Source organism: Crinia signifera, chromosome 5 (genome assembly GCF_055691185.1).
Source record: "Crinia signifera chromosome 5, ASM5569118v1, whole genome shotgun sequence".
Lineage (NCBI taxonomy): Eukaryota > Metazoa > Chordata > Amphibia > Anura > Myobatrachidae > Crinia > Crinia signifera.
In genome coordinates this window covers 62,563,836-62,635,924 of record NC_139221.1, presented here as the reverse complement: position 1 = coordinate 62,635,924, position 72,089 = coordinate 62,563,836, and the positions used below count along the sequence as shown (strand labels likewise).

Below are 72,089 nucleotides of genomic sequence, written 5' to 3'. Positions count from 1 at the left end.
TCGCCACACTTTCTATTCTCAACTCCACGCCGACGTGGATAGTGGGGGTATGAAAAGGTCATAGGACGCGTACCGCCGCCCCTCGCAGGCTCGCTGCGCTCGCCAACTTTCGGGTTGACGTTGATCGTGGGGTGGCGTTACCAATTGGGGGGCCATTTCACACTTCAGGGTGCCTATTTGGCCTCTGTGGGCCATTTAACATTGTTTCCTATCGAAAATCGGGTCAATTGGGACATTTAACATTGTTCCCTATGGGAAATCGCGGTAATCGCGTCGGTCGCATCGCATGCGATTTTTTGGTCGCATGCGATGCGACCGACGCGATTTACATTTTAACATGTATTTGTATGTAAAATCGCGGGCATCGGTCGCATCGCATGCCATTATAATGGCATGCGATGTACATGCGATGCCCGCGATGGGCGCCCTTCTAGGTAAAGAGTACCCAAAAAAACTTGGAAGGCTTTGCTGGTTAAAGCAGCAAAACTTCAACAGAAAAAAAGTTATTTACAGTACCTGTTAGGCAGCACGGACGGGGCAATGATTATTATTACTGCCTCACAGCAATGAGGTCATGGGTTCAATTCCCAGAATGGCCCTAACTGTGTGGAGTTTGTATATTCTCCCCGTGCTTGCGCGGGTTTCCTCCGGGTACTCCGGTTTCCTCCCACAATCCAAAAATATACTGGAGGTTAATTGGCTCCCAACAAAATTAACCCTAGAATGTCTGCATCAGTCCCTGCCCCAAGCTCCACTGGGGCAGGGACTGATGCAAATGTTCAAATACTCCCTGCAAAGTGCTGCAGAGTATGTGTGCGCTGTACAACTAACTGGTAACCAGTAAAATAATAATGTATTATTTTTCTTCGCGGTCCTCCTACGAATCAGTATCTCTTTTTCAAAATCTTTCTGGAGTTCAAGCAATATGGCTGGCATCATACTCCGAGGCGCTAAGAAGGCAATTCAATTAAAAAAACATAAAGTCATGGGTCAAAATTGTGTCTGTTTTTTCCTATTTAATTAGAATTCGCTATCACTTAAAACAGCAGAATTGCAGGGTTTTTGTGTGCTGACCTCTTTCAGTAGGTAAAAGTGTGAGGAAAGTCCTTATTTAAGGTACAAATGTCAGGAGATAGGGCCTAAATTTGGCATAAGTAAAAATGCTGTTGTGCCCACAAATATCTACATACTGTGTTTGCTCCATAGAAGTACACTCTGACCACTCATGTTATGTATTATGCATGCACTCTTGTACATAATTTGGAAAAGGGGATGGATTGACCCGTCCGTTTGCGGACTACGCTATTTGTGAAGGCTGCGGCCATAGATGCACAGCTATGTCTGATCAGGCCCATAGTGCAGAACCTCTGGTACTATTCTTCTCAGACAAATAATGTCCTGGTCAACACTTAATCCACCATAGTCTATGGGGGGGGGGGGGACAGTGCAGCAGCAAGTAGTGACCACAACATTTCATGGTTAGTTTATGCTTCGTTAGTAGCTGCACCCAACAAAATGTAAATGTACCTCTGCATAATCATGGGGAAGTACACGCTACAATGATGTTACCACTGCTTAATTATAATCTTAGTGTGGCATACTTGACTACTTTTGAAAACTAGAATCGGGGCATGCCACCAAGGGTACGTGTCACACTCCGCTTATAGGGCATGAATAGATCCACATATGGATCACCAACCACCAGCCACCGGAAGGGAGGTGCACGGAGGAGACACTTGCGCGTCCCCTTCCGACAGAGCTCACCGTCGGTCCCCACTGCCTCCATGTCGCTGTCTGTCGGTCGTGGGGTTCGGGCAATTTTTTTTAACTCCTGGATGCCATCATGTAATGAAGAAGACTGATCTACATCGGACTAGGGGCCTTATTCTAGTTCACTCTTTCTGACAAAATCCTTCTTAAATGGACAAAACCATGTGCACTGCAGGGGGGCAGATGTAACTTGTGCAGAGAGAATTAGATTTGGGTGGGGTTTTACTTCAAAGTGAGATCTATATTGCTGTGTAAAAATAAAGCAGCCAGTATTTACCCTGCACAGAAACAAAATAACTCACCCAAATCTAACTCTCTCTGCACATTCTACATCTGCCCCCCTGCAGTGCACATGGTTTTGTCCATCTAAGAAGGATTTTGTCAGAAAGAGTGAACTAGAATAAGGCCCTAGGTGTGAATTTTTTTTTTGTTTACAGGTACCTTATGGATTGCTACTGGAGAAGCGGCCTGAGGGCTACTTGGGATGTAGGCAAGTATGTGAGTATTTGTATGTAAGTGTACATGTATGTTTTATTAAAGTTTTCAGGTAAAACTACAGGTACCAGCAGGTCCTTTAATGCCCACCATGTTGGTACTTGTGGTTCTCCAGCATGTGGTAAAGGCTTGCTGAGACCTGTAGTTCCACAGGTAAAACAGCTATGGTATTACAGGTCGGGGAGAGTGGGCAACAGTGTCATGGAAAGGAAGCAGGTGAGCATCAGTCTCAGGGAGAGCAAGAGAAACTGTCGGAGAGAGCGGGCAAGTGTCAGTGTTGGGGAGAGCAGGCGAGCATCAGTGTCTGGGAGTGCGAGTCGCAGACACAGCTCGCACGGTCAGTATTCAACTGACCCCCTGCACACGCCGTTTCCACCTCACTTGGTTTTTGCAGCGACGTGGAAACGCCGTGTATGGCCACTAAAATAGCGAGGGCTCACGGCTAAATGCAGGGGGCTCCTTGCATTAGCCGCGAGCCTCGCTGTTTGGTGGAATCTTCGCTGTGAGATGATGGAACATTGAATACGGTGAGCGGCAGGCGCTGGATTTAAATGGCCAGGGTCACTTGTTTTCGGCGACCCCGCTGTTTAACCCCCTCGACCACCACATTGAATGCTGCCCAGTGTCGGGCAAGAGTGGGTGAGCATCAGTGTCTGGGAGATTTACAGTAGCTTCAGTGTCGGGGTGAGCAGGCTTGCAAAAATGTCTGGGAGAGCGGATGAGCATCAGTGTCGGGGAGGGTAAGTGTTCATGTCAGGGAGAGCAGGCGAGCATTAGTGTTGGGAAAAGCAAGTTACAGTACGCTATTGGCAGGGGTGTAGTGGAGGGGAGCTTTGGAGACAGGGTGCAGGGGGAACTGCCCAACAGAAGCTGCACCCACTGTCCATAGTGCCCGGCTCCTCCTGCTCCACCGCTCGGACTGTGGTGGCATTGTTACGCTACTGTCAATAGCTTTTCTGCAAAAACTGCAATCCCAGATCAACCAAAATAATTCCCTGATTATTCCCTGAGGTTATAATAAAATATGGATTCTATATCTGCTAACGTTATACAAAAACCATCAATAACTTGCATCAGTCAGTGTAACCGCATTACAGTATGTAGAACATATATTATTTTTCCAGATTTCTTTCTTGATGTATGGATTAGTCAGCAATACAGCACAAGCCTGCAGTTACCTTACTTGGCCTTTAAAATGAAAGTAACCTAGTTTAGCTAATTCAGATATATTGTGCAAATAAACACAATAAAAAATTTATAGAACAGTTCTACAAACAACACACTTACCAGCGACGATAAATAATGCAGTGTATTAAAATGTCGTATTAACAGTTCATCTGCATGAAAGAGTAAGAGAATGGCAGTTTTAAACCGCTAGAGGAAATAAAGCACATACATTCATGGCTGCAACACAGGAAAAGCCTCCTTACTGCAAATATCTCATAGACATTTGGCATTTGCACACAAGTCCTTCAGCAATGTGTCTAATTGCCATGGCTGGTCTATTTGCGCGATAGAGACAGATTAAGAGGAGGCCGAGGGGTGTACTTTAAACTGATATCTATATTGCAATGTAAAAATAAAGCAGCCAGTATTTACCCTACACAGAATTTGGGTGTCATTTTGATTCTATTTTACACTGCGATATAGATATCAGTTTGAAGTACACCCCCCACTCAAATCTAACTCTCTCTGCACATGTTACATCTGCCCCCCCCCCTGCAGTGCACATGGTTTTGTCCATTAGAGAGTAAATTTGCCGTTGCGAGTGAACCAGAATATCCCCCTTAAAGTAATGAATTATAATCATCGATGTGTAAAGATCGTAATGTGAATGCCCAAAGTCAAATAGTGACAAACATAGCAAAAGTTTCTAATCGCAATCACCTCGCAATTTGATGGACAGGAAGTTAGAGTTTGGGGTTGGTAACCTGCTGTTTTTTTTCTGAGAATGGCAGAAAAAAAATGCAGATGTGGCCGGGCGTTTTAAGTAAGGGTATGTGACATCAGCGCCAGTCACAGAGTTGTGGAAGGGTGAGACTTACTCACATTTGCACAGACTGGAAAAAAAATTTGATTGTTCTGAATTGTGTATGATGTGCGACAGGATACCGGATAGGGATGGTTTCACAATTTACTTGCATATTTACACAAGGCGGCTTTTCTTTCTGTCTGGGTGGTGGCTAACTCCTCGCAGTCATCTGCATCTTTTCAGATGAGCGATCAGGTCTGAATAAGGCACATATTCTCTATATTGCTTACATAGCGGCAACATAAGTACTTGTTGTTCTCCGCAAAATGGAAACTGGGGGTTTACAGCGAGACAGGAGAAAGAAAGTGAGAATTACAGTTTTTGTCAATTTACTCAAATAAATTACTATATAATTCTTATAGCTATAATAAAAAAAAACAATTATACATTATACATGGTTATCGTGATCTGTTAAAAGATTCCAGTGTTTTTTGGGGGGTTTGGCTCTTTAGTCATATGCAGCAGTTAAAAGAAGACATATTGCCATTATATATGGACCAGATGGTCATTTTACTGCAGAAACCATATGAAATGTTGCCTGCAGAACCGCCGTAATTCCCATGTAGATGTATACTGCTTTTATGGCTCCTGTACTAAAATAGCCATCTGCTTCCTGTGATAACAAGTAGGAATAAAATAAAAGGTGATACTTTTATTAAATGTCCTAATTGCCCAAAATAAAGGTACTCTAATATTCCTGTTTTAGCGATAGGGCTATAGGGATAATTGCAGTACAAATTAATTATGAACCATTCATTAAGTCATAATAATGTACAATAATAGGGCCTGGTTCAGATAGGCACACAGTGCTGAGAGCGAAGTGATGGACAGTCAGGAACCGTTTGTGGGACAGTAACATGGAGACCGATTCAGACCTGATCGCACAACTGCAAATTCGCTCAGCGGGCGATTATCGATACACTGCCTTACACATTCATCTGCACAGCATCCACAATGATTCGCATTTTATTCTAGCGGGCGGTGGCTTGGCTGAAAGCTGGTCTGTGCGATGTATGATCGGGTCTGAATCGGGCCCATGGAATAGCTGAGAAAACCCTGGCGTGCTACGACCGTTTTTTGGAGTATGTCTCAGTGTACAACTGCGATCCCATACCCCATAAACCTGGCGAAAGTGTCTCAGTTTCCACTCCCACTATGCGTGGCCATAGGGTTACTCAGATGGTTGATTATTGAAGGATCTGTGACCACCGCTGTTTGTACAGGATTGCTGGAATCTGCAAAGCCAATGGTGGGCAGTTTAATACACTTCCAGGAGGTGGCAGCATTAGTTTATTTTTGCACATCCCCTACGTAAAGGAACACAGTTGCGATTGCATTACTGTCCACATTTGAATCAGGCCCACATACCTCTAAGGCAGGCATGGCCAAACTGTGGCCTTCCAGCTGTTGTGAAACTACACATCCCAGCATGCCATGCCATAGTTTTAGCATTCCCTAATAGTAAAACTGTGAGAAAAAAAGAAAAAAAAATCACATAGAAATGCATTTTTTTTTAAATACAATTTGTAAGAATTTTCAATCTGTGTTTCAATACAACTGGGCACACACGAGCTGGTTCCAACACATCTGTAGAGGCAGCAGATAGAGTATGTGAGAACTGGTAATCCATGCACAGGGGTCATTCGGATATGGTTGGAGTTATGGGTTATTTGCACAAGTACAGGACCCATTCTGCACATGTGTGAACATGTCCTGCAAAGATGGACAACAGACAGCATTAGACTCACAGTCTGGTGTCATTTGAGGGAGCGGCAACAGCCTTCTCTTCTCCAATGTTGGTGTGTTGCCTCAATTGGGTGTGGTATGGGACTCCGACAGTCGGGATCCCGACAGTCATTATCCCGACGTCGGGATCCCGACTGGCCAGTCAGACAGCATGGCGAGTGCAAAAAGCCCCTTGCGGGCTGGCTGCGCTCGCCACGCTGCGGGCACGGTGGCTCGCTACGCGAGCCACCTATTCTATTCTCCCTCTATGGGGGTCGTGGACCCCCACGAGGGAAAATAGCGGATGGCCGTCGGGCCCCCGGCTGTCGGCGTTTTGACAGTCGGGATCCCGACGTCGGGTAAATGATTGTCGGGATCCGGATCCCGACTGTTGGGAACCCGTCCGGCACCCCCTCAATTGCAGGGGAGGGAAGAGGACAGGATCTCTATCAGTGGTGGCAGACAGTTTTAAGGACCCCATGGGTCATGCAGCCAGGTGATGGTGTCGGAGATGATTCAATACTGTGTCCTAGGACACAGTTCCCAGCAGTAACTAAGCAAGAGACGTGATGCATCCTGCTCCATTACTATATTAGTGCTGTCACTGCTGCTTCCATGTAAGCTGCAGTGACAGCAACTCCACCCAAATCTGGATGAGGGACAGTATTATAGATGAAACACACAACTACTGTGGATGAAAAACAATCTGTGTCCAACTTTTCTGCTCACTGAACCGTCGTTGCGGGTGACCCGGAAAGCATGCAGTTCTGTTAAATTGGGTAAAACCCAACGTAAGTGGGATGTCGGCTGAATCAGACCTATCCATAGTCGTGTACAGGAGGTATTACGGGGATAGACCCATTGGGACAACCACCTAAAACTCCCTACTGGGCAGTGCAGGACTGGGATGGAAAACCAGCTCAGGAAATTTCTGGAAACAGCCCGTCTGGAGGCGGTTTCTGTTAAGGGGGTGGAGTCTTTTAAATTGGCAGACTCACTCCTCATAGGGCCTGATCTGAGTTAAACACAGTTGCAGCCCTCATTGCATCTTTGAATTTATGCTAATTATACTACATGCCCTTGTCTGCTGTCATGGGCAGTTTGGGAATTTAAAGTGACCAAGGATAAATTTCCATAAATTTACCCTTAACACACCCACATCACCAGTATGTCACCCTCTTGTGGCCACAGACAGCTTTGCGATCATGCCTGCCCACTGAGAATCTTCCTTGTAGGTTCTATTGCCGATCCGCCCATGCTCCTGGGTTATGATCTACTCTGCTTACACCCCTTCCTCCAGGACATAGACTACACAATACATAAACCAGCTGGAGGGGAGTGTCCTGTTGCTGCACCCACTGTCTCGGCTCCTGCGCGCGCCTATGGCACTACCTATGCGTGGACTGCAAGCTTGGGATTTATAGCATCTTTTTTTCAAATGTTTCATGTATGCAAATCTTATATTCAAATATCCAATACACTTGTGGCAAATTATATTATAAAATGCATACTAACCTTGTACAAGTGATTCTTCTTTTATAAAGAGTATGTTACAATAGAACCCAATATATTGCTATCACAATGCATACGGAACAGCACAGTCTCCCCTGCTATGATTTCTTTTCCTTTTATCATTAAACCTATTTTATATTTAATTCAGTATTCTGTGACACTGACGTCTCTGCTGGAATTGTAGCATGAGAAATGTCTTAAATAAAGAGTATATTAAAAAGTCTACAATTCATAATGATAGCGTTACCTTTTAATATTAAATTTAGATGCAATTTCAATTCCCATCTCCTTTTCTCATATGAGTCTGGGTACTGGCTGCAGAAGGCAAGTGAGATTGGAATTTATGCCTAGTCACAGAGAACAGGAAGATGAATAATTGAATAGTCAGGTATGCTTCAATTTTATTTAGTAACCATCAGAATTATAGAGGAGCTGCTGATCTTACAAATGAATAAAGGAAGCAAGCTGTTTCCTCATAAAAATGTTTTCCATAAAAGTACACGTATATGGAAATTGATGTACTTCTTCAAAAGGAGATTGTCGCAGCTGACTATTCAGGGGGAAATACTGATGGGTTTGAGAAGTGAATGAGTGGAGTCATGATTAGATTGTGAACTACATACAGTATATAAGCAAAAAGTGCAGAGCGTTATCAGCAATACATTGTTTAGCAGGGAGAACCTTATTTGTCAAGCCAAAACAATTACAATTGAGTAGTTAAACTAATAGTGGCACCTCTTGCTCTCTTGGAATCAACGAACACTGTAGTTTGGGAGGCTGCCATTAGGTGGAGCTAAAGTGCGGCACAATGGTGCAAACCAGGAAAAAGGAGAAGGTTTACTGGTTGAACATGTGCAGTAGAGACATTGAAGAGGGGAGCAGGAGAGGAGAGCGGGTGAGATGGTCTAAGGAGAGATACTGGGTAAGCAACGGTGCTCAAATGATGCCAATGCCCCTTACTACCCACTGATGGTGTGATGGTGACTGCAGCCTGCCAACCAGCAGACTAAATTCAGGAGACATTGTGGAGGCTATGGAGCACATCTATTAAGGATCGTATTTACAATGCAATCCTGGTGGAATATTACCTCCTAGGATCGGCAGTGCATTCTGTAATCCATAGGCTACAATGGGCTACCGCTATATTAGACCCGAAGTGAGGCTGCCTGGTGTTGATACATCGGGCAGCTTCGCACCCCCAATAGTATTCAGGTGATACTTAATATTTGCGGCTAACTTTTGGGGATTTATCTGCAAATATTAACTGATAAATGGGCCCCTATGTCAGTTAAAGCTGATAAAGGATGATGTTCCTACCGAGAGCCTAAAAAACGCCAGTGAAAGGCCCCGCACGCACCCAGGTGTGCAGGCAAGGGCGCGGAGGGGCATGGGGTTGCGGGCCGGTCCATTTGCATATGGGAATGCCTAGAATTTCATGAGCATTTCCAAGAGCACACTGGGCTTTCTCATGCAAATGCCCCAATGACGTGGGTGCGGGGGGTGGCCAGTTGACATCACCGGATGTCAGCTTCCCGCCCACTTCCTCCCGAGCGTCCACGCATATGTTAGTGACTTGACAGTCACTTTTATATGCATGCACCTTCGCCATCATTCAATGGTCGCCGACCATCGAATGATAAGTTGGATCCCGTAGGCTGCAAATGTGTATGATCATCTCATTCTCTCTCCTTTAATTACCCTTCTTTAACTATCAGTACTTTCTACCCTTTTAGCTCCTTCTTCCCTTTCACCGCCTGCATTTCCCACTGGGGAAGCAGCAATGAAGAAACATGAGTTATCTCACCATATGTGCACACCGCGGTGGGCTATGCTTTTTTGATAAAGACTGCGGCACCACCAAAGTGAGCTTCCGATGTGGCGTCCCCAAAGGATAAAGGCACATCATCACTTTAAACTGGACGCACTTTACTGTGGATGCACCATCCACAGTAAAGTGCGTCCAGTTTAAAGTGATGATGTGCCAAGGTGCTCCAAAGTTCAATATTGCAGAGGCATCTGCACTATTGTTCAAGTATTGCATCCCTTGCATGCAAGTTATTGTCATCCATTGCCATTCATTGTCATAATTTTTATTGTTCTTCTGCTTAAAATAAAATTATTTTTAAAATAAAGAATTGTTTGTAAAAACATCCTCTAAGAGGGTTGCGCCACACCACTTCATTATTTGCTTTGTATCTGGTCCAATTGGGGACAGTGTACCCCTTTGTTTATGTTGTGGTGGGCAGCACCTTTTTAATTTATTGCGCTCATACATCCACAGAATCTGTTGTTTTCGAGAGAACTACAGTATAGCAAGGAAATACTATAGAGCAGGCCTGGCCAACCTGTGGCTCTCCAGATGTTGTCAAACTACAAATCCCAGCATGCCTTGCCAAAGTTTTGCTATAAGGGAGTGTTAAAACTGTGGCAAGGCATGCTGGGATTTGTAGTTTCACAACATCTGGAGAGCCACAGGTTGGCCTGGCCTGCTATAGAGGAATGAATGTATGCTGCCTGTCACCCGGCCGAATGCTGAGATTCTTATCTGTTGTACTAATTAAAATGATGTCTGATTTATTTCAGTAATTTTTTTTTATATTTTGGGTTATTATGGTATGGAAACCAGCATTCAGTTTGGGCCAAAATATTTCTATTATTCCATTAGTTACTGATGACTACAAGTACCTGCTACACTACTGGGTCACGACTGAAAATTATATTTTCAATTTATTGCTGTGGATTTTACCTCCTACATAATTAAAGGAGTGTATGAATTCTAAATATTAAAGCAGAGTGTTTGATGTAGAGAACACTTCTCTAAATTTATAAGGAACAAAGGGGCAGATGAATGAATGGGGCCATAAAGTTTTAGAAATAACGGGTCTTGTTTCTTCTGCATAACGAGAAGCAGGCACCCGTTATGGTTGAATGTATTAACACACACACACACCCTATTCCAGCGTTAACGGCTCTCATTATCGGCACCCCAGGCAGCCCATCTCTTCTCTCCCCCCCGGCCAGCTCTCTGGGCATGCATGAGATCTCCCTTATTTTTCGCGAGACCTCGTGCACAGCCTGGAGCCAGCAGCAGGGCTAGTGTTATTTAGTAGGGATAGGACAATGCTAGCCCTAAGCTAGCGAAGCAGGCGGAACAATTTAATGCCTATACAGCTGTTAATACATCGCCCCGGCCGCTAATTACTGGGGGGACTGCAGGGGACAGCCCCGCTGTGCATTACTCGTCGGGTTGTCCCTAGTGAACGTTAGGTGTGCTGATAATACATCTGCAAAAACATAATCCCCCCCAGTTAATGCACTTAACATTAGTTCATATGTAGAAATATACCCCGGTGCGGGGATGGCTCCCCAGCACCGGAGCAAGAAGAGGTGTGCCCCCATCTGGTCCTAACCCTGGCCAGCGCAGGGACTGGGTGTCAGACCCCTGCACTGGAGACAGCGCAGCGAGTGGTGTGGCTCCCTGTACTCGGCGCCATTCGGGCTGCCGAGGCATTTTTAAAATGGCGCCCTTTGGGAGGCAGCCGTCGTGGGCCAATCAGCGCCTGTCACACTACCCTCCGCCCCTCCCACAGAATCTGACGTCAGACGCCAGTGGAGGTTTCAAAAAGAGAAGCCGACACGAGGAGAGGAGGTCGGTGGTGGAAGAGAAAAGAGGGTTCGCCATTTGGATGCCGCCGGAGCCAGAAGCGGCTCCAGAAGACAGCGGGAGCGGCAGATGGGATGAGAGGATGCCGCAGTCAAGAGGAAAGATCCCCGGAGGCCACAGCAGAAGGCGCGCCACTGGTCAGGTCAGGATCAGTGGCTGAAGGAAGAAGCAGCAGCGGACTGGAGATGCCTCCCGGTAGTGGGAGACAAAAGAGCTGGTGAAGCTCCCTCCAAGGGGGCTCTCCCAATGGAAGGTAGGCAGCTGTGGGCTACTTACCCCGCAATCCTCCCTAGGCCACCAGGGTTCAGGCACTAGGCCCATGGAGCATGTTCAGGCCATTCCGGTCTGTGGGGACAGTAGTTGGGCCCCCTTGGCTTGTGGCCAAGTACAGCCGGACCATCCTCCCTGTGGGCAAGAGGCCCGTGGCCAGCACCAGACCACCAAGTTTCGGGGATTAGGCCCGTGCAGCATGTTCAGGCCCTTCCGGCATGCAGGGGCTATAGTCAGGCCATCTTGGCTCAGTGCCATTGTCAGTTGGGTCCTCCTGACCCGTGGACCCTAGGTCCAGGGCCTCCAGGCATGAGGCCTAGTCAAACGGGCCTCAGGCCCATAGCAGTAGATAGACAGGCAGCAGGCTCTTGGGCACAGGTACCGCCACAGTGGCTACCATGGTGTGGCTGGGAGCATCCAGAGGGAGGTAAGCCCTCCCTAGTGTTTTGTGCATTTATTGTCTTGCTTGCATTGTACTGTATTTTCACTGTGGATTTCTTTTTGGTAATTTCACCGTGTGCTAACCCAGGCATTCGTGTCCCTTTTCAATGTGTGTTTGTTACAAGTAAGGCGTTTGTGGCCCCAGGTTGTGTGGGCGCTAGGTCCCAGGTTGCGCAGGTGCAAGGCCGTGGTATCTCTCAATCCATCACTTGGCCGCAGGTTGCGTAAGTCGGGCTAGGCCGTGTTATCTCTGGATCCGGCGCTAGCCAAAGGTTGCGTAAGTTGACGCTAGGCCATGGTATCTATTGATCTGGCACTAGGCCACAGGTGTTCACTGGCGCTAGGCCCAGGCGTTCGGTTAGGCTGCAGGTGATTTTTGCATATTGCCCTGCCCTAGGAAGCAGGAGGTTACCTGTGCTTATATCCAAGTGCCAATACCAGGACCCTCGACGAGTCAGGGGACCGGTAGACATCCGGTGAGTATAATCCGTGTTGTGTCTGTTGGTTGTGTTGTGCATGCTCTTTCGGCCCGAAGGTAAGAGACGGAGAGCGGCGAGGTGAGTAAGCGCAGCGATTGTCGTGCTGAGGCCCCGCCCCCGTGCCTCTTATACATACATCTGCCCCAATATTGGAAATCTATAATGTTAAAGCTGGATAAGGAAAATTAGATCAAAATGTTGCATTGTAAATTTCCTCAAATTTTAAATGTACATGTATGAAATTTTTCATCTCCAGTATGTGTATACATCTTCCAACATACTGTGTATAAAGCTTCCAACATACCTGATCCCAGTTTGAGGCTCATGTCACATGGTCTCCAAAGGAGACAACTACAGATGTGTCCTCATATATCTTTACGTGCCCCAAATAGCCGCTCTCAGTGCACCAGGTACCAGACGACTCGGCCGCTCTGAGCGTCTTTCTCTCTTAAATGTGCATCTTACTAGCACATATGAAAACTACTGGGAGTTGCTAGATTGCACTGATCAATTTGATATGTATCATTTGTTCATCTGTGTGTGGAAGAGACTGAGGGCCTAAGTCAGGTTGGCTCATTAAGCAGCATACATACGCTGCTTAGTGAGCCCATAAACGCCACCCGCAGCCACCTTCCCCTCGCTGAATTCCCTCGGTAACATGCAAGGAGATGTACGCGAACACGTCTAAATGGACTTTTATTTTAGTCAGAGTCCAACGAAGGCGCTGACCTCAGATGACATCAGCCACCCGGTATACGGTCACTAGGTCGACAATCATTAGGTCAACCACTGATGGTCGACATGCATGAAGGTTGACATGCGTGAAGGTCGACATGGGGTTAGGTCGACAGGGTCATTAGGTCGACACATGCATTAGTTCGATATATGTCCAAGGTCAACAGTCAAAAGGTCTTATGCCAAATTCACCAGTGCTTCATCTGTGACTGTGTAACTGTGTAAACCCAGTGGGATGTTACTTCTTTATCATTATAATATGTGCATAGCATAATACCCCATGAACAAACGTTGTTAGTATTATATGGAACATAGGGGGTTATTCTGGTTGATTTGCAAGGCTGTGAATTCGCAGCTTTGCGAGTCCACCAAACCCCGCCTTGCGAATGGTGTCCTGGCCGCCATCCATTCGTAAGGGTGATTCTCTCCCAGGGCCTGTGAATGGATGCTACACAGTAACATCCATTCGCAGCCTAGTGGGATCCACCCACATCATTAGATGGTCAGCAACCATCGAATGAGGGCAAAGGTTCACGCATATAAAAGTGACTCTGAAGTCACTTACATATACAGGAAGTGAGTGGCCAGCTGACATCACTGGATGTCAGCTGCCCCCCCCCCCACCCCCCACCCCCCCCCCCCCCCCCGGCGGCGGCTTCATAGGGGCATTGGCATTAGAATGCCCAGCTTTCTCATGGAAATGCCCATGAAAGCTAGTTGTTCCCATATGCAAATAGCCTGGGCCCACGCCACTCCACGCCCCCCGCCTGCACACTTGGGTGCATGCGCCCAGTGAACACCCTGTTCGCCATTGCCACATGCACCCAGCGTATGCACATGCTCAGAAATGACCCTGCGCATACACCCACCATCGGACCCCTTGCACACGAATGGGTCCGAACGGACATGAATAATAATTATTACTATCATACAGGCCCCTAAGTCCCAGGGGGGCCCAGAGTCCAGCGGCAGCAGGGCCGGCGCTGCCCACTCAGCAGCTCCTGCAAAGCAGGGAGGCGCCATGCTGAAAAGGCGCTGTCTCCCTCCCTGCTTTGCTTAAGCTGCCTCCTGCCTCAGTCAGCTGTCACCGCCTCCGTCCTGCACGCTGCCCGCAGCGCCTCTCTGACATTGGGTGGGTGGCAGCAGTGTATAAAGAGCTCCCTGTTCCCTTCGGGGTGAGTGCACTGTGTGCACACACTCAACACAGCCTAAGTCACTGAAAAACGAGAAAGAAGGTGAGTGGTGCGCTATCAACATCTGCTGGCACTGGGTTGTCAGACCCAAAATATTTGTAGTAAAGAAAAAAGGAATGGGCCAGCGCTGGCTGAACAATTAGAAAGACCAGACGGTATCTCTAAAAAATTTACAAATTTATTTTGACATGTAAAAAACAATCAATCAAGCAAAAAAATAATAAACACATAAAATTAATGAAAAATATGAATAAAATGAGCACTGGATGCTTTAAGCAAGTATTGCTCCTGAGGAAGCCGGACAGCAAACATCCGGGGAAACGCGTTGAGCTATTGAAAGAATTACCATCTCTCATCTCTTCAAGTGATGCCCCTTCTCCCACAGACGTCAATCATCTCCTACAACCTAATTGGATTACTAATCTTTTGGGGATTCAAGCAAAGTTCCTAATTATCCAGTACAAAGGAGAAGACACCAAATAGGGAGAATTGCCTATATCCCTTTTAGGGAACCTTCATACGGGACTTCATCATCACTCTTTCCTGGTGCCTACAATCTTTACACCAGAGAACAACAGATGGTAATATAACATTAACTCGATTTCACAAAATTCCACACTTGTGGAGCTCCGCAATACTTGCTTAAAGCATCCAGTGGTCATTTTATTCATATTTTTCATTAATTTTATGTGTTTATTATTTTTCTTGATTGATTGTTTTTTACATGTCAAAATAAATTTGTAAATTTTTTAGAGATACCGTCTGGTCTTTCTAATTGTTCAGCCAGCGCTGGCACATTCCTTTTTTCCTTTTTTAAGTCACTGAAAAAGCCTGGATATCATCCGCACTGTGGCACTGCTGCTGCCCAGCCTGCTGACTGCTGCGGGCCGGGCAAGCTCAAAGTTGCGGCGGGGCCGGGGTTGTGCGAGTCATTGCCGGGGGTGTCATCGGGTCACTGTGAGGGGACAGGTTATCAGCCTGAGAGGCAGTAGCGGCGTGCGAATCACTGCCGCTGCGGAGCTACAGACATTCTCGCGAGATGATGATGATGTCATCATCTCGTGAGTCCTTGTCTGCAGGCTGCCTCTGCAGCCAGCCCAGCTATGATGACTCGATGAGATGACTGTAATGACTGAGTGACCGCTGGGTAGCGTGGACCGTGACTGTCCGACCTACTGTACTGTGACAACTCTCCGGCCTGCTGTCACACCTTGCCCCACCACAAACAAGAGTACTATGGGCCTTATTCTGGTTGGAGCGTCCGGGCCGTACGCGTACGTCCCGGGGTTTTTCATGATCTGCGCATGTGCAGATACGCTAATGCGCCGGCGCGAACACTCCACAACGCTTACGGCCGGTGTCTCAACGTGCGAAAAAACCTGTACGCGAGTGTACGGGTAATGGGGCGGCATAGGGGCGTGTTGATGGGAGCGGCCGAAATAATGAGGGAAAATGGGCGTAAATATGGGGGGGGTGCACCAAAAATGAGCGGTGCTACTACCGCACGATCGACTAAGGCACCGTTCATTTCGGACACCAAACAGGCGGCCGCCAACCGCCAGCTCAAACCACCCCTACAGATACCGCATGCCAGCGTGCGCCTGAGTTGGCTAATTAACGCTGATTACTACTCAAACACATACACCTGAATGTAATAAGCAATGCTGCAGTCTATTAACTCCAAACCATGATTTCACTGCCTGCAAGCCACACATACAGCACGCAAACACATTGGATAGCTTTCTATACTTCTCCACATTTAAAGGTTTGTTTAATTTAAGGTAAGAATCTTTTTATACGCTAAGGTAGGTATTTGCTAAACAGTTAGACACATTCACTACGTGCTTTCATAGACTTTACGCAGTAGCACACTCAATCTACACAAGTCGACATGTGTCAACGTGTTCACTCTAATACTAACATAGGTTTTGTATTTAGGATACAATAACATAAACCACATCTAACACCTACAAAGGATGTTTCAGCAATGTTTTAAGCCCATGACCACTATTTTCCACACAATCTTTGTATAGTACCCAAAATAATGACCTGTACCACTATCTCATCTGCTATGATTTGGATTTGACTACACTCTGGATGTAAGATGCCACCAATCACATTATTGCACTCTCATCTCTCTAACAAAGGATTCCTACATCTGCTTATGACACTGTCAAATCATATATATTTAAACAGTTATGCATGTTTGTTCACAAGCTAATTTATCATGTTTGGCCCATTCACACATCTTTTTTTAGGGAGGACACATATGCATTCCTACACAAATGTACCTTTTCACCCTTGTTTGTTTGCCTCACCCACTCCATGAGGAAAGCATTGTTCTGGACCTGCTTTTACCTACTACTGTAGGAGCTACCTCACCTGCACACAAACTGCTTTCTCACCTATTAAGTTGCTCTGCACATGTGCTGACACAAACTAATTAGCAGGGAAAAGTTGGATAGGAACATGGGAATGGCCATGGAGAGGGTTACACATGGGAAACTTCGACCACACTTCAACAAATGTTCAAAAATACCCTAGTCAGTAAGTACACATAAATCTAGTATTTGTTTCACACAAGAAATGACACATACCACAATTTAGATTTAATTTGTAAAATAAATTCATTTGCTGTTCAGCATCACAGCTTGACACTTTAATGTGAGAAATCAAATAAACAAATAAAATAGACACACAAATAATAAAACAGCCAGAACAAGAGGTTGCATATCTCCAAACATGTGTTACCCTGCAAATGCAATGGTGAAAGAAATGGGGACACCAGAATACGTACTGCAACAACCAGGGTGAATACTAAGCAAGATACACACCACCAAAAAAAAATATCCTGCATTTGTAGAGGTCAAAATACGAACTTTCATGCCCATGGCACGCAAATGGATCGATGGGCAACTCAGGAAGCGGATGTCCAGTGCAATTTAAACCTTTGGGCTACAACCACAGAGGAAGTGAACCAGGTCTCATTTGGGCCCTTTTTTGCCCCTTTTAGATGGGGCCTTGGGGACAGGGGCCTTTGGCTCAGCTGGCTTTCGGCGTCTTCCCCTAGTCGACACAGGAGGGTCAGCCGAGGTGGAAGGTTGGGGAGCAGCTTGGGGTGGGGCAGCAGATGGGGGATTGTCCCTTAGGGACCTGGCGGTGGACAGCTGCTCCGCAAGAAGTTCATTCTGGCGGCTGAGGTGTTGGCCAATGCTTAGCATGCCAGCCGCCAGAGTTTCATTAATGCGGTTCAAGGCCTCAACCTGCAGCTGGTTTGTGGCCTTCCACTCCGCCAGAAAATCCGCCACCTGCTGCTGACGGATCGCAGCATCCACCCCTTGCTGCTCGATCCTGTCCAGCGTCACCAACAGGCTCTCATTCCATGTCTCCTGTGGCTGGGGCTGGGGGCGACGTCTTGGTGGAGGCTGGACCACTTGCTCCACCTGTGGCTCTGCAGAGGAAGATGCTGCCGGTACATCCTGGCTTTCTGCTTCAGCTAGGATAAGAATTGAAAACAATGTCACCATCACATACGCAATAAAAAATATCTTTCTAAATACAATGCATTACTGTGACTTACCATCAAACGCAGCATCAAAGACCTCCGCCGGGAGCTCACTGTCCATATTGGATATCCCCCTGATCTCCCCCACATCGATCACGTCACAGGAGTCCAGCTCCAGGGGGGTATACTCCAAATGGTCAGGCATAGGACCTCTCCCGGTGGACATGCTGTGGTTGTACCGGTCAGTCATCTTCCTCTTCAGTGCACTTTTGAAGTCAGTCCACCTACAATTTTAAAAATACAAATATCACCATGAGATATGTGCACCACTGTGCTACGTGTAGGGTTACCACCTAGTCCCTTTAATTCCGGACACATGTTACTTACACAGGTTCTGTGGCAGTTTAAAATTAGGTGAAGTGGAGTCTTGAAGTCAGCCAGCCACAGAACCTGTGTAATTAATATGTGTCCGGAATTAAAGGGACTATGTGGTACCCCTAGCTACGTGACATTTCCTAGTGTGGGTGATCTTATGTTTTTTTGCCATATGTGTCCCACACACACATTCATGTCTCAATTAGGAGGCATTTCAGTGTCTCATCTCATTCATTAGGCCACTAAATGCACATACATACATCACTATGCAGAAATGACATCATCCATGGCCAAATTAGGCACCTCCACCTGGTGTGAAACTACACATTCCACCATAGCTTGACAATGTGGTTATTATGGAGTAATTTAACTATGGAATGGCATACTGGGATGTGTAGTTTCTCACCAGCTACATGTGCACAGTTTGCTCATTCTTGTTTCATTAGCATCATATGGAACATGTTACAACAACTCTTTCAAAAACACACTTTCTCTTGTCCCATCACATACTTCACATGAGCAGAACTGTGCCCATAACCTCACATCACACCAATGGTGCATGTTTCATATATCAATGTGGGTTATTAGACATGGTTGTGTTCACATGTGACATTGAAGTGTAGCACTATCTACAAACACACCTTTCTATTAGTCTCAAAACATACATGTAACATATGTACACACATATGACATTATCAGGGGGACAAAGACCAGGGCAATTTTTCAGCAGTCTCCAGCAGGAACTGAGGCCCTTATTCTAGTTCACTCTTTCTGCCCAAATATTTCTTTGATGGACAAAACCATGTGCACTGCAGGTGAGGCAGGTGTAAAACCCCACCCAAATCTGATTATCTCTGCACAAGTAACACCTGCCTCACCTGCAGTGCACATGGTTTTGTCCATCTAAGAAATATTTGGCCAGAAAGAGTGAACTAGAATAAGGGCCTCAGTTACTGCTGGAGACTGCTGAAAAATTGCCCTGACAAACACACTAACCTTTTCTTCACCGCGTCCCAAGTTCTGACCACTGGTGACACCTGGTTCACTTCCTCTGTGATCTTGTCCCAAAGGTTTCTCCTTGCACTGGCACCCGGCTTCCTGGTTGCCAATTCAATCCATTCGCGTGCCCTGGGCACTAGAATTCGCATTTCGGCCTCTACAAATGCAGGGTTTCTCTTTCTGGTGGTGGTATCCTGCTCAGTCCTCACCCTAGATGTTGCAGCCTGTTTTCTGGTGGCCCCAGTTCTCTCACCATGCACCTGCTGGGTCACACCTGTTTGGAGAGATGCAACCTCTTGTTCTGGCTGGTTGCTTGGCCCTTGTGGAGCTGGTGGAGGTTCACCAGGGCCTGTTACTGAGGAGCCCGCTTGATCTTGCAGGCTACTCCTCTCTTGGGCCCTCCTTCTCCGCTCCTGTTCCCTCTTGTTGAGTGCATCAAGCAGGGATTGTGCTGTAGCTCTCTGCAGAGCGTCCTCAGCTGCGGAATCGTCTGAGTCAGACATGTTTGCAGCAATTGTGGGCTGCATCTGACTGAATATTTATATGTTAATCTCCCGCCACGAACAAGGGGGCGTATATTTTTTCCCGCAAGGTAGATGCAAATTTACGCCGATATTTCCCGCCGATAATTGCCGCTTAAATTACGCAGGTCTCAATGCACCTGATCAATCACCCGTATATGCATATACACAGGTTGTGGAGCATTGTGGGCTACATCGTGAAATGTGTGCACCTGTCATTCCAATGATGAGTGTTGTCAGCTGGTATCTGTTGGAGTTCGTGTATGCCTTGTGAGTCACATTTCAAAACATCACGTTACAATGCTTTCCTTACATATGTAATGTGTATGAAATTGTCATACAGCAACATCTCGCATTGTGGCCCTTTAAGCAGCGTAGTTATAAGTAGAGGGTTGCGTGTATTATTTTCCGCACACTGTAAATACAGTACTCCTCTCCATGGATATCGGTGTATCGTGCCCCCTTTAAGCAGCGTAGTTATAAGTAGAGGGTTGTGTGTATTATTTTCCGCACACTGTAAATACAGTACTTCTCTCTTCATTGAATGCATGCTGTTGGTTGTGGTGTGTGTATATCGGAACGGTCCGCGTAAGTTTCTATTCGCATCCAGTTTGTTAATGTAAGAAGGATTAATAAAGTTAATACCAAACAAACAATTTTTTACACCAATCAGCAAGCACCAAAAGTGATATATGTACCTGCAATTAATAACTGCGCCATTGCCACCATGACTTCAACCAGGGCTAGGGCGTTTTCTACCCAGGAGCTATTGGCCTTGGTTGAGGTCATGGACCGCCGCCTGGGGCCCAGGGGCCCTTATGTGTCAAATAGGGAAAAGCGGCGGGCATACAATGCTGCCCGCCGGCTAATTTTCGCCAGGACCGGCGTGGATAGGAGCCTGGCTCAACTGGAGCGGCGCTGGTCGGACCTGCTCCGGCGGCAGCCAGTGTTGCTCTGCACACTTCGCCGCCATATTGCCCGATGTAAGTTTTTATTTACTAGTATGCCTGCGTTATTTTGCAAATGTTTTCTGTACTTTTTATAAATGTGTCCCTGAGTATGTGGGTGTATATGGGGTGTATATGGGGTGTATAGGTGGTGTATATGGGGGTGTATATGGGGTGTATAGGGGGTGTATATGGGGGTGTATATGGGTGTATATGGGTGTATATGGGGGGTATATGGGTGTATATGGGGTGTATATGGGGGTGTATATGGGGGTGTATATGGGTGTATATGGGGGGTATATGGGTGTATAGGGGGTGTATATGGGGGTGTATAGGGGGGTGTATATGGGTGTATATGGGGGGTATATGGGTGTATATGGGTGTATATGGGTGTATAGGAGGTGTATATGGGGGTGTATATGGGGTGTATAGGGGGTGTATATGGGGGTGTATATGGGTGTATATGGGGGGTATATGGGTGTATATGGGTGTATAGGGGGTGTATATGGGGGTGTATAGGGGGGTGTATATGGGTGTATATGGGGGGTATATGGGTGTATATGGGTGTATATGGGTGTATAGGGGGTGTATATGGGGTGTATAGGGGGTGTATATGGGGGTGTATATGGGGTGTATAGGGGGTGTATATGGGGGTGTATATGGGTGTATATGGGGGGTATATGGGTGTATATGGGTGTATATGGGTGTATAGGGGGTGTATAGGGGGGGTTTAAGTAGTTGATCAGTTTTTGGGTGTAGGATATCAAATAGTTTGCATGATAAATGTCTGAAATTTCACAGCAATGATAATTTTGAAGGTTATGAGCATGACTAATGTGAATTTTTCTTTCCCCCTTTTTTATGAAACCCAATCTTCGATTTCTATGCCATCAACATGAACATTTCAGCACGGGCAAGGGCACGCATTGAAGCCCGGGAGCAGGCAGCCCGGGACCAGGCAGCCGAGGAGGAGGAGGAAGAGGAGGAGGAAGAAGAGGAAGAGGAGGAGGAGGAGGAGGAAGAGGAGGAGGAGGAAGAGGAGGAGGAGGAAGAGGAGGAGGAGGAAGAAGAGGAGGAGGAGGAAGAAGAGGAGACACAGGGTGCAGTTTGGACCCACACAATTTCCCCATCCCCTTCCCCCTCCACAACCCCCACCCCCTCCACAACCCCCCCCCTCCCCAACCCCCACCCCCTCCACAACCCCCACCCCCTCCACCCCCTCCACAACCCCCCCCCCTCCCCAACCCCCCCCCCTCCCCACCCCATTTCCAACCCCCCTACACCTCTCCACCACCCACCCCCAAACCTCTCCACTCCCCACTCACACCCACTACCTCGGTCCAAACTCCAGGACCATCCCCCTTGCTCGTGACCCCCCCAACCACTGCACAGCCAACCAGCGGCGACCAGGATGGCTCAAGTAGGCGTAAGTAAATAATGTGTCTAATGTTGACCTACACATTTCTACACATAAACAATCACAACAACCACATATGTGTATCCAACATCAACATTAGTTGCAACATATCACTGCAGGCCGACCATGAGGTGTGTCCTGTCCTTCTCCAGGAACAAGGCTCCCCTTGGTGGTTTTTTTGAGTGTGGCCATGCCTCACCCCTTGAATAATTGACATAACAGTACATCCAATGAGATATCCGACATTAGTGGTGTGGTAGTTATGTGGCTCCAGGTGTTGGGTAACTCCAGTTCCCAGCATGATGTGCAACACAGGGCCGGATTATAATGGAGGCGCAAGGGGTCAGTGCCCCTGGGCCCCCCTCTAGCTAGGGGCCCCCTGTGGTTGTCATGTATTTTTTAAAAATAAAATGTTTAAGTTATGTTTTTTTTTTTTTAGCTAAATGTTTTGTGCATGGGTGGGGTAGTGCTGCAGCTTCACCTATCTGCCAATGTGACAATGATTTATGGTGCTGAGCATCGGGAGCCAAGGCACACTGATTGCACAAGTGTGCAGTGCATTTCTGGGAGTTGACTAAGTCCCATGACACTTTGCACCAGAGGACAGAGGATGAGAAGTTTGTGCTGAGCTCTGATTGGTGGAGCTCATTACATGCTTCTCAGGTCCATGGAGAACAGCAGCAGCAGCTTAGTCATAGGAGGGTTTTTAATCAGAGGCAGCACTAGGACTGTGAGGTCTCCTCCAGAGTAAGGGGCAGAGGGACAAACACAGGCTTTTCATGTGGTGTGTGTATATATATATATATATGGGGTCTATTATTATTCCGAGTGCCGCCAACCCCCTGTCTATATATATATATATATATATATATATATATATATATATATATCCCCTGCAGGTAACCATTGACCAAGTTTATTCTGCCTTTACTCTATGTTTTGACAGTATAATATTCGCCCATGCAGTGTGCGGCCAGTAATGACAAGTGCAAGGGGGCCCCCCGCTCTAAAGTACCCCGGGCCCCCCAAAGGCTTAATCTGCCACTGGTGCAACTTAAATGTAGAGATTGTTTTGGTAATAGTGTGTGAGGCCATGCGGATGCATGCTTTACAAACATAGCTGTAGGCCTATAATTTGTACAGCAATGTCCTAAATTTAAAATACTAAGGAGTGCTTAAGCCACAACAATGTCATAACCCTTAAATAGCACAGGCTAATTGTGAGGTTAGAGGACAGTCCCCCAAAACCAAAGTACCAATTGGGATACAGCATACATTCATTGATGAAGGAGTAATTGAATTAATGTTATTTACTATGTACAGTATGTGTGTGTTAACATATTATTTTTTAGTACTGTGTTTACAGCAGACCCATCTTCAATGTAGTTTCTAAATGTATGTGCCCTTCACACATAACTCTGAACTTTTTATTATGTACAAATACAACAAACATTTGTGTATGTTATATATTAATTTTTTGTTTTATCCCTTCATTACAGACACTGAACAGCAGCAGGAGGAGGTGGCAGCCCTAATGCGGGAGATCATGCTGACCCTCGTGTACCTCCAGCTCCTTTTTGGCCTTCTGGAGGCCCGCCTTTAATTTTTTATTTATCCCCCCCCCCTTTTTATTTTTGTATAAAATAAAAGTTTGATTACAGTTCGAAATTGCCTGTGTTTTTAATAATAAATATGTTAGAGGGCGTGTAAGGGTAGGTACATACAGATGTGTACTGTAAGTTATACTTGTCATTTGAGGTGAGGGGTAATGATTGATGTGTGAATGTGTGTGTTTTTGAGTAAAATAACACATAGTGAAAATGCATGAATGTTTAATGTTGTTCGATTAAAACATCACACATAACATCAGGGTAGGTATACATGTTACACATTTTGGACAAACTAATTACGGACATAATTTAGTACATATACAGAAACACCAACATAACTTGATTTAAAAGTAACAGCAATATGGGGACACATAGATAGTGATTAAAATGCCACATTAGAACATAACAAATATACATGTAATGTGGGTTCAAATGTAGTTTTATTAGGTCTTTATTAAGGTAGACAATTGAGTTAATAGAAAACAATCATTGAATAACAAATAGATTAATTAATCAATTGTCAGATTAGTAGTTGAGAGGCAAGATTTGCAGGTCCATATATGTGAAGGGTATGCCAGCGTGCACGGACGTACGCTCACTCTCACGAGCGGTGACATAAGCTGAGTTTTCCATTGAAAACAATAGGGACCCGTCCGTGCAAACTGGCGTACGCTCAGATCTCCGCAAGAAGTCGGTGGGGAGACGGAGGAAAGACGGCCGTACACGGCGCCGTACGCTCAGTTGTACGCCTGTTGTCGGAGTGCAAGGGCTGGCCCGTCCGCGTACGTTGCCGTACGCTCATTTGTACGCCACTCCCCTTCTACGGAATTTCTGCCCGTACGTAAGCGGCTGGTTTGTGGGTGGACTTAACCCCAACGGCCGCGTACGGCTAGCGTGCGGTAATAGTGAACGTACGCACGTTTGGCCGCTCCGATCAGAATAATGCCCTATATGTACAGTAAGTACTCATAACTCTTCATAATTGTAATCTTGGTTCTACAATTTAGTAATACACTAGCAGCATAATCGGTCTAATTTAATTTAGCTTCTTCTCTGCAAAGTTATTTTATGTTACTGCTAATCATCCAACAAGCAGTCAACAACTACGCACATTTTGACACAAATGGTGGGGGCTAATGTTTATGGAACACTGTCTGACTGCACACCAGATTATAATTAGGGCTTGAAAACATACATGAACATTGCTTGTTATGGGGGGGTGATCCATGTGTCAGAATGTGAATTTTTTTGGCTCCGCAAATGTTTTACGGGTTTTTTTTTTATCTGATCGCGAGTCGCAATCACAGCTCCTCCCTCTTACTGAATTAGGCTCCGTCCACTGTAGGGATTTGGGGGAGGGGGATCTCCAGGAATCGATGATACATGAGGTGGCAACCCTAGTTATGTGCCTAAAGGTGGTCATACACGCTGCGATAGCAGCGTGCGATGCGATGTGCGCATGTGTTGGGTTGTGTGTGATGTCACCCTGCCGTTGCAGCCCTCCCCCTGACATGCCTGCGTTGTCTCGACCGTTCGCATGAAATGCTGAAGCGATGCCCCCACAACAGGCCATTGGCGGCGGGGAGGGTGGGTGGTGACGGGGGCTTGCATGAAATGCTGAAGTGATACCCCAGCAACAGGCCATAGGCAGCAGGGACGGTGGAAGGCAACGGGGCTCAATGGCCTGTTGCGGGGCATCGCTTCAAGATTTAATGCGAACGGTCGATACAACGCATGCATTTCGGGGGAGGGCTTCGACAGCTGGGTGACATCACACATAACCCAAAACATGGACGGCCTGCGTCTGGCTTCACAGCTAGGCTGCGCAGCCAGGGTGCAGCCGATACTGCGCAAATGTTTCACTGTGTAGCAAAAAGGGTACAAAATGTATAGTTTGCAGGAGGGAGCCGGACACCCTAGCACCGGCCCTGAGCGGCAGTAGGCGCTGCAGAAATCAACAGAAAAATGGTGCGTTGGCCATTTTTCTGGCGATCTGTGCATGCAAAGTAGAGTCTTAGCGCTCTAGTGCTCAGACTTTACAACGCAGCCGAGGTTTGCACATACAGTATGCAGCAGGGTCTTGGCACTAGAGCACTCAGACCCTACTGCTCCTGGCGCCGCTCCTGGCAGAAAGGAGGAGGCCCACCCGAGTAGGCTGCACACAGGCATCCTCCTCTCTTAAGATGCCCCTGCTACCTCCACTCAATAGGTATCAATGTTGTTCTGTCTCTGCAGCTGTTCCACTGCTGACAGTAAAACTGCATATGGTCTAATGTCCTCTGTCACAACATTGAAGTAATTTCCCTCAAGGACACTAGTCGTGGTCCCAGTAAGCTTGTAGGTGAACTGGACTCCAAGTAGCGGAGGTTACATTTATATGTGGAGACCTTTAAGGCCCTATTATTCCCAACATGAAGATAGGGACTGCTCTGATTAAGGTCAGGCAAATCCAATCCATTGGTGAATTCATAGTCACCCTTAATTATTTTATTGTTTTCTTAGACCCTCTCAAAGTAGGCACTCATTCACATGTGTTGTCATTAATTAAATATTGACAAAACTAGTGAATGAGAAGGGAAGTAAAGAGAAAATGAAACTAACAGTATTTGTAACAATAGACTTATACCCCTTTCACACCGCACTTGTTAAACGGTATATATATATATATATATATATATATATATATATATATATATATATATATATATATATATATATATATAGTGCCCGAGTTCATTTACCGGTTAAAGATAACCGGTATTTCAAAACGTTTAAAAAGCAGAGTCCTACACGTTTCAGAGCCGTTTTTATGCAGTGAGAATGGCTCTGAAACGGTATTTAGTAAAAACAACAGATTACAGACCTGTGATAGGCTGTCCCCTGCATTCTGCCTTGAAACGTGTTCAGGGGATTAAACGGGTTGACTGATGTGAATGGTATTTAAAGGGTATTTAAAACGGTAATCAACTGCAATGTAAAGGCTCAGACCCATTTTAAATACCATTTCATAATACCGGTTTTTAAAACGTTTAGGCAGCGTGAAAGCGGTATAAGTGGAATGTATAGTGTGGTGTACCTTATATATTTTTATTTTTGTTTCTTTTTTCTTTCTTATTTTTCATTCTTCCTACATTGTACCAAGCATATCTCTGTGTGGGGAGATGAATCAAACATCCCATAGAGTGGAGAAGAAGACAAGGGGAGAAGCTGCCTACAGCAACCAATCAACATTGAGGTTGTATTTATCAAATACATTATACTGTATAAAATGAAAGGCATAAGCTCATTGGCTGATATGGATAACTTCTCCACTTCACTCTTTAAAAGGATTGATATGCCATGTGGGCACTCTTCTTCATATATTTTGGTCCTGCCCAGCCCTGTCAAATCTATGGTGCTCTGTATTCCCCACCATATCTAAAATAACGGAATCTTCAATTACCCCAAACCCATTATTAGCTTTGCTCCATATCTATCGTGGAAACATGCCCGCCAATGATCACTATGTGTTGGGCCATATCCTAGTAGCCACTATGCTCCCTCTGGCACGACATTGGCGCACACCTTTTATCCCACCTATAGATATGGTTGAATCAAATGTGCAACTGCACTGTGAATTTGAAATAGTTGGGATTACTTATTCTTCATCAGTTTCCAATCCCCCTGTTAAAATGGTTTAAATGGACTGAGTACTGGCTATCCTCGAGGCCTACCTCAGTCCCTGGGCTCCAATCTTCGTTAACACAACCTCTAGACTTGTCCAATTGCATTGGAAAATGATATGTTTAGACTCTCTATACTATGCTCCAGCGCCCAGGACTCCTCTTGCTCGGTGAAACATTTGGCAAACCATTGTGAACCTCCATGTTAAATGTGTTTCCTGTGAAGTATATAATTAAAAACAGTGTCCTCATTCTACATACCCAACCATCGATTACAACTGCTTGGTATACTCCCCACCCTCTCTTCCCAACCCCTTCCCGTATAATGTTTGACTTTTCTTTTTGTTTTGTAACATATACAGTATCTACTAATCGTTGTCCTTAATGTGATTACAATGTATTGAAATTCTCAAAAAATTTAATAAAAAAAAAAAAAGATTGATACATCAGATATATTATGCCTGGTGAATTGATAACGTGGTGATAATCTGGAAGAAAATAACACACGGCCACTCAACTTCCACTTTATCACTTCACCAGGCCTAATACATCTGCCACATAGTTACATAGCCAAAGCCAGGGGCTTTTCAAAAGAGGGAGTTTGCGCAATGCAGTAGGGTCTGAGAACATGGTGAGATAAATGGTAGACTGTTTCTTTTGGTACATATGTTGCAAAGACATGTCAGGTATTTGAAAAAATGGCAGCAACAGACATTCTTTGAATAGCCACATGCCGTTAGAAGTATAAGGAATTCTTCCAGTTAATATTCGATATATGCAAATATTGTTTCTTCAGTTTTGAGTGGCGTTGCCCTTTAATATTGTATGTTTAAGTCAGCAGTGCACAACACACATGGGGGTTATTCTGGTTGATTCGCAGCCTTGCGAGTCCACCAAACCCCGCCCGGTGAACGACCGCCCCCCCCCCCCCGCCCCCTCATAGTGCGGCTTCGCTCGAACAGCTGCGAATGGATGTTTTGCATAAACATCCATTCACATGGCTCTGGTAACCGCCCACATCTTTCGATGGTCACCGACCATCGAATGATGTTTAGCGTGCACGCATATATAAGTGACTTTTCAGTTACTTACATTTGTGTGCACGCTGGCGTGGATATGGGCGACCCCCACACCTGCGTCACTGCCTCATTACCATGAGAACGCCCAGCGTTCTCATGGGAACGCCCATGGAACGCTGGGCGTTCCCATATGGTAATGGGTCTGCCCGGCGCCCCCCCCCCCGCCCATCTCCTCCACCCCCCCCACGCCGCTATGGATGCGTCCACCCGGCGAACCGAAAGGTCTGCACACACCTGCACATGCGCAGATACCCGCATGCGCATGCGAACGCAGTACCGATGAGATCTGAATGAGGCCCCTAACGACAGTATGTTTACAGCGGAGTCATGTTGGAATAGCATTCCCACTCGCTGATTCCCTCTGCGGCTCCCCCGGCAGAGTCTCCTGTTCATGAGAGACCATCTCTGGTCGCTGATGAAAACGGGACACTAAGCGATATATCGCTCATTAATAGATCACCAAACGATATATCACTCGGCGATATATCGCCTTGTGTGTACACACCTATAATGTTGTGTTTATTGTGCAGTGTGTATACACTATATCGTTAACGATGGTCGCTCCCACGGGTCGTTAGTGATGTCCTCTGTTATCTGTACAATCATAATCCTTTACCAGTAGGGATGGTCATCGACAATCGTTGATTGTTTATGGAGGATGTTGAATACTTTTGCCATTGATGGGGGGAGAACCAGATGGTTTTCCCCATCGATGGTACAGAAGAACTGATGTCCCCCCCCCCCAAGGTGTTGGAACATGGAGCAAAGCTCCACCCCCTGACAACCCTTAAGATTCTGACCACGTGACAGTCAGTCAAAGAAAATGGATGACCTTCAATAGCTAAAACTATTGATGGTTATCCATAACATAGTTTGTGACTATCGATGTCTGGTTGCAGAATCACCATCGAGGACGACTGCATCAATGACCATCCCTATTTACCAGTTAACTGCAGTATGCCCCGTGAGTAACACACAGAGGTCCCTGGCCCATACCAACACAGGACTTCAAATCATCCATGGTACATATTTTCACATTAATGTGACTAGTTCCCCTTCACCAAAAAGACCCAGATGTGACATCATGCATTTTTTATTTTGCCTCAAATGTAGGTTCAGTGAATTTTCTTTGGTACTTATGTATTAGCCGGGTGCCCGGCTACGCTACGCTGAAAACATAGCTTAGGCTACATTGTCAGCGTAGCCATTGCCGGGCATCCTGCTAATACGATAGTTAATTACGGCGGGGGCGGCGTAGCTTCGGCCGGCTGAGGGTGGAGATCACTTTGGCGGGCGGAGGGGGGACATCCCGGTGGATTGAAGGGCAGCCGGAGCTACACCAGCGGCAGCACGGAGGGGGGAGATCCCGGAGGGCAGGCGGGCGGCCGAAGGAGACACAGATGCGTCATGCCAGCAATGGATGTAATACAGTGTAATGCCACTGGGGGAGCATCACATGGTTTCCCTGCTCCCCCAGCGGCACTCAGGGGAGCCGAGAGAGGGGGGGAGCAGGTACTAATTACCCGGGCCCAGGCTTGCTGAAGGGGCCCCGCAGGGGCCCTGGTTCGACCCCTCCCTTCCCCCTCCGTCCCTCCCGGGTATCACCAGTAGCACACACTTCTACAGCATGTGCTGTTCTGACAGCAGGCTCAGCATGAGTGTCTCACTGACAGCGTGAGAGGTCATGCTGAGCCTGCTGTCAGCACAGCACATGCTGTAGGTGTGTGCTGCGTCTGAGATTACAGTTTTTAGAGTTTTCTTTTACCCACCTCTAAACATTTTGGGGGTGTGGCCTAAGTGTGGGAGGTGCCCACACCACCCCACACTTAGGCCACACCCCCAAAATTTTACCGGGGCCCGGCATTCCTCTCGGCTGCCCTGGCGGCACTATGCTAATTGCGTACATTGCGGGGACTGTCATGGCGGACGGGGAGCCGAGTGCCGAAGGACGGGAACGCTGATGCCGGGGACATCAGTGAGGTAAGTATAATGCACTACACAGACACACACACTATAGACACACACAACATCCACTAACAATCATATACCCACTATCCACGTCATACCCCCATTATCCACATGGGCATAGAGTTAATTTTATAAAGTGTGGCTAGCACATCAAGTCACCAAGCCCGAAGTGTAGCGAGCGGACGCATATCCACGTCGTCGCGCAGGGCACGCTGCGCTCGCCGCGCTTCGGGCTTGGTGGCTCGCCAAACTTTATAAAATTAACTCCACGCCCACGTGGATAATGGGGGTATTACATGGATAGTGGGTATATGATCAATTATGTATTAGCACAGCTCCACTTACGTAAATTACGTAGTTTACGTAAATTACGTAATTTGCGTGTTATGTAGTTTACGCATACTTGCCTACTTTTGAAAATGAGTTTCAGGGAGATTATAGTTGGTAGTAGAATTTTGCACAGGTTGAGAGGGCGTGTCATGCTCCACCCAAAGGGCGTGTCTAGTTCTATATATGGAGATATTGTGAAAAGAGATTGTGAACGTGGCATGGGTGTGTACTGCTACATCTGAGAGGAATCTTTTAAAATAGTCATTTTATACATACCCTCCAAGTGTACCGATTTAGCTGGTACAGTACCGTTTTTTAACGGTCTGTACCGGCTAGAAATTAATGTACCGATTGTACCGAATTCTCCCAATTCTTACTAACATGGCAGCCGCTCCACTAGTCGGATTGGGCCCAGCAGGGGTGTAAACAGTTAATATTGCCCAGCAGTGAAGCACCTGTACCCGTTGCTGTGCGGTCCGGGTACGGCAGCCTGCAGCGTGCGTCGAGCCGCGTCATGACATCAGCAAGCGGCTCGCGGACCTCCTCCCGCAGGGCTGTCGTCGCTGTCCACTATGACGTGGTAAAGGACGCCCGGCCGGTGCATGCACCGCCGATATAGCCGGACAGTGGACACCAGAGGCTGTGCAATACAGTGCAGCAGAGCCTCGTCTGTAGCGGGATTCGGAGCAGCCGGCCTGATCCGACATCTACAGTATGTAAAATAACTGTAAATATGGGAAAATGTAATTTGTATATATCAGTATACATTCGGAAAGGGGATGTGACCACGCCCCATTGTGCCTGTGGCCACACCCCCTTTTTGAATGTGTACCGATTTCTTGACTTCAGATGTTGGAGGGTATGTTTATAATGTATATTATATCCAAATGTAGATGAGCCCCAAAGCAGTTAGTAAGAGCTACTATACCAGGGTTGCCGACTTTTAAATGCTCCTCTCCGGGAGAAGCCCGGAGAGGAGACTTTCCTTACCCGATCGGGGGGGCGGGGCTTGACTGTGACATTGTTAAGCCCCGCCCCCATTACGGGAAGTAGGGGAAATGACTGATCTCCATGGAGGGGGCGGGGCTAAAATGACACGATTGTGCCATTTTAGCTCCGCCCCCTCCTCTGAGACCCGCGGATTGCGGCATTTACATGCCGCGATTCGGGGGGCTCAGGGGGGTCCCCCAGATTCCGAGAGGGTTGTCCACCCTTCCGGGGGGCCGGGAGGGGGACCCGATTTTCGGGAGACTCACGGGAATTCCGGGAGGGTCGGCAACCCTGTACTATACGTGGTAAAGTGCTGGGAAATGGTACTGATGATTCAATGTAAATGTATCTTTCTCTCATTCCTTTTTCCCGAAAACATTTAGCAATGTAATCTGGGTTAGGTGAAATGAGGGAGATTGCTAGACTAATGAGGGAGAGAGGGAGATTGCTGCTATTTCAGGGAGTCTCCTGCAGAATGCAGGAGGGTAGGCAACTATGAGTTTACGTAGCCAGCATAGTGGTGTATTGGTATTCTCAATACACCACTACGCAACCTACGTAATGGGCGCCCTGCTAATACATAAGCACATTTTCTTTTATGCCAGCTTCATATGAAACTGTAAATAAATAAATTGTACCCTAGCCATATTACCGAATTACGGAAAAACTGGCAGAGCCCAGTGTGGGTGGAGTTAGGAAGTACGGGAACAGTGTACTGTCTGTGGGCTGAATACGGAAGTACTCGCAGACTGTAGTGTTGCTAGAGTGAGTGGCTGCAAAAGTACTTTCAGAGTGTAGTGTGGGCAGTGTGTGCAGAGCGCCGTGTGACCGGAATACGGAAGTACTGGCAGAGTATAGTGTGGGCGGAGTATGAAAGTACTGGCAGAGCGCTGTGTGGGCAAAGTACGGAAGTACTGGTAGAGTGCAGTTCGGTTGCCAGACGCCAGATGATCACCAGCAGCTTCCGGTACACCCTGTACTCCTGCGCTAGCCGGGGTGTGTCATGTGACGTACGGTGCACGCCTGGCTGGGATAAGTAGTACACAACTGTGGCATCAGGTACAGTAATGTGCCACCATAGCGGATGACGGCGCTGGCATGTGTACGCAGGTAAGTGGCATGGCTGGTCCCTGCTGGCTCAGCATGTAATATATGTTGTACCCATGTGATTTGCAGTTATTTCCAGTCACAGCAGCACACAGCAATAACATCTATAGGGAAACTATGAGATTAGTGCCATTCTGCATTCGGGGTCATAGTAATTGCTATTTTGCTGATATAGATTGCGTAATAGACTCCTTAGAGTGTGCAGTGTATTACACTTTAGCTCTGTGGTCATTGAGCTGTGTAATAGGAAAGAAATACTAGGGGCTATCCTTATAGGCTGCTCTGGATCTGAGAGGTCTCCACATTGATGCCCCTGGTCTGTGTGCTGTGTAGTTATCACACCAGCAGTATCTAGGAGGGAGACAAACTTGTTATAGGGAGATTAGATAGAGAAATATCATATTAATTGCATGGTTGTATAACTTAATATTGACACAGCTGGTGAGGCAGGTCTCCAGTCTGCGTGGCCTATTAAAAAAAAAAAAAGGATAGTTTGTGATCTTTGTGCTTTACAAATGCAGTGCACTATTTATTTATTGCCAGTTATTTATATAGCGCACACATATTCCGCAGCACTTTACAGGGAATATTTAAACATTCACATCAGTCCCTGCCCCAGTGGAGCTTAAAATCTATATTCCCTACCACATGTACATCCAGACATTCTAGGGTTAATTTTATTGGGTGTCAATTAGCCTACCAGTATATTTTTGGATTGTGAGCGGAAACCGGAGGAAACCCACGCAAGTATGGGGAGACTATACAAACTCTGCACAGATAGAGCCATGGTGGGAATTGAACCCATGACCTTAGTGCTGTGGTTAGCCAGTAATGCTAACCATTACACCGTCCGTGCTGCCACTATCTATAGCTATGTGCATTGATGCTAAATTGTTGATACCATAGCAACAGGTTGGGGGTCTAACTCAAGGTTTTTCTAGTGCAGATTGAAATCCAGAAGCTATTGCCTGGTTGCTATTGGTTACAGTACTTTTTTAAATGTTTTCAGAACCAGTAGTCTTCATAAATGTCCTTCCCTTAGCACCGAGGAGGGTATTTATTATAGCTTGGCAAGAGATAAAGTGGAGAGCACTACCAACCCATCAGCTTCTGACCTTTTCAAAATACAGTCTGTAACATGACAGAAGCTTGATACTTTATCTCTCTCCCAAGTTTGGATAACTCTCACCCCATGTATTTAAATAGAAAGAATGGAAACCAGTATCTCATTAACAGAGGACTTTTATGCATATGGATTGGAAATCAACAATTGATGAAAGTATAACAAAACCGTTTACTTTGTCCTTGGTTTAAAAGTGCATTATAAGTGCATGCTGTAACGTATCTGAAAGCATAGTCTATACTTAGCATTTCTATTGTTCACCATGTTTTTTTTAACTGGACAGTAGCATTACTGGCAGAGTGTTACAGGCTCTGGGTTCTATTTACTGGGCCTTGGTGAGACACAAAAGTTAGGATCTAATTAATTGTCTTTTAATGGGCTTTAGGAAAGGGGAAATATACTTTTCTGTTTTGTTTATCTTTCTTTGGGCCTCTTACATGAATTACATTGACATTTTAAAAGTTCTTGTTTGAGGTTACTCTATATCATGGGTGGGCAAATAGTTAATTTTTGGAGCCACTAAACAAGTTTTCTAGAGCTGTAGGCATATAATGCATTTATCCGTACGCTACCATCAAAGGAGGAAGCCAAGCCAGCGTTTTCCGATAGTCTATCAACAAAAAGGTCTAAACTCTGTTACAGACATACACAAGGAGCACCTAAACACCTGCATTTTACATAAGTCCAGAATATTTTAGAAAGTGTTATATAGAACAATGTCCCCATGGGTAACTTGGAATAAGTAATACCTGTTGTTGTTGTTGTTGTTGTTGTTGTTTATTACTCTTGTCTTTATATACTCATTACCTCCTTTACCTATATTTGGAGCTGTTGCTTGCCTGTCTTTGCAGGGGATGCGGTCGACCGTAATTAGGGCAACAGTCATAGGTCAACCACTATTGGTTGACAGGCAAAAGGTTGACATGGTCAGTGGGTCGACACAAGCAATATGTCAATGCTTGTGAGGTGGTTTTTCCATGCTTTACTATCCAAGTGGGCATAGAGGAAAAATATAATAGTGTGCCGAGTTAAGCGGTACACTTTTATATGGTGTCCATGTCGACAGAGACACAAAAAGTGCATGTCGACATATTGACTGTCGACCCAATTACTGTCAATGCTATGACCCATACACCTTTGCAGAGTGAGTGACTCAGCATTAATGATAGCAAGGAGAGGTGGGCCTTCTACAGGAGTACATATGATATCTAGTTATTTAGGATGCCAGCTGTCAAAAGACCGACCCCAGCATCCTGAATCTGAGAATCCCAACAGGGGCAATTTAGGAGTCTAGCTCTGCCCGTGCCCCCTAGACCTCTCTTGCAGCATCCTAATTCTACCCCCCCCCCCCTCCCTTTGAACAGGCTAACCCTAAGTACACCCATGCCTGCATACTCGCTGATCTAGGTGCTGTCTGTATCTGCATGCGGTTCCTGTGTAGGGTGTGGATCGTTTTATCGACCATACTTCTGTCGACATGGGTTAGGTCGACACTGTTGGGTTGACATGGGTTAGGTCGACATGGGTTTTTTCACAGTTTTTTTTTTTACCCGAATGTCGACATGGACACAGTTGGAAGTGAACTGCAGCCCCTCGCATCGCTCACTTCACTCGCCATGCTTCGGGCACTATATTTTATTCTCCCACCATGCCCTAGTGGATGGTAGGGCATGAAATACCGCATGTCAGCTCAAAAAAACAGTGAAAAAACCCATGTCGACCTTTTTCCATGTCGACCTTTTCCCATGTCGACCTAGAACCCTGTCAACCCAACGGTGTCGACCTAATGACTGTCGACCTAATGGTGCCCACACACGCACCGATCCCGGCGGTGCGATGCTATGCGATGCGGCACCTCATCGCACAGTACAAAAAGTATGTGCTGCACATACTTTTTGTACTAGCTTTTTATCGCATCGCATGCACAAGGCATACGATGCGATGCTATGTGTGCTAGTTAAGCACAGAACGCACGCCGGGATCAATGCGTCTGTGGGCACCTTTAAGTGCTGTCAACAATACGACCATATCCCCCTGCACTGGTCTACTGAAGGTTGTCCAGATGCTTAAGTTGGTATGCTGACCGCCAGGATGTTGCCAGCATCCTTTACCACATCACGTGAACTGTGCAGTAAAGTGGTGTTATCCTAAGCATAATGGCTGCCATTGTGTGCTGCATTTTTATACTATGCAATTTTCTTTGAATCCTTATGAAAACCTCCCTTGGGGGTATTCTGATTCAAAAAGCGGTACTTGTTTCCTAGCACGGCCACAACGATCATAATTGCGGGCATCGCATGCGCAAAAAAATCGGGTGCGATGGGCCAGACGCGATGCCCGCGATTTCCCCATAGAGAACAATGTTAAATGCCTCAATTTACCCGCGATGACCACGATTTCCCATAGGAAACAATGTGAAATGGCTCAATTTACCCAAATTATCATAGGAACAATGGTAAATGGGCCAAAAACACCCCTGAACATTGAAATGTCCCCCCAAAAGTAGTTTACGCCACCACGTGATCAACGTGAACCCGAAGCGCAGCGAGCCCGCGAGGGGCGGCGGTACGCGTCCTCCGACCTTTTCATACCCCTACTATCCACTAGGGCGTGGAGTGAGAATAGAATAGTGTGGCGAGCGCAGCGAGGGGACGCGGATACCTGTGAAGCCCGCGAAGGGACGCGTTTACCTGTGAAGGTATCCGCGGGGCTCGCTGCGCTCGCCACGCTTCGGGCACGGTGGCTCGCTGCGCTCGCCACACTATTCTATTCTCACTCCACGCCCTAGTGGATAGTGGGGGTATGAAAAGGTCGGAGGACGCGTACCGCCGCCCCTCGCGGACTCGCTGCGCTCGCCACGCTTCGGGTTCACGTTCATCGCGGGGTGGTGTGAACTACTTTTGGGGGGACATTTCACTGGTCAGGGGGGTTTTTTGGGCTTTCTGGCCCATTTACCATTCTTCCCTATGATGATTTGGGTAAATTGACCCATTTAACATTGTTTCCTATAGGAAATCGGGGTCATCGCGGGTAAATTGAGGCATTTAACATTGTTCCCTATGGGGAAATCGCGGCCATCGCGGGTGGACCATTTAAGCATTTTTAGGCGCACACAACGCGACCGACCCGATTTTTCAATGCATTTCAATGGAAAAATCGGGGGCGTCGGTCGCGTCGCAGGCCACTATAATTACCCCCGATGGCCAAGATTTGTGGCCGTGCTAGGAAACAAGTACCCAAAAAGCAATAATAGCACAGCCATAATCCCATAATGGGTGGTATTCAATGCCGGTTTGTACGGTTTTCGGCGAAAACAAGCCATCCTCACCATCTAAGCAGCCCGCTGTATACTATGTTACGGAGAAATCCTTGCCGTCAGTAGACAGCGCAAAAAAAACCCTGAAATATTCTGAAAAACCACAGTGACGTCACCGGCGCACTAACGCAATGCAACCCCGGGACCGGTGATGCTGCTCAAGAGGATCCTGAAGGCCACCGTGGACATCGGTGGGCAAGGTAAGTATGGGAAAAAAATATTCCAAAATCCAGAAAAATCCCTTCCTGCTCGTGGTCACGCATTTCGGCTAAGGGATACTAAACCTGTAGTGTGTTAGCAATTAACAAACTTAGTGGATATTCATTTATCTTCTAAATAACCAGCAAATGTATATTGTATGAGTTATAAAACAATTCATTAAACAATTCCCTTTTGTATAGGTCCTTTTTTACTGCATAGAAGTGTTTGTTACCAGAAGTTTGTAAACAAAACACAATCTTTTTCTGCCTTGCACACAATGTAATGTTATGTTTGTAGGGCACATTCCCGACCTTGTGTGTCCCATTGTTTCCCCCCCTCCCTCCCCGCTGCAAACGGCCCAGCATCAGTGTAAATAGCCGTGGCCATTCGCAGTGCGCATAAATGCACATGTGCAAACCCTGACTATCGGGGCAGGGGCCTATTTCAGTTCATTGGAAATTAACCAGAATTGGCCCCTATATGTTGACACATTCCTTTGAACGTTTGTCCAGCAATCTTCCCCTACAGCAGGGAATACACAGCCATGTGCACGCGATATGTGCTCTGCAGGATTCTAATATAAAAACAAAGAATTACCATTCAGAAATGTACAACTGTGGAGAAGCCTTTACCTGCTGCTGTTATGAAAATAAATAAGAAGAACCAATTGTCTACTTACTGTAGTATAACTTCCACATCTGTTACATTAGTTGTGTGTGTCACATTCTCAGCTGTGTCTTATTATTATTTGTGCAGATGCTGTGTTCCTGCAGGGACAGAATGACTTGTTAGTTGGGTAGAGCCTTTTGGAGCCATCTGGGAAGCGCAGAAAACATGGCAACCCCTTATGTGCCTGTGCCAATAGGAAATACCTCTTCAGGCAGCGTGACCAATAGAAGCCAAAGGAGCTCATCCCTCGGAAGCAGCTCCACAAGTTCAAACTCCTCCAAGGACCCACATGAAGACGCCAATCCCAGGATCCGCAAGAAGCTGAGCGCGCCCGATCAAGTGAGCTGCACGTCCTCCGTATGTAGCAGCCCTCTCATTAGGACTAAGTTTGATTCCTCCGTAGAGTACACTGCACAGCCGGCCACACACGGACATGTCCCTAATTCAGAAGAGTTGGAGGAGAGACCCTCCACCCCAACTATCTTAGGCTATGAAGTGATGGAAGAACGGGCTAAGTTTACGGTAGGTTGTTTGCTTTCTGTGTTTGTAGCCTCTGTTGCTTCAAGTAGCATTTTTAAATACTGTTACATTTGCCATAAACAACAAATCCAAGCCAGTATCCCTGTGGTCAGAGGCTTCTGCTCTGGACTGGTATGGTACAGGTATATTTCCAGACCTGGACAGGTTCCATCAGGTACAAAATTCTCTGCTCCTGGACTTCCCTCTTAATGTATGATTGCCATCTCCTGTGCCTAGGGTTGCTCTATGTCCTGTTTTCTGTATCTTACAATAATTGGTATCTAGGTTCCAGCATCCTAAAGGCAGTTTTCGGGATGCCCCAATGTCCCTCTTTTGAGGGGTGGACATGGTCTCTGTCTCTTGAGGGTCAGCCGTAGCTGATGTCACTGAGGGTGGTCTGATGGTCGCTGGCATCCATTCACAGTCTTCAGCCATGCCCATCCACCAGTCTGAGCCTATAAGTTCCCTGCATCCAGTGGCATCTGGGAAAAAGCAGATACATTCTGGTTTCAGGCTCTGACTGGTGTGGGGAGCAGCTGCTGGATTTGACACGGCAAGCGGCACTCTTACTTCTCCTGCTACCTACCAACCATAATCCTTAACCTGTGGACCAGCATTTATGGATCGGGTAAAGACTGTACAAGACTCTTATCATTACACTGCAGCATGGTGTACCCAACTCTATAAGAGTCTGACAGTCGCCCAGCAGCTGCACCGGCCGTCTCTCTCCTTTCTCCCCGGCAACCACACTGGGCATGCTGCAGTACTGATAGACATACTCTGGACCTTATACCAGCACTCTGCCTGCTGCACACTGGCCTCCAAACCCCTTACACAGGGAGTGCCACCCTGCTGGGCACCTACCAGTAAGTACATATTACCTGTTGCATAGCTATAATCCTATAGTCTCCCATATCGCCTTTTTAAATGTATTTTTTTTATTTATGTTGATGCAATAATACTCACCATTGTATCTATACATCAAATTTAGTTTTTCCTGTTTTTTTTTTTTTTAACTAAAGCAACTCTACCTGTGTTCAGCTAGGTAAATGATGAAAAAGGTGTTTTAGCACAGGTGATGGCAATCATAAATTGAGGAGAGCCCAGAAGCAGAACTTTAGGGCGAAAAGATCCAACAATGAACAGATTGTCCTATTTGGTATAAATGCTGCACAGAAAATGACCAGTGGTGGAAGTGACCAAAAGATACACAAATATGTGTATGCTGTGCAGGAAGGTGCCTGGTCACACGGTGGCAACTCCCTTCTACTAGATCACAAGCGTATAATTACCCATACGCTGATTATATTTATGTGGCAGAGATGGTGTGTTCTCTACGGCCATTCAGAGTCCTGAAATAGATTTGGTGACTTCTACGGAGTAATTCACCGCGTTGCACAGATAATGGATTTACTTGGACTGTAAAAGAGGCGTAACTGATCACTTGTTACTGCTACAGAGACCCCTTGTGTGTTATCAGGCTTACATGTGTGCGGTACTGCTGTTAATTGGGATGACAAACGTACAACACAGCTTCTGTATGTAATAGCTGATTAGTTACACTGTAGCAGAGTGTAGGTTACATTTGTGCTGCATCTTGTTATGCAGAAGGCCAGATATATGCAGTTGTCAGTCCTCTCCCAGAACCCACCAGGCACATACTTGGACCTCATCTGTTTGCGCTGAATGTTGTCAAAAGCTCCAGAACTATTGGTTATTTACCCCCACCCCCTTTATGATACCTGGTCTGGTCTGGTCTGTATGAACTTATTGTAATGAACTTCATTGTGAACGCTGCAGAAATAAGGCGCTGACTATTGTATTTGGGGTGGATTATATGATCTGTATAATGTGGCTGTTGTTACCTGTTTTTCCAGAACAAGAACAAACTATTGTTAGGCTGGGGATTTTGACTGTAATTATACTGTATTACAGTGTGCAGAACAAGACACACAGGCAATCTTTGTTTTATATGGTTCCATTGTACTAAGTTGTTTCTGTTCTCTAGACTATGATGTGCATACTCCCAGGTGTGGGGTGATGGGTAGATCTGCTATATGACCTCATGTATGATAGAGATGTCACCGGTACGTCCGTTTCTGATAAGGAAAGTGTTAGCTAGTTGTGAGACACTTCATACTGAACTTTTTGAGCCATATTGTCTGCAGTTTGCTCTGGCTTTTGCAGTCTGTAATCATCCAGAATAGTGTATAACAATTGCTGAAACCTATAACAGGGTTATTTAAAAGTATTTGAGAGTGTCTGATATCTCTGTGTTGCTGTTGTATTCATGTTGGTTGCCCTTTATTCAATGTAAGCTATGAGGTTTGTTATTGTGCAGGAGAAGACCTTGCATCTCTGCACTACAGGACAAACATTGCACACTCCTGGTTCTTCTCTCCAGACTGATAGGGGTGACCTTTGTGCCAGACATGTATGGTTAAGGTATTCAGAAGGCAATATAATCGTGTCTGCTATCAAGTCATAGCTGCAGGGCAAACGGTGCAAACCTATTCTGAGATCCTGCGAGGAGTTATACAGTATGTGAACATCTAATGTTCGTTCTAGCACCCGCCATCTGTGAAAACCCATGCAGTTCCTGTTCCCTGCCTGGGGTGTCGCTGTCTGCTGTGGTGTTTCTAGCATAGGTCTGGTTTGCCTATCAGTGCTGATATACAGACCACACTGTGCTAGAAGTACTACAGCAGACAATGACATCCCAGGCAGGGAAGAGTAACGGTACTTGTGAGTTATCCGGGCTGCCGATTTCTAAATCGGGTCGGATCGGGCACATCGCATCGCATGCGACCATCGGATGCGATGCGATGACCCGATTTTTCCATAGGAATCAATGTTAAAATGGACTGAGTCCATTTTAACATGGAATTCAATGGGAAAAAGGGGTCCTTTTCATACCCCTACTATCCAAGTGGGCATGGAGTCGGATATAAACCTGTGGCGAGCGTAGCGAGCCACCGAGCCCGAAGCGTGGCGAGCGTAGCGAGCCCCGCGAGGGGACACAGAATACCGTCCCCTCGCGGGGCTCGCTTCGCTCGCCACGCTTCGGGCTCGGTGGCTCGCTACGCTCGCCACAGGTTTATATCTGACTCCATGCCCACTTGGATAGTAGGGGTATGAAAAGGACCCCTTTTTCCCATTGAATTCCATGTTAAAATGGACTCAGTCAATTTTAACATTGATTCCTATGGAAAAATCGGGTCATCGCATCCGATGATCGCATGCGATGCGATATCGCATCGCATCGCATCGCATCTGATTGTATGCCTTAACTTAAGGCATACAATCAAAAAATCGGCAGCCCAGATAACTCACAAGTACCAGAGTAACTGCATGGGTTTTCAAAGATGGCGGGTGCTAGAATGAACACACTGAGCTCTCACCATTATTACTCTACTGTATAATCTGTTGTACTTTCAAGTTTTCTTAAACCCGTCTGGATGAGGATGATGATAATTCTTATTATTATTATTGACAGGTTTACAAAATTCTGGTTAGAAGAAGCGCAGATGAGAGCTGGGTTGTATTCCGGAGATATACAGATTTTTCAAGGCTTAATGACAAGGTAAGATAAAGATTTTTAATCATATAAAGATTGAACCACCGAGCCCACCTCCTGTATTCTAGTGGAGTCTGGAGGCGTTTGGTCTGAACAACCAGGCATGATCTACATGACTTGCGGTCTATAGTACTACATTGTCTATACAAATACACTTCGCCCCACTGGTCCTCTGTATTTTATTAAACAATATAACCAATTTTGGGAAATATTTTGGGTGTAACATCGGGATAGACTGGACCTGGCTGGAGGGGGGTGGGGGTATGATTCATTATATAGATAGTCAATAGGCCAATCCCGAATGGTTGACTTGAAAAAAGGTTGACTTGCAAAACATATACAGTAAAAAGGTTGACATGAAAATGGTCAACACCAGTGGCGGATTCCGTGGTGGGCTGCAGCACAGTTCAAAATTCAAATAGGGGAGAAACACCAACTGCCAGTGCACTAGTTTGGAATGGCGATTGGTGAGTTGAGGAAGGGGTTGTTGCAAGGGTAAAGGGTGGGATTGGTAGCTGCAGCTAGGAAGGGAAATGGGAGTGTGAGAATGTAAGTGGCAGTAGAAGATACAGCTAACGCCCAGACTATCACTCCTATGGGCTGGTTGGGTGGCTGTAGTGTAAGGGGGAATGGCTTGGACCATTGGAAGGAGGGGGAAGATAGTGGATGAAGTTGGCAGAGTAAGTGTTAGGGAATATTGCAAATGTAACAATAGCTTACAAAAAAAAAATCACAAGTTGACAACTAATAGAGTGCGTTAACTACTGCCAGAATTTAAGGGAGCATGCAAGATTAGTGTGTGGCTGTACTAGCTGACCAGCTGCTAATGTGTAATAATAGCTACTACAAGGCTAAGTGGCACAATGAAGGCAGGATGCATGCTGAAGGTGTGTACACACAGTGCAATTTGGTCACTAGCGATTTTGGGTTAATATCGCTCAACGACCAAATCGTTCAGTGTACCGTTTATACCAGTGACTTTTAGCCATAATTGAAGGAGCATGCTCCTGCGACTAGCAACCATTGAGGGCTGGTGCGGGACCGCACTCCTAGCGATTTATCGCGCTGTGCACAACAAAACCCCAGGTGATTTTGGTCGCTCAGCTACAATTTAGCCAGTGATACTGGCTAATATTGCTCCGTGTGTACAGGGCTTTAGAGCTGGAGACGTAGTAAATGATGATGATGATGATAAAGTTAATAATAACAAAATGCTAAACTAAAATCTTGCTAAAAGCACTACTGGGGACGCGATATGTAACTGGCACTACTGGGGACGCGATATGTAACTGGCACTACTGGGGACGCGATATGTAACTGGCACTACTGGGGACGCGATATGTAACTGGCACTACTGGGGACGCGATATGTAACTGGCACTACTGGGGACGCGATATGTAACTGGCACTACTGGGGACGCGATATGTAACTGGCACTACTGGGGACGCGATATGTAACTGGCACTACTGGGGACGCGATATGTAACTGGCACTACTGGGGACGCGATATGTAACTGGCACTACTGGGGACGCGATATGTAACTGGCACTACTGGGGACGCGATATGTAACTGGCACTACTGGGGACGCGATATGTAACTGGCACTACTGGGGACGCGATATGTAACTGGCACTACTGGGGACGCGATATGTAACTGGCACTACTGGGGACGCGATATGTAACTGGCACTACTGGGGACGCGATATGTAACTGGCACTACTGGGGACGCGATATGTAACTGGCACTACTGGGGACGCGATATGTAACTGGCACTACTGGGGACGCGATATGTAACTGGCACTACTGGGGACGCGATATGTAACTGGCACTACTGGGGACGCGATATGTAACTGGCACTACTGGGGACGCGATATGTAACTGGCACTACTGGGGACGCGATATGTAACTGGCACTACTGGGGACGCGATATGTAACTGGCACTACTGGGGACGCGATATGTAACTGGCACTACTGGGGACGCGATATGTAACTGGCACTACTGGGGACGCGATATGTAACTGGCACTACTGGGGACGCGATATGTAACTGGCACTACTGGGGACGCGATATGTAACTGGCACTACTGGGGACGCGATATGTAACTGGCACTACTGGGGACGCGATATGTAACTGGCACTACTGGGGACGCGATATGTAACTGGCACTACTGGGGACGCGATATGTAACTGGCACTACTGGGGACGCGATATGTAACTGGCACTACTGGGGACGCGATATGTAACTGGCACTACTGGGGACGCGATATGTAACTGGCACTACTGGGGACGCGATATGTAACTGGCACTACTGGGGACGCGATATGTAACTGGCACTACTGGGGACGCGATATGTAACTGGCACTACTGGGGACGCGATATGTAACTGGCACTACTGGGGACGCGATATGTAACTGGCACTACTGGGGACGCGATATGTAACTGGCACTACTGGGGACGCGATATGTAACTGGCACTACTGGGGACGCGATATGTAACTGGCACTACTGGGGACGCGATATGTAACTGGCACTACTGGGGACGCGATATGTAACTGGCACTACTGGGGACGCGATATGTAACTGGCACTACTGGGGACGCGATATGTAACTGGCACTACTGGGGACGCGATATGTAACTGGCACTACTGGGGACGCGATATGTAACCGGCACTACTGGGGACGCGATATGTAACCGGCACTACTGGGGACGCGATATGTAACCGGCACTACTGCGGACGCGATATGTAACCGGCACTACTGCGGACGCGATATGTAACCGGCACTACTGGGGACGCGATATGTAACCGGCACTACTGGGGACGCGATATGTAACCGGCACTACTGGGGACGCGATATGTAACCGGCACTACTGGGGACGCGATATGTAACCGGTACTAAATATGTGCAAGAAAATATTTGCTTGGCATTTATATTCAGTATCGGAGATTGTACATAAACTTTGTTTCATGTTTTGTAACCTTGTTTTATGCACAAATAAAATATATTTGTGTGCATTACATGTGTTTATACAACCTAAATGCAAGATACCTCAAGATACATCATTGAAATATAAAAATATTCTGAAATACGGAATAATCCGTTATCCAAAATTCTTCTGGTCCCAAGCATTTTGGATAAGTGATACTCAACCTGTATTTAAGTAGTATGTTTATTGTTTATGAGATCAGTCCCTAATTACTGTTCTTTGGTATATTGTTTATGGTATTAGTCACTGTTACGGTTATGAATCGCTCTTTCGAGAAGTCGCAGATGCCTGAAATGTGATTGTATTCTCTTCACATGCTCCTAAAGTGATATCAATACCTAACAAATATATTAGTAGGGAAGAGAGCCATAATAAAGTAAACGGTATGGCAGAATAACACGTCTATGATTGGCAGCAAGTTAGTGAGTAAAAATAATTGATCACATTAAACTAAAGCGAAGTAGGATATAATAGGTTGATATGAATATTTCCATATTTTTTTTTCAACATTTTTAGGGCTAGAACAAAGCCCTATGTGGTGGGTTAATCTGCCACTGGGAATGATCAGTATTAAGCACCAAGGGGGATGTTTATGGGTGGGCTACAGGAAGGAATGTCAACCTAATGCATTCTGAAAACATGGTGTCATCCTATTGACTGTTGGCCTACACATTGTTCATCTTGTAATCCACAAGCATCTACCTCTCTCCATCCTACAGTTGACCTCAATTTCCTCAGATGACCTGTGGCAATTCCTGGAGAAATCCTTTTTTCTTTTTTTTTTTCTTTTTAATTACCCAGCATTATGACCTATTCGCCCTTACCCTAGATCAGCTAGTCCTTATTGCTTGGTAATTTAATGTGTGAAATCCATAATGCAAGTGTTACAGGTATTGATTGCTACAAGTAGAAATATGAAGATTGCTTAGTGTTCTAAGTCTTAACCTTCCTCCCCTAATGATGATGATTTTTCACATCCTGTTTTCTTGAATTGCCCTCTTCTAAAGTTGTATTCTTAAATCCCTGCTAGCTAAAAGAAATGTTTCCTGGTTTCCGACTCGCTCTTCCACCTAAACGTTGGTTTAAGGACAATTATGACTATGACTTCCTAGAGGAAAGGCAACTGGGCCTACAGGCATTCCTACAGAACTTAGTGGCTCACAAGGACATTGCAAACTGGTATGGCGACCATTTTTACTTTTTTTTTTTTTTTAAGCTATTTCAGAATCGGATTCTAGACACCTGGTTGGATACACACATTTATCCGAATGAGCTAATGATTGGTAAGGTGTATGAACAAATGATCTTGTGCATACAGACTTACCAATCATCTGCCAGATATAGTGTGACATCAGATCCATTTGAATAAGGCCGCCTATTTGTGATATCATCTTTAATGGATTCTGTGGAAGATTTATAGGTCATTCAGTAGGTCGGCTGTCTATAGACAGATGTACTTCTACATCGGCATCAGTCGTGTTGCAAGGCTGGCCTGATAGGTCTGTGAACAATGGTTTTCAGACCTATATCAACTGTACATACGAGCCAGTTGTCCAGCTGATGCATATCGTTCGCTTGCTCTATGTGATACATATCGGCAAATATGTACCCAACTTGCAAGACTAATTTCAATCAATTCTAGCATTTAGTTTCTATTAAATAAAAGGTAATCATAACCATTTATTGCTTTGCCTGTTTGTCTTGTATAGTGCAACCCCCTGAGTGCTATAGTGTGTGTTTATCAGCTGAGCTATGTTCTCTGCAAGCATGTGTGCTTCAGGGGTGCCGGACAGTTTCCCGACAGTCGGGATCCTGCAAGTCATTACCCCGACGTCGGGATCCCGACATTCAAAACCCCGACACTCGCGGTCCCGATGGCCACCGGCTATTTTCTCTCGTGGGGGTCCACGGCCCCCATGGAGGGAGAATAGAATAGGTGGCGAGCACGCAAGGGGCTTTGTTGAGCTTTCCCCGCTGTCTGAGTCCGGCCAGTCGGGATCCCGACATCGGGCTAATGACTGTCGGGACCATATACCACACCCGTGCTTCAGATCCTGTAACCAAGCATATGAAGCAATGTGCTGTTGTATGGTTTCCTCTTGTACAATATTGAGAACCCTATTTCTCTTATGGCATCTATAATGCTGCGGGCATGATTGCATCCTAGGCCTCTCTTCCCAGTACAAGACAGAAAGTCATCCAGTGATACCTATTGAGAAGGGGGCAATATCTAAATGAATCAGTATCTGGCACCTTTTTAACTATGATCTACTCTAATGGGATCTACACACGAGGCAACACTGCTGAGCGATCTGAGCACTGCACAGCGGCGCGTGTCAGCGATGTGTGCTGAGCGATCTGTCAGGGTCGATGTTCTCCGGTGAGAACACTGGCCCTGACCGGCGATTTTAGGTGAAGTTATCCAGAATGCTGGGTATTAATCGCTGTGCATTGCTATCGCTATGGCCCTTATACACTGAGCAATTGCCCTGAAATCGCTCCATGTGTAGGCGCCATTAGCTTGAAATAAGTACCATGTTCATGCAGTAAGCTGCTGAGGAACGACCATGTTGATGTACAATACTGTTTGCACGCTCTATGCATCACTTTTAAGCTTATTTAGGCATAGTATAAATCCAGAAATGTTCACACCCCTATTGTCTTCTCTGACTACCAGCTACCAGTAATGCTTTTTACATCATGTGCCATCATTTAAAACAGAAGCTATGTAGGAGCCATGCCTTTCCAGTAGACGGTTCCCCTTACTAATCTGTAAATGTAGTATTTGATTTCAAACTAAACATTCGAAGTTGTCAAACAAGTTTTAAACCAGCGCTGTATAATTGCTGTGCTGTACATGGGATAGATCACCGTGTAATGCAATCTGTGCACTGAAGACAAGCCTCTATACGTTTCACCATTGTGGCCGGGGAAGTATTTCAAATCCATGGATTATTAATGACAAACTGTTTTAAAACCACTTTGTGTGAAACAGACCCAGATCCATTTAAAGAGTCTAGAGATAGAGGAAGGCAATTTTGTATGGACAGAATTCTTTCATACCCAGTAACAATGTTTTACATTTTATACGTCAGAAATAGTAAGGGTCATGCTTTTTATTTCCATCACTTTTGCAGTTTTATTTAGTTTTTTAAGCTTGCAAATATAAAGGTACTGAAAACCAAAGTACATGTGCCTAATAATTACAGTAAATCTCATAAGCTGTGTATAGTTTTTGCAGCTGCCTACATGCTTGCACAACAAATGTTCCTGTTAGGAGTGACGCCTGCCGTCCTATAGGGTGAGAGGTCATTTGGAACGGTCTGAACAGAGAGCAATGTCACACATTGGCCCTGGTAGGATAATAGCTCTTTGAAGTGAGGGAACACAAGAATAATTGGACAGTCTCCTTTCCAGGCCATTGGGTCTATGTGGGCTAATGTCTCTCATGTCTAACAAGGAAGGATGCCATGCAAGTTTGGCAGACTGACTGTATTTAGCACTGTATGAAATGCAGCAGTCTGTGGGAATTGCATGAATGTCTCTCCCCCTGAACAATGCACTTACTGTACAGAACCCCCTTGGTCTGACATCTATTAGGGCTGAGTATTCTGCTCTCAGGTCGCCTTGACCACCTGCAGCATTCTGCTGACCTGGGGAGCAGCGTAAACACTTCTTTCTCTAATTTATTGGCTCAAATGGACACAGTGTGTGTTATTTATAACTGGCTGGTCTGCAAGGCTTACTGTTCTAGCTGCAGAGATAGTGCTCTGCTTTACCAGCTGTGGAAGCAGGTGGGTATCCGGCTGGACCATAACCTTAAACCAGCCAGGTGAAGTGTCACGTTACAAGTAGGTCTTTTTTTCTGTCATTTGCATTGCCAATCCTAAAATCTATTAACCCTTCAAGTGCCAACATCTCTGTGAGCGATACGCAAAATATCCGCTAAAAACGCCAGCGTGGCTCACATTTGTTATATAAAGTCAAATAAAAATGTTGTGCAAAAATAGTTTATATTTCCTATATAAGGGAAACATTCCAGGTCAATATGGATAAAAATGTTTGCTTGGCAATTTTCAAACCAATTTTGTCAAATTTTCTTGGCACTCAAAGGGTTAAAGTATCTGGAAATTGCTCATACATATATACCTTATTCTGCCCTGGCATTCCCTTCCTTGTTAAGCTATTGACCAGAAATCATCATATCAATTTTAGGAATAATCATGGTCATGTTTAATGCAGTTGCAGATTCTGAAGCGCTGCAGCCGATGCTGGCACTATATAATTCATCTATATAAAATAAGAGATCCCATCCTTGTATATTTTAATGTACGAGAGATGTGACCATGCCTTATTCAAAATATAGTTAGTCCCGCACCCTGCTCTCTGGCTCTGCCCCTCTTCCTGCTCTGACTGTGGGCATGTGTGGCATGGTGGTAAAGAGTGTATCTATTGTTTCAGTGCCTCGGTTAGACTGTTCCTCTGCTTGGATGATCCGCCTGGTCCTTTCGACAGCCTGGAAGAGAGCAGGGTGAGTAGGCAAGATTGACTATTGACACACTTTGTTTAAGTCTGGCTGCACGTGTGACCCTCTACTTGTATGTGTGTGTCCAGGCTTTCTGTGAGACTTTAGAAGAAACAAATTACAGACTACAAAGGGATCTTGCAGAGAAACAGAAAGAGCTTGAAACCCTGAAGAAGTTGTTAAACGAGAAGCAGTTACAAATACAGACGCTTGAAGGACAGATTCAGTGAGTACTATCCAGAGATGATGAGGTTTAATACAGATAATTAGTGTTCCCTCTAGGAATTTTTTGGGGAGGGGCGCCACTGCACGGGGGGCAGCGCAATGGGGGAGTTCCCCATGCTCGCCAACGTCACAGTTGTGGGCGGTCCCAGGGCGCCGATGTCACAAAAGGGGCGTGCCCAGGCCACAACTTCATGAAAAGGGGAGGTCCCGGCCGGCGCAGTAACTAAAGGGGGCAGGCCCTGTCGAAGTTGCTGAGCTGCCTGGGATTCGCCGTCTACGGCGGCGCTAGGCTTCCCTGAGCAAACCGTCGGGGCCGGCACCAGGCTGTAATAGCTGGACGCTGCTTGAGGGGCAGGACACATTTTGCCCTTTAAAAATCGGGCAGGGTGCAACGCCCCGCTAAAACAGTCTAGCGGGAACACTAATAATTCTATCTGTCTTCACGGTTCTATACTTACCTATGGCTTGTAACTGTTCATTTTCCTATTTTTCTTTTTTTACCGATCAGTTTGGTTGTAACCAGTGGTCTTGCCTTAATATGAATGTCGGCCACATTAATCTTATTGTACTGGTTCCTAATAATATGGTCTGGGATTATAACCTTCCTAGGCTATCTGCATCCATAATATATTTACAGGGGATATAAAAGGTATTTGATTGCAGTACAGATAAACCTGTGAGCTCCCAAGGTTGCTCGTGTATTTCCAAGCATAGACAAAAGAACATTCTAAGCCGGTGCTGGCTAACCTTCACACTCCAGCTGTTGTTGAACTACACATCCCAGCATGCCCTGCATCAGTTTTCGCATGGCCAAATAGTAAAACTGTAGCAGGGAATGCTGGGATGTGTAGTTCAGCAACTGCTGGAGTGTCAAGGTTAGCCATCCCTTTTCTAAGACGAATCGTGACAAGGAGGTTGTGAAGTACTAATTTGGAAAAGGGGGGGGGGGGGAAGAGATAATATGGAAGAACTGGTGATTTGCCTAGAACAGGGCATGCTCCAAAACTGAATGTATGTATACTTACCTTCTACTGCCCCCCCCCCCCTTTACCCTATACCTCCCCCTATTGCCTAAACCTAACCCCTGCTCTGCAGCCTAACCCTCCCTCACCGCAAGCCTAACCATAACCTTTCCTCCCTTCCTAGTACCTGAACCAACCCTCCGGCCTAAAGCTATATTTATGTTAGACGTTCTGGTGCCGTCATCCTCATCAATGCCGGCATTTCAGTGCTGGTCTCTTGGCGGTAGTTGGGATGCCAGCATTGGTGGTATGACTGTCATCCTGTCCGCTGGTATGCTGAACACATTCCGTTAGGAAGGTCAATGGCAACTCTAGAAGAGCAAGTCTTCATCACAGAGTCTGAAGGAACTGTGCATGGGATAACAATAGCTCACATACTGGGTTGTATGGGGGCTGGCAAGAAAAAAGCCCTTGTTGGGATGAACTCAAATCAAAGCCTGGCTGCAGCTTTCCCCATGGCCGATAACACCATGTGGAGGAAGATTCTGTGGTCTACTGAGGTATGATTGGTGCAAACTGCACATCAGGCTAATACCAGCCCTTCAGTGATGCATGGTGGTGGCAACATTATGTTCTGGAGCTGATTCTATGACTAGAAAGCTACTAACTATAGAGGGGAAAATGAGCAGTGCGAAGTGCAGAGAAATCCTGGAGTCTACAAGAACACTTGAACCTGGAAGATTTATCTTTCAACATTAAAATGTTTGTAATTCTGCAATTGCTTGAATTATATCTTTATTTAGCCACATTATCAAGCACTTTGCATTGATTAGTGCAAATAAATGTAAAAGAAATCCATCATGGTTTGCTGTTAATACACGGCAAAATGTGAAGAAGCCCAAGAGGGTGAACACCTTTTCATACTCTTTGTAGACCACATTTATCCACATGATCTTTCCAATTTGCGCTGTACTCTGTTCAGATGAGATGATGACTGCAAATGATGGGTCCAGCTCCTTGAAGATAAGAGTTGTAGGACTCTCTACAAGATAGTATATAGCAAACCGTTGAAAATACAATCAAAGACACAAGGCCCTCCAATATCTCTGAAAAAAACATATTTGCTCTATCAGGGGGTTTCTTGGTACATCGGCAGTGTGTGCCAATAACCTGCAATCTATTGTATGAATGGTAGCGGTTTCTGGTACTGTTGCCATGGTGATTACTTTGCGTTGTTATCCATAATGTTATTTAATGAATGAAATCTCTCCTTAGGGTAATGAACGGGAGGCACGGCGAGGTGCGCAGGCGTTCTGTTGAAGAGAGCGAATGCAGCGGTGAAGTGGAGTCGTCTGCCATTGAAGCAGATCAGGTGACCTCTACGGTCAATGGGTAAGAATAGTGACAGGACTATGACCCTGATTCAGAACTAGGACCAAATAAAATTTGATCCTGGAACAACCCATGTTGCAATGTAAGGGGTGCAATTTTTTTATTGATTATATATGTATTTGTATGCAGGGTAAATTATTCTAGCATTTTGCTAACAAATTCTGGGCACAAACTCTAAATCTCTGCAAATAGAAAATTAATCTACGGCGCTAGAGAATATTGCAGTGTATTGTATCACCCTGCTGCCTCCACGTCAGAGTATTGCCAGCCTCCAAACAAGCTACCACAAACAAAGAAATGACGTGGCAGTACACAAATAACGATAACATTTATTAAACACACATACACATATACAATAATCACTAAAAATGACTAAAATACACAAACAATGTGTATGCATACACCGATTAATTCATTGATTTCAAGGGGTCATTAGTGTGACCCTAGGGAATTGAGTGGTAGTGCACTTCAAAGAGGACTCAGATGTAACTCGGTCTCAATGGAGATATTTATCAGTTGCTAACGGTAATATTATTGCAACAATCAGAGGTATACTCCTGGTTGATACTGAGCACACAATGTCTCTATTGTAGTTGACACAATGTAGTTATGTTACCTCCACAAGTTTTTTTCCGTGTAAGCTGCCACAGACAATAGGCTGCAGTGTCCGTCTGTTGATTAATGGAGATGGGTTCCTGCGTGTAGACTCGCACGGTCTGATGATGTCTACGAGACTTGAACCAATCTCTCCACTCAGGCGTGGGGTCCCGCTGTATGTGGATCGGGCCCGCCCGTGGCTGTTGTATGCAGAGGCGTAACTAGAACTTTGAGGGCCCCATAGCAAACTCTTGATAGGGCCCCCCCCCCTCAAAAAAAAAAGAGGAGTGGGTCCACAGTCATACGTAGGAGAAAGCATGGAGAGCAGGCTGTTGCTTGCAGGGGCTGTCCCAGGCACACATTCTAGAGAGAGCAGGATGTTAATTGCAGTGGTTGGGGGGGGTCGCAGGCACACGCACAAGAAAGGCCAGGCTGTCACTTATGGGGGAATTGCAAGCAAGAGCGGGGGTGGGGGGTGCACAGGCAGTACACAAGAGAAGGCAGGCGGGACAGACTGTTATTTGCGGGGGGTGGGACCATAGGCGCCGAAACCGTGGTTGCACCCATGGGCCACGGCAGCGGGGTCCCAGCAGCAGATATGCTGTCAGCAGTGGGGGGTCCCTGCGGCGGATGGGAACTAGTAGCGGTATTAATACCACTGCTAGTTCCCATCTTCCGCAGGGACCCTGCTGCTGACGGCATATCCGCTGCTGGGACCCCGCTGCCAGGATCTACGACAGCGAGCAGCTGGTGAGTCGGGGGGGGGGGGGGTTTCTGTGGGAGCACCCACCGGACAAAAAGGTAATCAGTGCCCCTGGGTGGGATGGCATGTGCAAGTGGGAGAGGGGGAGGCTGTCATGGGGGTATTGGAAGGTAAGGAGCAGGCTGTCACTTGCATGGAGGGGGGATTGCAGGCACATACAAAAGGGCAGGGTAAGTAGGCTGTCACTTGGGGGGAGCAGCAGGGAAAGGCAGGTGGGGGAAGTTGTACTGGGGGTTTTCATGTGAGAGGGAGGACACAGGCAGGTTGACTTCCAGGGGGGTGAGGTGGGGGCAAGGGGGTGGTAGGCAGGATGAGTAGCAATTGACCTACTAGATCCAGAGTCGCCCGCCCCTCCATCCTGGGTCCTACTCCCATCCCCTCCCATTTACCTGCTCTTAGCTTTGTTTTAGTGGACAGACGCTGCACTAAAAGCGCTGGCATGGAGCTCTGTGCCATCCTCCCTCCAGCGTCTCTTCGCACAGAGCTGCAGCAGTGCGGCACATATGAAACTACTCACTCTTTGCGTAATGGAGCTGCTGGGCGCACGCTTGTTACACAGGAAGCGCCCGGCAACTAGAAAGCAGCTGCAGCATCGCTCTACACCTGCTTTACACCACCTCCGAGGCTCCGCCTACCAGGTAGAACTAAAAGTGCAGACCCAAGGCTGGCATCACACTCAGCGCCACAGCAGCACCGCACTTAGGCTGGCGTCACACTCGGCGCCACAGCAGCACCGCACTATCAAATAAAAAATAAGGTTCCCATCAGTGCCATAACTATAGATGCAGGGGATTGCCTGCTAGGTACTCGGGCCCCCCAAGCGGCCGGGCCCCATAGCAGTTGCATCCCCTGCACCCTCTATAGTTACGCCACTGGTTGTATGATCCTCAAGCTGCAGTGTAAAGTGCCAATCCCGACTGAAGCTCTGCCACAGCGCCGGTGGTAACACTGACGATAGCCACTTCCAAATGGAATGGCCGGCAATTGGACATGAGGTATCAACCAGGAGTATACCTCTGATTGTTGCAACAATATTACCGTGAGCCACTGATAAATATCTCCATTGAGACTGAGTTACATCTGAGTCACACTAATGACCCCTTGAAATCAATGAATGAATCGGTGTATGCACACATTGTTGGTGTATTTTAGTCATTCTAAATCTCTGCAAATATTAAATCCAACCAATTGCAGCAAAACATTGGTTAGGCAAGTTGCAGTCTTTATTTATTTGCTCCAAAATCTGAATCCGTCTCTGTATGTTTTTATATATATCTATCTATCTATCTAGATAGAGATATAGATAGAGATATAGATAGAGATATAGATAGAGATATAGATAGAGATATAGATAGAGATATAGATAGAGATATAGATATCTATCTAAGCTGTATGTTTATCATACTTATTCCTAAATATGTAAAGGAGTACTGTACATTTTAATGTGTACATGTCGATATTCCCACCCATTAATTTATCTACTTGACGGAAAGTGGCCTACACATTGGTTATGGTTATGTGAACTATGGCCTGAGGGGGGAGAGGTATGAAGTAGTGATAAAGTGCTTGGTATCACCGGCCAATCAGCTCCAAAATCTCCCTTTTTAAACCCAGCCTATAACTTAACAGTCAGGAGCTGATTGGCTGGTCATAAAGTACCATGCACTTTATCACTTCTCTTCCCTTAGCACTGTTTCATAAATCTACCCCAGAGTGAAGTTTATTGGGAAAATTAATGTGATGAAGGGTAGCCTACACTATTTTCTTAAATGGAATTGATGATGGGGTGCCTAAATGCCTCCCTACTTTCCTCTGCCTTTAGGCAAACGTATTACTGGATCTCTGTTACTTTTTTTTTTTTTTTTCTGAGTTGAGGATGTGGGACCAGGTTAAACAAACAATTTTATATAATCCATGACCTGTCCCTGTTGCCTTTGGTTTACAGCCATGAAAACTGTTGGAGTGAGTCCCTACACGCGGATCTGCTGCCAGAGATTGAAGTAGCGGAGGTGGCGGATCCCGATGAAGACATTTAATGTGCCTGTAGTAACACCAACCATGTACTTTGGATCCTCGTGTACTCTGAGCTGTGACCGCACAGTGAAGCACCTCTGCCCTTTAGCGGCTGACACAGGATGTTTGAGCATACGAGTAATGGACAAAGAACTGCGGTTTTGCTGCTACTTATCCGCCTGAGAAGACGGCTACACAATCAGAGGATATAAAGGGCTTGCACCTTAGCAATTGAATCAATAAGGCCCTCCTAGAGACTAATGTACACTGATTTACCAGTTATGGCCTAGCTGTGTCCGTTTGAGTGGCATAATCCAAGCACTTTTCTAGACGTCCCCGTTATTCTCATCAGTGCCACAAGGGCATTTTCTGCTTTGCCAAGACGCTGTCTCTTTATTTTTTTATACACAAAGAATCACTTGTTTCATGCTCTGGATGTCGCCTACTGAGTTATTTTAATCAGCCGCTGCTCCGATAGAAAAGCTTTTCTAGTAACTGAGCAACAGCATATAAGTACAGGTTGTTCTATTATTAGGTTAGTATGACTCATGTAATGCTGCTCTGCAATCAGCGCACCTGACCTCCTGGAAACTCCCAGTGGAGGCATAAACATTAGGTGTGCTCTGCTGCCCATCTACATAGGATTTCTGCACACATAAGGGATAAATGAGGCGGGCACACGGTCAGCGCTCTCATCATCCGACGCGTCTTCAATCAACAGCCGTTCCATTTTTTTTTTTTTTTCAATAAAAATTCTATACGTATAACCATTATATTAACAATTAAATTAGAGATGTGCAGGTCCAGATTTACATGGATTTACCCAGATCTCAAAACGGGATCTTATTGGCTATACAGTATGCTGTGTCACATGTTTTGGATAGCCAATAAGATCCCGTTTTGAGATCGGAGTAAATCCGGACCTGCACATCTCTAAATTTAAATTTGATCAGCAGTAGAAGTACCAAACGGAAGTATTTATAAAGAGGGAGTAGCCGTTGTGTATATTTTATACCCTGTACTAAGAAAAACAAAACAAAAAAAGCTTTTTTTTTTTTCTTTTTAGTATATTCTCATTCTCTGTAAATAGTTTGCCATTTTCAATAGAGATGTAACTCTAGCCATCCAGCATTATTTTCAAGCTATATTTCGGTTCTGCACCACTATTAGCTGGTCTTTTACGGCGTGTGTTTTTTTTTTTTCTTACGAATACGAAGTGCTTTTTATTTTAGAGATGTCAATGTGATCGTTGCATCAAAGCCATAACGAAATATTAGCCTGCTATTCGTGTTTTAAGAACTTAGCATTGTAACAGAAACGTATTTATATTCCATTTAACTCGGAACTTTAATCCTCTCCCGCAAGGATTTCTGCACTCATTGAACCACGCACAGTTGCCATGGTGATATATAGAAGTGGCTTTTGTTAGCTTTTACCTAAACTAATTTCAGTGATATGTGGAAATGCTGTTTGTATTATGGTCATCGATTGGTAAAACATGTTTATTCTATATAAATGATGCATTGTTTCAAATGCAGGCTTTTATATTCATTAAAGGTGATAGCAGAGGTTCCCACAATATTAAACTGCTTGTATAATGGAATCTGGGCAATTGAATTACAGGATCTGCTACTGCATCCTGGGCTGACTGTTTAATGGGAAGGTGGGAGTTGCTATCGCTGCTGCTTCCTTTAAAGCACCAATTGTAGCGCTGTATAGTCATGCAGCAAGAGGCATATCTTGCCAAGTATACACTTCCTGCTGCAGTAGTGATCCCAGGAGTGTCTTGGGATGCAGCATCGGATCACTGGCTCACCATCAGGCGACTTGTGGCACCCATTTGGATGTGCAAGCCACCTGTCACAGATGACGACAAACCTCTGTCAAACCATGGAGATTCATGCTCTCTTCCATCACCTTAAATAGCGATGACGGTCCTGCCTGCTACATGGAAATGGTCCTGACCAAGCGCAAAAGTACCGAAAGTCACTAATTTGCCGCATACAATTCAACTCCGCTGACATCTTAATAACCCCCGCTGTGTGCACGTGGTCTATGACTAGCTATGTTGGCCATAATGTTGGTACACAGCGGCTGCTGCTTGCAGCAGTAAAGCCTTGTCTACCACCTGCTTCTAATTTCATGTAGCGAGTAATGTGTTCAAACTTTCTGTAGTTCTCTGCAATGGAGTTTCTGCTGGAAAAAGGCAAAGTTTGAATGGTCGTTCTCTACAAATGCTGTTTATCCTTACGTAGAGCAATCTAAATGCATAGTAATTCATTTTTAAGGCACAATCCAATTTGCCTCGAAGGGGGCAAGTTGCTGTTGCAAAGTCATAGAAATACCAAAAGCAGTGCTGCAGTTTGCCCCCTCGTGGCCTGGAGGCAAAACAAATCTACCAATTCAGTAGTACAGGTTGAGTATCCCGTATCCAAAATGCTCGGGACCAGGAGAATTTTGGATAACGGATTATTCCGTATTTCGGAATATTTTAATATTTCAATGATGTATTTTGAAGTATCTTGCATTTATGCTGTATAAACACATAATATACACACAAATATATTTTATTACCACATAAAATACACACAAACATATTTTAATTGTTCAAAAAACAAGGTTTCAAAACGTGAAACAAAATGTTTGTACTATCTCAGCACTGAAATTGAATGCCAAGCAATCATTGTCTTGCACATATATAGTGCCAGTTACATATCATGTCCCCAGTGATGCTGTTACATATGTCCCCAGTGAGTTTTTAGCAAAAAAAAATTTTTTTTTCACTTTCTGGAATGTCCGTATTTCGGAATAATTCGGATAACGGATATTCGGATACGGGATACTCGACCTGTACCATAGAAACATAGAATTTGACGGCAGAGAAGAACCACTTGGCCCATCTAGTCTGCCCCTCTTTTAAACATGTTACCTCAAACCATATTTGAACCTTATTTTTTTTTGTAAGGATATCAATATGCTTATCCCAAGCATGTTTAAATTGTACTACTGTATTTGCGTCTACCACCTCTGTTGGGAGGCTATTCCACTTATCTACTACTCTTTCTGTGAAGTAATTCTTCCTCAAATTTCCCCTGAATCTTCCTCCCTCTAGTTTCAGTGCATGTCCTCGTGTTCTGCTGCTCCTCTTCCTGTGAAGAATGTCTCCCACCTGTACCTTGTTAAAGCCCTTGATATATTTGAAAGTTTCTATCATGTCCCCCCTTTCCCTTGTCTGCTCTAAAGTATACATATTAAGATCTTTTAGTCTTTCCTGGTACGTTTTGTGATCTAGGCCATGCACCATTTTGGTTGCCCTTCTTTACCGTAGGTGCAGAATAGTGCCACACTTACTGGCACTGCGAATGTAGACGCAGCTAATTAGATTCAGCGATATTGATATTTTTGACTGTTCTAATTTTGCTAATTATTTTAGCAAAATTAGAACAGTCAAAAATATCAATAGCGCTGAATCAGCTTGGCTGAACAAATTATGCACTACCTTGTCTTTTTTTGTTACATTTTGGACAAATAAGTGTGGCCAAATGGCTAACAAGTTCGTTTGTTTAAAAAAAGATCATCATAGGTTTTTCTTAAGGCTTTTTTTTTTCCTTTCAAATTTATTATTTGAAAGGGAAAAAAAAAAAGCCTTAAGACAAACCTATGATGATCTTTTTTTAAACAAACGAACTTGTTAGCCATTTGGCCACTCTTATTTGTCCAAAATGTAACAAAAAAAGACAAGGTAGCGCATAATTTGTTCAGCCAAGCTGATAGAACAGGGTGAACATGCTGTACCTATTCTGTACCTATTCATTATATATATATATATATATATATATATATATATATATATATATATATATATATATATATATATATATATACACACACACACACCCCCCCCCCCCCCCCGAACACTCCTAAAAATTATTGAACATCAAGTACAGTAATCAGGACCATTGATGGGACTTATGACAGACGCCCAGCTTGCACAGTGGCTGTGTCCCCATTGTATAGGCAACAGGTACATTGTGCTATTTAGAAATAACTGCTACATCATCTCCGTGTGTCCCTGCATGTGTAACTATACATACCTTTCCCTCGTATAGCATTGGCCCAGCCATAGTTTTGTTTTTGTATGTAAAACAAGTATAAAAGGGTTTGTACATACTTAAAGCCCCATATACCCTAGAGGATATAGTAAAAGATATTGCTCAGAATGGGCTTTCTGAGTTATATATTGTACTATACCTTCTAGTGTGTACACCGTATATCATTAATGATGTGTGCTCTAGCGCATCATTAACAAACCAACCCCCTCCCTTGTCCTGCATGTTCTGACGAGGGAAGTCCTCATTAACACGGCATTCCGCTGTCGCTCCCTTCTCTGCCGACATCGCCAACTGTGTCGCCTCCGCCAATATGGGTGTCGGTGGGGATCGTATCATGTGTATGGGGCTTTACTGTAAATCTTTGATACACTGTAAAATGCCATTTCCTAAAACATAAAAAAACTAGCAGATTTTTTCTTAAATCCGCAAGCGGCATATGCAACATTTAACAATGACAGAACTCTGTATGTAACAGATTTAAATATAGGATATCCCCCCCCCCCCTCCCCCCCCCCACCCATAGATTTCTGTATGGCAATGGTCTCCACTATAATGGATTCTGCAACAAAAAAGTGCCGAAATATAAAGTGACTTCTATAATTTGGTAGGACCACCACTTAAAAAAAACTCTCTATATGGAAATGATCATCAAAGTTTCTTCTCTTCCTGTTTCTCAGATGTATAATCTATGACTTTGCTCTATTTTCATCAATAATTCTTAGAATGTTTTTGGATAAGTTTCCGTTCCATTAAAAGCGTCTAGAAGCCTTAAATCCCCTGTGCTGGAGAATGAAAAGCAGTAGATCACTTGGAAAGGGACACGGCCAACAACGCTGTTTAACAGCTCACATCAAAATGGTCTGATTTTATTGCCATCTGGGAAATTGTTTTATGCAGTTAGCCAAGGGCAGCGCAGGTTCCTGTCTGTGGGAAAGGAAAAAAACGAATACATTTGGAGTTCCCAAGGTATATGAATTTCTCCGGAGAGATTAAAAGGCAGGAGAGAGAATAAAAACCAATTAAAAAGTGTTGATGTCAAATTTCACAAACTGTGCTCAATCAAACGTAGCGTTGCATGGCGCTTTTCTGTTAATTAAGAGTATCGTGGTAAATCTATTACTCTGTAGAAGCTAATCTCGTCCGTATCATTTAGCATTCATTTAAGTATAGTCATATGCCAGTATTGATATTTCAGCTGGGGTCACATAAGTGATTCTGCAACTGTATGTTGGCAGTTAATGCTTGAATTCAGCACCTGGGGCATATTTAACAATGAGTGATATTCTTGTTATCACTCGTTACAAATGGTAAATGGTGCTCCAATGGTGCTGTCAGGTTTGGAAATTGGCTGGAGCTCCCATTTATCATTTATAACTAGTGATAACAAGAAAATCTAATCCGTATTTACTAAAATGTTGAGTATTCGTCCTATTAGAACTGAGGATTTAGAAGCATTGTTTTCGCCTCTTCCTTATTTGTCAACACACACGTCTCAGACTAATGGATTTCATTGGTTGGAAAAATGCACATGGTTATGGCAGCCTGACCCATACCAATTATTATTATTTTATTATTGTGGAAGGACTGAGTGTATACATTCGTTGAGGGATTTACCTTGAACTTCCCTGTGTCTAGGTCACCCATACACACATAGCAATTAGACTGGGATTGGGATCCCGGGATTTGGCCACAAAAAGTCTGGGATTTCATGCGCAGTCTAATGCCGGGCAGCATCTGAGCACAGACCTTGCCCGGCTGTTCCTGACCCTGGCCTGCAGCCTACGCAGCTTGATGGTCACGCTGCGCAGGCCACACTGCCCACTCTGCTGCCACCCCTTCTCCTGGACGCCGATGTGCTACATTACAACATCTGTGTCAGAATTGGGGGCAAATTTGCTACATTTTCCGATTCGGTTTATTATTTTCTAGGATGCAATAAAGAAATGATGGACAAAATTTGATTGGTTGCTATGGGCAACATCCCCACTTGTTATTTTTTTAGAAACTTATGTACAAGTACCCCTTTAGTATGCGAAAAGCTTTGATGCAGAGGATATGACTTATTTTCTTCTTAAGCCAAGTTCTGTTCTTCATCTGCAGTTTAAAGTCGCAGCAGTGTCTAAGTACACTTTGTCAGGCATGTCCAACGTTGGCCCTCCAGATGTTTTGAAACTACACATCCCAGCATGCTTTGCAATAGTTTTAGCATTCTCTAATAGCAAAACTGTGGCAAAGCATGCTGGGATATGTAGTTTCACAACATCTGGAGGGCCAACGTTGGACATGCCTGCTTTAAGTGGTGCATCAATGTGTCTGCTATGGGAAGAAGGGCTTGATTCGCAAAAAAACGAAATCTTGCTCTAATGGGCAAAACCATTGCACTGCAGGTGGGGCAGATGTAACGTGCAGAGAGAGTTAAGGCCCCATACACCGGAACGAGATTGTACCCAAGTGTACAATATTGCGGGGTTGTACTTCAGACTGTGTGCACACAATCGTGTAATGCGTGGGCCCGCGGGTCGAATGGTTGGTCCTCTAATCAGACAAGATGCACGTCCGTTGTGATTTGTAGCAGATTGCACGGGCTTTCGACGGCTCATATGACCAGCATCTTTTCAGTGTCAGTTTAGGTGCATACAATCGATTGAGAGACAAGCAGTCGTATGCAGCAGCTGGTTTGTACGACGGATTGTGAGTACATTGTCCAAAAACCGCCAATTCATGAGTCTGGGACTGCCGGGGAGTTGAAGGGAAATCTGTACACAATCATGGTTGTGAGCAGGTTGTTGTTTAGATTTGGGTGAGTTATTTTGTTTCTGTGCAAGGTAAATACTGGCTGCTTTATTTTTGCCCTGCAATTTAGATTTCAGTTTGAACACACCCCACTCAAATCTAATTCTCGATGCATGTGTTGCATTAGAGAAAGATTTTGCTTTTGTGATCCGTAATGAATTTACAAATGTGCTCTTCAAACTATTCTGAATTAGCTTCATTGGCAGAAAGTGTTTATTTGCAACTTTTTGGAAGAATTTTTGGGACTCCAAACCAACTCCAAAAGGTCACGGATTTTCACACTTGTTTCCTTCCTGCTATCTTTTCACTCAGAGATAAAGTACAGTATATTACGTGAAAATGATATCTGATTCAGCTGACCTGTGAAATAATATCCATTTGACCTAGCATTGCCTCTCTCGGTGTGGTTGACATGCAATAGGCCGAAGGTCAAGAGGTCGATGTGGTCAAAATATCGGCATGGGAAAGATAGACACATGAAAAAGTTGACCTGAGCCTCTTGGCACAATGCCTTGCTACACTTGCCACATTATTGTAATCTCCCTCTATACTGACATGGATGCGAAGTAAGCTTTTTTTTTTTTTTAATCATGGAAAAACTCATTGATCTTGTCGTATATCTACCTTTTTATGTCGACATTTTGACTCTGTCAATCTATTGCTTGTCAGCCTTTTGGGATAGACCTATTGACTGTCTTATCTAGACACTGTAGATCTATCAATGGGAAACAGCCTCTTGTCAGTGTTTGTGCACTGATCTGCAAAGATGGTGTGAAATTAACCTTAATATTGGGTGTGAATCATTGGGTCAATATTATCTAGGTCAACAGGGTCTAGGACAAATCCTAAAGGTCAACATGCACAAGGTTACCATGGGTGAAAGTCAACATGTAAATGGACGATACATGGGTAGGTCGATATTAGGGGTTTCTTTCTCACTGTTTGTGTCCATTTGTACCTTGGAGCATGTGGACCCACAACTTGTGTACTGCATACCCTCAGTAATGCCCCTTTCAGACCGCACTTTGTAAACGGTATATTGCCGTTTTTTTACCGTTTTAAAACTGTAATCTGTGCGGTCTGAAAGGTGCAGATCCAATTAACCGGTTTGAAAATACCGTTTTTTCAAACCGGTTAAAATGCAGGGTCCTACCCGTTTCAGACCCGGTATTTTGGGATCAAAATCGGTTCTGAAACGGTATTTAGGACCCAGCCAATGAGCTGGGTCCTAAATTCAGAGCAGCGAATATTTAATGAGCACTCATTAAATATTTGCAGCACTGGAGCCGCCCCCCCCCGCGCGTGTGCCCCCCCCCCCCCCCCGGCGCGCATGTGTCGACATGCAGCGTGTGTGTCGACACCCGCCGTGCAGCCGGTACCTTCGTTGTGGATCCCGGCAAGTATGGTCGGGGAAGCACTTATGAAAAAAAAGCGTCTTTCAGAAAATGGCTGCCCCATAGGAAAACCTATTTTAAAAAACTGTCTTTCGTATGGGGGCAGCCATTTTCCGAAAGTCACTTTTCTTATAAGAAAAGTGACTTTTGGAAAATGGCTGCCCCCATACGAAAGACAGTTTTTTAAAACAGGTTTTCCTATGGGGCAGCCATTTTCTGAAAGATGCTTTTTTTCACAAGTGCTTCCCCGACCAACTGCAGTGCTGGATCACGCAACGGAGGTACTGGTTGCACAGGGGGGTTGTTAGCCCTGGGGTGGGGGGGATTTGGGGGTGTTAACCCCCGGGGGAGGGGGGGCGGGGGCGGCGCGCGCTGAAGACTGGCTTTGACCCTGTTTTTGGAAAGTTTCCAAAAACGGGTCTGCCAGTGTAAAAAAAAAAACGTAATATACCGTTTAAGAGATGCGGTGTGAAAGGGGTTTTACCTGGCAGACCCGTTTTTGGAAACGTTTCCAAATACAGGGTCAAAGCCAGTTTTGCGGTCTGAAAGCAGCATAACATGCTCCAGGTGAAGGTTAGTACTTAATGGACTCCTGTCTGGAATTCCCTCTATCGGTTGCCGTCATCGGTATTTTGACCATCGGCATCTTGTCCACCAATCATCCTTATTTGTTCTAAAACAGTTTCCACATCTTTAAGCTCCAGATTTTTTACATTTTATTTACGGCTTCTTATATAGCGCAGAATATTTCATTGCAATTTACAATAGGACAAACTGGGTAATCACAGACAGACGTAAACTGGGTAATCACAGACAGACGTAGAAGTAGAAAAACCCTGCTCGCAAGCTTACAGTCTATAGGATTTTTTATCAATGCAGCTGAAGAGTTGATGCGCCACATTGTCTCTAGATACTGTTCTATCGGAGAAGGGTCTGGATTGCACAGATATGGTGCGTACATTGCTAATATCGCTGGAAATATGGTCGCTGAGCGACCATATTGCCAGCGATGGGAGTGTGCACCGGCGATAAATCGCAGGGTGCGCGCTCCCGTTTTTTCCCCCGTAGTGATCGCTGGTCGCAGGAACATGTTCCTGCGACCAGCTGATTTCCACTGCCGGCCATCTCTGGTCGCTGATGCAAACGGGATACTGAGCGATCTATCGTCGACCGATATATCACTCGGCAATATATCGCTGCCGTGTGTACGCACCTATAGACTCATACAGTTCCCTCCATCTCAATCATGGAGAATGTGGTAATTTGAGAATTTGTGGGGTAGCTGCTTTTTGGTACAGCTATGATCCATTGCCCTGGTACATTTGGGTTCTGTAACTGCATGTTGCAGCGAGTCGGAGTGTTCGTTTGTGCAGAGCCAGAATGGTTTTTCTATCGAATAGACCCAGCAGTGACATTTCACTTTCACTCATAATGAACCATCAATCCCCATGCAAAAGGATCTGTATATACAGTATGTGTGTTTAGAGGCTACTGATCCCCATACAGAGCATCGCTGTGAATGCTGATAAAATAGCAACAAATAAATGTGAACAAATTGGTCAGCTCTGGATAATGGGCTAAAGGGCTGGAACCCATGAAGCACAGCTATGAAGATTGCACAATCGTAGTGCACACCTAGAACTATCGGTCACTGACTGCACGCCCCGCATGTCCAGATCAACATATCAGCATCCCTAATACAGCTAATATTTGTTGCCAAATAGGTCAAAATTGCAGCAAGTGGCTTGGCCTTGGTTGACATCACAACGACTACTGTATGTGTCTGAATTAGGGAATAGAAAGTATGGAACTGGATCTGGTCTGACCATATTAATAATATTGATGGTATACTAATGCATCCCCCCTCCCAGGCTGGTGGCATACAATGGAGACATTCAGTCTAAAATATATAAACGCAATTTGTTTTTGTTTTTTGCTTTTTTAATTCCAGCCATCCTGACAACCATGTCAAGTGTCAGATAAATATTCAAGCGCCAGAGCAGAGGAAAAAGTGGGCAACCGTGTCTAGTTTCATGATATAATGTAAAACAGTTAATATTTAATGAGTTAACAGTAAGGCGTAATGCTGGAGAATGGCTGTATAGGGAGTTTGGAAAAGATGGCATAATATTAGGCCGAAACCCAGATAATGGAAAATGTGTAACAGGTGAGGCCAACGGACTATGAAGTGCCTCCTCGGCGTCACAATTAACAACAATAGTCTGTTTGGTATAACAGTGAAAAACTAGCCAAAGGCGTACGCTCAGGGGGTTTTGTACATGCATCAAGGTATTCAATCTTGGGTCATTAATTGCCCTTGCGAATGGGTGACGGCAGCCAACCATTAGCAACGCGGGGTTTGGTGGACTCCCAAGGCTGCGAATTCACAGCTTTGTGAATGCAAAAATGGAGGGAGCTGTTCTGGTTCAATCAGCTTTGTTCACAGGTGTCAGAAACCCTGTTGAGTTATGGCTACCAGTCAGAATACTCCTACGTGTGTTGAGTTATCCTGTCAACTGGTTGACATTTAGATTGCAGCCAGTCAATGTTGGCACACAATTAGGACGACATGATTAAACTGTCGACACATTCATAATGTCAACTATGACACATTAGTTGTCGACCTAATATCAACATTCAAAAACTGTCAACATTGTAAATTGCTGAGTCTAGATCCACTTCTGTTTTATGACCAGGATGTGACGTTAGGTGAGGGCGGAAGTTGTTAGATGCCCTCACAGCGGTTTTTAGAAATTTTATCTGTAATTTACGCAGTTTATTTTCTTTTATCTCAGCTGGATTGTACCCTCGTGGCTCACTTAGCGCTCCACAGATTTATATTCCCCTTCCAGGTATACGTGGACCCAGTGCGTGATGGGAAAAGTAAAAAAAACAGAAGTGGATCTAGCCGCAATCCATTCTTAATGTTGTTGACTAGTTATACACCTGGGGTAGAGAATGTGTAAACATTACTCTGATGTTCAGCATCACATGATGTGCCCTGCGCGCACACCCACAGTTACACTATGCTTGTATTTACTTTTGCCTGTGATTATCCAGTGATCTACTGGTTTAGTCACCAGTGACTCATGTAATGTACGTGACACATTAACCAGACCAGAATGTGGTTTGCCTGCATTTACCATTACTGTGAAAGAAAAGCACTTCGTAAACTAAATTAGGTGAGGAAAACAATGCAAGTGTAGATTGTGGCGGTGATGCTATTTATACCAGATTTCCATCTTCATCTATAGTCTGTTGCTGTAATGTGCTCTGTACAGCAGATGGGAGTACAGTACACGTCATTCTGCTGCAGCAAGTACTGTCTGGCCTTAGGAGTAGTAATGTACGTTTTGCAGGTAACAAAGTATTTACCACACTGGTACAATTAAATTGTTTATTCTGCAGTCCCACCATTACGGTCATGAAAGGCGCAGCAGCTCTTCTCTAAAGGTGCGTACACACGGGGCGATTTTTTTCTAATATCGCGGGCATGACAGGGTATTGTCTAATCGCTGTGCCCAACTATCCCCCCACAAATGACATAACTCTCTTGTTGGATAAAATTGGCCACAGCAGCCATCTTTATTGAACAATACAATTTTAAACAATAATCCAAAAACATTCCCACGGAAGGTGGTCCCCGAGGCCCTCAATAAATATATATCCACACCTCTAAGCACTTCCAGGAGCTCTTACCCCCAGCCGATAGCGATTGGCTCGAGGGCACCAATTGTACACACCCAGTGCTCATTAATTAACCTCACTCAGGGGAGTCCAGCCCCCTCATGGGGCCCTCCCCGCCGCATAATTAAGCCTCAATGCCACCAACCTCGAGGACCCCCCTCCGCCACAAAGCACGAGGTTAAACCCTTAACCCCGTGCGCCCCCCCCCCCACATCCGGAACGCTGTTTCTATTCCCTCTTGTAGTCCCAAAGACCAAACATCTATCCCCACAGCATTCAGGTGCACACCGTCACCTCTCCAAAATGCCCCGGAACCAGACTCAAGTTCCCTGTGCCTCACCACAACAGCCCCGTTCCTGGCCATAAAACGCCCAATCGCCCTGTTAACTTTAATCCGTGCCTTATTGAGCTTGTCAGCCGACCTCGCATCCCTCCAATAATGGCGCGGCACGATGTCTGACCAAACCGTGATTAATTCCGGAAACATTGCCCATAACCGTAGGAGATCAAACTTGATATCCCGTATCAACTCCCTAAATGGTCTGCCCCCAAGATCATTCCCGCCCACATGCAAAACTAATATGTCGGGAACCCTATCGAGCCGAACAAAACGGTGAAATTCCTGCAGCACTCCACTCCATACCATACCGCGTTTTCCCAGCCAGCGAACCACTGCCTCCTCTCTATCCAAACCCAGCTGGCGGCCGTTCGGTCTGACATCAGCCCGTAAAGCTCCCCAAAAGACATATGAATGTCCTAAAATCCAAATCAGGCACGGAGGCTGCCCTAAAACAGAAAAAAACATTGTCAACCTCAACAATCCCCTAAACGAACATAAGACCGAAAGCGAGACGATTCCCACCGCCCAATACGCTTAATCAACTCATCCCCAAATCCCATTCTAGCAGCCTCAGTTGCGGCCCCAATGCGGAAAGAGTGACCCGCGTATTCCTCCCCCTTGAGGCCCAACGTCCGCAGGACTGCTCTAAACACACTTGTGAACTGAAACCGTGATAAAAAGGATCCATTCGCATGCATCAGCAAAGGATCCCTTTCCCTGCCCACTCTGACCTCCTTAAATATCCTCAGCCGTGCCACTGGGCACATATCTGAGCCTGGTACAGAGAAGAGAACTACCTTCTTCCCCCTCCCCAACTGATCCGTCTTAGACCTCCTCACCACTAGCTCCACCCTATCCGAGTATAAATCCACATCCTCTCCTAACAAACCTCCCGGCCTGGACACGCTTGGACTCACGAGCTCCCCAATCCGCAGTGCCCCGAAGAAGGCAAGCAAAAAAGCTACCCCGAACAACCTTTCCTCGAAATTGGAACTACAGACCTCCCCTAACTTCATGCCCATATTCTGTAACAACTGGAAAGACACCGGCCTCCTCTGATCCTGTACAACATGACCTCTCCTCCAACCTTTTAAAGCCTGCGCAATCACGAAATTCTTAGTGACGTCAGGCCTGCCGCCTGCACGAAACCCAAAAGCCAAGCCCGCCATGCAGCGCGTGATTTTTGCCACTGACCAACCAATCTCTTTACAATGGCCTATATATAGCAAGACAGCCAACTCGTCATCATCCTCCTTCAGACCTACTACCTCACGCCATTCTAACCAGCTCCGCCATTCCTGATTGTATGCCGACCATGTATTCGGGGCCAAGGATTCCCTGATGAGCTGATCGACTACCCGTCCAGCAGAGCCCAGAGCCGACTCGGGAACCCGGTCCCCTCCCTGTCCGCCTCTGGTGCCAACTCCCGGAAACGCTCCCACTGTGAACGAGATAAAGCATCCGCAATGCCGTTAGAGACACCGGGAACGTGCCTAGCCACAACCCACAAATTCAAAGCCAGACATTCCAATACTAACTGCTGCAAAATAGTGACCACTGGCGGTGAAGATGCCGACAGTTGGTTAATAGCCATGACAACCCCCAAATTATCGCAGTGAAAACAAATCTTCCTATTGCGGAATAGCTCCCCCCAAACAACTACTGCTACCAAGATAGGAAACAACTCCAACAATGCCAAGTTTTTAACCATGCCTCTCTGCACCCAAGACTCCGGCCACCGGCCTGCACACCAATGTCCCTGGCAATATGCCCCGAACCCACCACTCCCGGCCGCGTCTGTGAAAAGGTCTAGCTCAGTAGCGACACATGTGTCTGACATCCACAAAGCTCTGCCGTTAAAAGCTTCCAAGAAAGTTGCCCACACCCGCAAGTCCCCTTTCAACTCACTACCTAATCTGACAAAATGATGAGGAAGAACCACCCCAGCTGTCGCTGCTGCCAGCCTCCTGCTGAAAATGCGGCCCATAGGCATAATGCGACACGCAAAATTCAATTTGCCCAACAAGGATTGCAATTCCCGCAATCTAATCTTCTTCAACAGCAATGCCCTCCCTACCTCGGCCTTCAAACCCAGCAATTTCTCCTTGGGCAAGCGGCACTCCATATTCTCGGTATCAATGACAATACCCAAAAAACTAATCACAGTCGCAGGGCCCTCCGTCTTACCTGGAGCAAGCGGGACCCCAAAGTCTGCCGACACCCTTTCAACAGTCCTCAACAATAAGTCACATACTCCGGTCCCCCCAGGACCAATACATAAGAAGTCATCCAGGTAATGAATAACTGAACTACACCCAGAGACATCCTTAACCACCCACTCCAAAAAAGAACTAAAGGCCTCAAAATAAGCACATGACAACGAACAACCCATCGGTAAACATCGATCAACAAAAAATTCCCCGTCCCAACAACAACCCAACAACCGCAAACTGGTTGGGTGAACCGGCAGCAAACGGAATGCCGATTCAATATCAGTCTTTGCCAACCTGGCCCCTTTCCCAAACCGCTTCACCCACTGAACAGCCGCGTCAAACGATGTATAAACCACCGAGCAGATGTCAGGGTCAATGCCATCATTGACCGACGCCCCTTTTGGAAAAGATAAATGGTGTATAAGACAAAACTTGTTCGCCTCCTTTTTTGGCACCACCCTCAATGGAGAGACTATCAAATCTGCCCATGGTGCCGACCCAAAAGGTCCAGCCATACGACCCAGCTGCACCTCCTTACGCAATTTATCCTGCACCACCTCTGGATGCTCCCTTGCAGACTTCAAATTCCTCCTCAAGCCCCCTGAAACCTGCACGTCGGAAGGTATCTTAAAACCTTCCCTAAACCCCTCCTCCAACAACACGGCTGTCTGCTGGTCAGGATACCTACGCAGATAGCCCAGCATCCTTTCCAGCCGAACCGGTGTCTCCCCCTTTTGAATTACCGTCCCGTGACTTCCCTCTGAAGCATTTGTTTGCCCCATGGGTCCCTCCACACGAGGAACATTCATGTTTAAATTTGCATTTTGCCCCAAAACGACATGACCCGTCATTAAAGGCAAAGCAGAGTCCCTTCTGCATGGCCGTCCCATTTGTGGCCTCCCTCGGCCCCCCCCCCCCCCGTCCCCACGAAAGGGCTGCCCACTTTTTGTGGGAGCCGTCACCTTTAACCATAAGGCAATATCCTTATGGTCCCAACGTATGTTAGGGCGAACAGCCTTCCTCTGCCTAAACTGCTCATCATACCTGAGCCAAGCCAAGCCCCCATACACACGGTATGCCTCTCCTATCGCATCCATGTAACAAAACCAGCCTGAACAATTGTCAGGTGCCTTCTCCCCAATCACACTAGCCAAAATAGCAAATGCTTGCAGCCAGTTCGTGAATGACCGCGGTATCAGCCGATACCGCCGCCGTTCCTCCTCCTCCTTCTTCTCCTCCTTACGGGGCCTATCCAGATTAAAACGCTCTAAAGGGAGCAATGAAAATATATCAACGTATTCACCTTTCCAAATCTTCTCCCTCACCTCCTGCTTCAGGTGGGCCCCCAATGGCCCCTCAAAGCATACATACACCTCCCCTTTTGCAGTGTCACTGAGCCTCCCACTCTCCTCCTGCGTCCCAACACTGCCCCCTTCTGCCCCTGCACTACTGCTACTTTGCTCACCGCCGGATACCGGCACCCCGCTGCTCACCGGCACCCCACTGCTAACCGGCACACTATTACTGACTGGCACACTAATGCTAGCTGGTGTGCCTGCATTCTGCGGCACCCATGCTGCCGCCGGGGATGGCCCCGCCCCCTGCCGCAAACCCACCAACCAATCTGCAAAACCACTCAATAATTCAGTAAAGCCTCTACTCATTTCCCCTTGGAGGGCTAACCCTCCCCCCCCCTGACTCTGCGCTAAAGCATTAACAGACATAGAGACAGACTCACCAGGCTGCCTGGGGGCTGTGAACCCAGCAGCCGCAGGTCCAGTGTCCTGACGAACTCCAGCCAATGAGGAAGGACCAGGTATTTCTCCATCATCTGCCGACGCTGCCATCTCTCTTCTCCT

General features: G+C 45.8%; 1 protein-coding gene across 1 annotated transcript; it reads left to right on the top strand.

Moving 5' to 3' along the window:
- Window positions 1-32,598: 32,598 nt before the first annotated feature.
- Window positions 32,599-57,294, top strand: SNX16 (sorting nexin 16). Its single transcript, XM_083187339.1, has 8 exons — window positions 32,599-32,829; window positions 38,223-38,657; window positions 42,151-42,237; window positions 46,245-46,393; window positions 49,676-49,745; window positions 49,829-49,965; window positions 52,202-52,318; window positions 55,624-57,294. Exons 2-8 carry the CDS (start codon window positions 38,301-38,303, stop codon window positions 55,712-55,714), a joined length of 1,008 nt encoding a protein of 335 aa, XP_083043465.1. The 5' UTR covers window positions 32,599-32,829; window positions 38,223-38,300; the 3' UTR covers window positions 55,715-57,294.
- Window positions 57,295-72,089: the final 14,795 nt, after the last annotated feature.

Bases quoted from the DNA above. Each gene is read 5' to 3' on its own strand.
- SNX16 (XM_083187339.1), top strand. From the start codon at position 38,301: ATGGCAACCCCTTATGTGCCTGTGCCAATAGGAAATACCTCTTCAGGC. The intron at 38,658-42,150 runs GTAGGTTGTTTG...TATTATTGACAG, and splicing joins AAGAACGGGCTAAGTTTACG to GTTTACAAAATTCTGGTTAG. The intron at 46,394-49,675 runs GTATGGCGACCA...CTATTGTTTCAG, and splicing joins CACAAGGACATTGCAAACTG to TGCCTCGGTTAGACTGTTCC.